This window comes from Coloeus monedula (genome assembly GCF_965178545.1).
Source record: "Coloeus monedula genome assembly, chromosome: 7".
NCBI lineage: Eukaryota > Metazoa > Chordata > Aves > Passeriformes > Corvidae > Coloeus > Coloeus monedula.
The window spans coordinates 8,590,816-8,662,447 of NC_138787.1; the positions used below are offsets into that span (position 1 = coordinate 8,590,816).

Consider the following 71,632-nt stretch of genomic DNA (forward strand, 5'->3'; position numbering starts at 1 on the left):
CAGGAACTCATTTGCTTTTGTTAGTTATTCACAGGAATCAGTCTTGATGCTTGTAGGTACCATAATTACTCACCACAGAATGACTGCAACAACGAGTTGTGACTTTGTCACTGCATAGTAACAACCAGAGCAGTTCTCTCCGGAATATGTGCGCTAATTCTGGAAGGTGAAGGAAAACATTCTCCCTTCAAGATGGGACTTCAACACCTGGAAACTTGTTGCCAAAGACTGCAGTGACCCCCACTGTGTAACCTTCGCTTTTCCTGTTTAGGAGGAGGAACTGTTGCAGATCTGTTATAATCTTTCACACGTATCTAGTATGTAGAACGTGAGCACTATATACTTCTCCCAGAAAAAAAGCTATAGCTCAGATATGTTTTAAAAGAGCTTTAGCTCAGGAAGCAGCCAAATTGAAACTGTAGTTTAGTTCACTTTCTGTCTCCCTTTCCAGGATAGGCCTGGGTTAATTAGTAACCACCCTTCCAATATCCATTTCCTCCTCTTGCACTTTTTCTGTATAAACTGTGTACATTTGTTCAGCCACTGTTGTTGCAGGATCACCCCACCCTGCTCAAGTCCAAAGGTTTACCAGTTTTGTTTAGCTTATAAATCTAAAGATGAGTAAGATAAGACAGGTTTTGTAGACTAATTACTGCAATCTATTTTAGTGATACTGCACTGACTTAAAATTTGGTGCTGTTGGGTCAAAATTTAAAATATATTGCAGTTTGAAGTCTTCGAAATTATTTTCCAGTATTACTATTTGGAATGGTAGTTTGTGCTTAAGTTACTAATTTAGAAAGTGAGACATACGAGGTAGACAGACAACCTATGTGTCATGTACATTAGTGTCTATCCACATTTTCATTGTTGCCAATGAAAATTATAAATAACACAGTTTACTGGAGAACTTTCAAAATTAAAAGTCTTACTTCTGAGAGTGCTGTCTGAAGGGGTTTCAGGCATCAGGAGGGCTGATTCACGATTGTACTCCACAGTGTTTAGTTTGATTGTTTAACTTTTTTATTCCACTTCAACCTGAACACCAAAACCCCCCTACAGTTCAGAGCTGATGGCATTTGCTCTCTCTGTAGTTATATTATTCAGCACACATGCCACAAAGAAAGAAGAAACTGAGACCTTAGGCTTCCCTTAACATTCCCTGCTGTTCCTGCTGTCAGTGGCCAAGGCTATGGAAGACACAAGGAACATTTGACTACTGCTTTTCTGACTTAGATATAGCTGACGACAAGGAGGGACCAGCTGCTGATAGCTTGCTCTGGCTTCTTCTGTCACCCATGTAGGAAATGCTGCTGCTTTAAATACATTAGAATGGCTCTGCCATTCTGGAATAGGAAAAATTCTTTCCCAACTGAGCACATCTGTAGACTATTTTTAAGGCAAAATATGAGGATTAGTAACACTTACTACATGGTGGCCCAGGGAACTGGAGTGCTCATTAAACCACCACTGGCCCAAAGGGGAGCTGCAAAACCCTGAAATGTTTAATTGCAAGAATGCAAGATATTTTGAAAAACTGAAGGGAAAATAAATTGTCATACAAAATTTTTGAGAACTATTAATTTATTGTTATTCTAGTATCTTTTAGTTGTTCCCTAGAAGATTACAGGTCTTGGAAACAAAAAATCCAGTAACATGGGGATTTATCTTCTGTGCATGTTCCTTTGTTGGCACTTGACAAACGTTTAGCATCCTCGGTCTCTTTGCAAGTTTTGGACAGGTCTCCTCATAGCTTCATTTGATGTTTCATATTCCATGTATGAGAAGAAAGAGTAAATGAACTTGCTTTCTTCAATTCAGGACTTTTTAGATCTGCTTTATCCCTGCTAATTAGCCTCTTCTCCTGACTGGTGAATACTAGGCTGTTCCAGGCAGAGAATTCAGTCCAAGCATCCTTCTTAGAACCTTTTCTAACACTATCATATTCTTTTTGAAAGGAGGAGGACATCCCAATTTTTTTCCTGTAATTCTTGCAAAATCTATGTCTGAATTTCTCTACATGTGAAAAAAAAATCCATATATAATGCTAAAATAGAATTATTTCTAACTTTCCAATTGGTTTTGCACATATAATTTTTTTTTTTCCTCCCTCATAGGTGCTTTGACAGTTTTGAACCTTCTGGTAATAAACAGTTAACAGCATGCTGTAGCAATACAAGAAATGCTCAGGGAGCGAGGTTGTGCATCCTAAAAGCAGATAAAATTGTCCAACTCTGCAGGCAACAGGCCTTTACTGAACTATTTATAGAGCTATTTATAGGGGAAGAGAAGGGAAAGAAGAAAAGGAATTAGTAAATGACTTTAAAAAGCACAGGTACTTAGAATTCATAGTGGATGTGCTGATTTAGGAAGTCAGGAGATATGACAGAGAAAAAAGGTAAGGAATGTTAATAGTGTTACATAGACAAAGACTATTTTTTTCTACTTTTGTCACCTTCCTGTGTTTTGAATTTTTTTTTTCTTTTCCCACCCAGCCATTTCAAAGGCATATCCTTGCCATGACGCATCAATTTTCTGTCTACTTGAGGTTTAGAAATAGCTGAGCTGTTATAAATAGATCACAATCTGCAAGAGACTAAGACAATGGAAATACTGTAAAAGCTTCACTGAAAAATTTAGAGGTGGATTGAGATTCCGGCTGTCTCCTAGAGTAGAAGTGCTCAGTTTGAAATGCTTTATTAACCACTGCAGAGGAAGCCGTGCTCTTTGTGCAGTAGGGGGGAACAGCCAGGTGGAATCAGGTGGTGCTTTTGGTCACGGTGCCAAGCAGAGAGTGACGTCCAGCCCCGTCCCTGGGAGCTCTCAGCTCAATGATGTGAGAAGGAGGCACTTTGCTGTTCCTTACTGCAAAGCTAAAACACAAGAGGCAGTTACACTTTTATACACTGTAGAGACACTAAATCAGAATGTATCACTTTTACACCACAATTTTTCTGGCAGTACTTGTGTACTCTGAATTGATAGCATTTGTCAAGTTTGCTCCCTTTTTCTGCTTTGCCTCCAAAACACCTTAAATTTAGTGAGGTGTTGTAGCATGTGGTTGAAAGCTCGACCTTGTCTAATAAGGCAGTGAAAAAATCAAAACTGAGAAACAGTTGAATATCCCTTTGTTTCTGTTTGAGTAATTCCTTTGTAAGGTCGTTTAGATCCTGCCAACACTTCCAAACAGACTTCAGGAGAACGAGGAGTTGTCCTGCACTGAAACCTGATACCTGGGAGTGGTGTTATTCCCCCAGCCATATACGTATAGCTGAGGTCCATTTTCTTATACCTGGTCATATAATTCTGTTAGAGACTGAGAAAGGTGTGGATAAAATAAGACATTAAATGGAAGGAACAAACTTTCTCAAAGATATGTTTCTGCCTTAAAGAGGAGCTGCTTCCTGAAACCAGGCTATATCACAGTAGCTATATCATGGCTTAACATAAGCTATCCATTCTCAACCCTTGTCAAACACAATATCATACCACTAATGTAGGACCTGATCTTTGCCTGAAGCCTGTCCCGAGTTGTTGTAATAGAACTTTAGGCCAGTACACACTGCAGAATCAGGTCCTTCAAATCTAAAATAGCATTCTGTTGAAAACTAAACATATGTTGGTTTTTTTCACTGTCGATAACTTTGTTTCCAGGTTTGGAAAAGAAACTTCCTGTGGAAGAATCCAATGAATTTATTAATGAGCTCTGTAAGTACGTAACTATTAATATCTTCTGAGATTTTGTTTGTCTTATTTTTATCTTCAAGTTCAGACTCTGAAATAAACAGATGTTCAGAAGCTTTCCACTGAGAATACTACAATATGCTGTCTTAGATACATTGTGATAACTGGGATATTGTAGGAAACAAGTAAATAGCTGTGTACAATATTTCTGAAACAATTTGTACCTTTATATGAAGTACTTTATCTCACATTGCACTGATAACCCTAAAAAGAAAATATCTAAAATATTTCTTGCATGTTATTAAAGATTTTTTTCTTTCCAACCAGAAAAGAGAATACAAAAATTGAAAAAAATACATAACTTTGTCCTCTAATATTATCAGAGAACATTAAATCTGCTATTACTATTCCATGGCATGACTGGCAACATAGTTTACCTGTCCTAAGCACATTTTCAATAGCTGGGTCCTTCAATTTGTCAAAAAAGTTTCTATTTATTTCACAACCAGGTTTGATCAGAGATATTGTTTCAAGTCCCAGTGTAACTGAAGTCTCTGGCAATCCTCCTACTGAGACTTAAGTACTCAGGTCCTTTTTTCTTTACAGTGAGGATATCCTTTCAAGAGTTGGAGAAGGGCATCAGTAAATTGCTCAATGTTTTCACACTTTGAGGGGAGGGAACTGTTTGAAATTCACCTAGAAACTAAATTCAACTACCAGTATCACTTGGATGTTCTCCTATTAACCAAGAAATTAAGAGCTCAACCCATCAGTTTGTTGGAGGTCCTGAGAGGAAATATGGACTAAAAAGATCAGTATGCTTTCTGGGGAAAGAAGCTAGAGGATTTGGCTAACTGTGACTGCCTTCTGTATGGAAAGTGACATTTACTGCTTTTATTTATAATGAGGCAAATTCAGCTCTAGAGAGAGTTAGATGTGAGGCCTCTGAAGTCAGCAGCTAGCCTTGGTCCGAATGTGCTTCAATGTGTTCCTCGGTACAAAAGATTATTTCACTGCTTATGTCACTTAAACTTACAGGTACTGAACAAAAATGCATTAGTCTTGGTTTAGGTTTACAAATCTTCTACATTGTAGAAGATCTGAATTTAACCAGGGAGATAAGACTATACGACTGCACTTGCATCTGATTAAAACAAACAAAAACCAGTTCAGGTGAAAAGTGGTCTGAGTTATCACCTTTTTTTTTTTCAGCCATATAAATTGTGAGAGCTAGTCCTTGTATTAAAAGGGAAGAATATTTAGTGCTGTATGAAATCAAAAGTCATTTTTTTGAATAGTCTTTCAATATGTAGAAATATGGAACCTAAAATTACTTTTGGTGAGGGAATATTTTGCCCTGCAGTAGTATGGTATTTCCTTTACAAGCTATTGTCAGAAATTTAATTTTTTTTTAAAAGCTGAGAACTCAAATTCCCATTGACCTCAAGTCATTGACTAGTAATTAGGAAAGCAGGGATATCTGACCCTTTATGAATTTCTTTTGTGGATGTAAAGGACAATAATAGTAAAGAATTTCCTACTTGAATGCTGGTATTTGCTCAACCCCTTGCTCTCAGAGGGGACAGAAAGAAGTTCTTAGGGATCAGAGAGAAGTGGTCAGTTTGCTGTCCTTGGTCACATACCTGCAGTCATCAAACACATGAGGCTCAGCAGATACTTGGTACGCTCAGAGAACAGTATAAAAACCATAAATTTGTGTTACTAAAATAATGTAGAAGTACAGACTCATTGTGCAGGACATAGTGGGCAGAGGAGGTGGGAGGAGAAGTCATATTTTTAAGTGCTTTGCCTGCCCTACTCATTTTGCATTTTAATTTTAACATTTCTAGTGCTTATTTAGAATAAGATGTATGAGCCTGTGGGAGCTGTCTTTTGAAGTTTTACAAGTTGGATTTTTTCTGGGGACCCCCCCACTGGGGACCCCGGAGGGTCTAAGTGGACTTACCTCTAAGCTCTGGCCAGTTAAGCTTTCTTCCCTCTGTGAAGACAGGCCAATGCAGAATTCATTGCAGGTTCAGTGGATAAATTGCATAAATTGTCTCTAGTTCCTGCCTGGACTACAGGGTCAGCAGCACTTTGCACACTTCCCAGTCTGGAGGGTCAAGGACATCATATTTTTGTGTGTCATGGAGTCAGTGTTGTCCTCAGCCCAACTTAAACACTTACACTACAGACACCAAAACCAATGAAGCTGTTATTTCCTATGGGTTTGTGTATTTGCATTTTTACAATGCACTCCCTTGTGTCACCACTTTAAATGCCTCACCTGTTCCCCCTCCATTTTTTCCAGTTCCCTCCTCTATTCTCTTACCTGCACCCAAGTTCTGCACTGCTGCTCAGGCACAAAAAGTGATTCACTGGACAAATGGACACTAGATGCTGTGGAATTCCTGCCCTGGACTTTCCTCCCACGGAGGGCACTGTCTTGCCTTTCTTTTCTGCACTAGCCACTGATGTCCACACTACATTGTAGGAATTTAATATTTGTGCCCATCAAATTTAATATCTGCCAGTGGGTTCAAAGGTCTTGAGGTGAGGAAAGGTTGAATACTGTGTCAGCAGACACCATGCAGAGACAAATCTGAATTTAAGGGAAAAAAAGAAAAGCCTATCCAGTAGGGAAAAAAGTGGTGTATACACACAGAGTAAAGATAGTCACAGCATACACAGTTTCTGTCTTTGGTTTTGTGCATTGCTGTCCCTTTGCTAATGAATGTAATGCTTCTAAAAGTGTTAGATTAAAATTCAGAGGAAGAGAATACTCTGCTTCCCTGCCAAACTGGACAGACCACTGCACTGGTTGTCTTGCTGGCTGTGAATATTTTGCCCTTGGTTACCATTAACATTGCCGCAGCTGTGTATGATTTGCTGATTCACTTGGTGACTGTTTCTCAGTTCCTCTGCTGGGATTTTTCCCTAACTGGTAACATAAGTGCTTTTAGTCTTTGAAGAAGTAAGGAAAAGTCACACTGTTCCTCATACTGACTTAAAGTCCTCCCAGATTTACCCTGGGATATGTACAAACTGTTGTGCTGTAAAGAACCTCAAGAGGAAGATATGAATGTCATAGTTGTCTTAATGCAGTGTCTCTCCTACTAGCAAAGGATTGACTAAAAAAAAAGTAGTTTTCATGTTATCCAAAATATATTAAAGGTCTCATGAATAGGAAAGCTTTTCTCTTGACTTCATTGTATTCTGGAGCAAGTCCTAGCAGCATAAATCTCATCTTCAATTTATCTTTCTAATCTGACTGATGTAAATGATGCCTTTTTTTTTTTTCTTTTGGCTCAGAGTTAAAAGCTGCAAAAGGACAGAATATTTTGTATCAGCCAGAAATTCTTGATTTCAAAGTACAGTTCCAGCTTATTAAAGAAACCATTAAGTTTTTCTAAACATGAAAATTTAAGCTCCTAGAAACCATATTTGCTTTATTTCCCCTCTAACCTAATGAACAAATGATGGAGTCAGCTGACACCACCTTGTCCTTTTCAAGTAAAGTCGACTATGCTTAGCTGTGTACAGTCCTAGCAGATAGTTGTAATTAATTTTGTTTATTTTAATTTTAAAAGATAACTGCTTTAATTTTTCAGTTTATTTGGTGCTTTCTTTTAGATGTTGAAGTTGCTTATTTGTTTTTTAAGCCATTAAGCATTTGCAACTATTTTTGGCAAGCATTCTCACCATTATATATGGTAAAGTTGTATGGGGAACACAAATCAAAATCTTTATAAAGTAACATACGCATTGAACCAAAATCCCACAGAAACCCATAGGCATGGATAAGTTAACCCAGGTGTGTGTTTATAGTACAGAGGTTTTTATATGGCATGTTTATGTATGATTTATATTCATTTATATATATATATTCATATATATATATAAAGCATTAATTCTGATTTTTCTAATATCCAGTGGTCATGTACATATTTATTAGTGTCACTCTATTAGTGTTCTGGTTTAGGCAAATTTAGAAATATCTCCTCTGAGAGAAGGCAGGTTACAGTCATCCCCCCTCCTCCCCCCCTCCCACCAAGTTCGGGAAAAAATAAATTTTCCTCAAAGGAAAGTGAGAGAGATAAAAGCTATTTATTTAACAAACACACAGGAAAAGGATAATAATGCTAAATGATAAAACCACTTGGTCTGCGGAGAGAAACCTGGGAAAATTTCAGAGTCCTTCTGTAGATCTCTCTCTCCCTCCTTGGAGCTGGGACGGGGTGGTGGGCCCACCTCCAGGGTCAAGGCCTCGGTGGAAATTCCTCCCAATGTATTCTGATGTTGAAACTGTCCAGCAAAGTCCCAGGAAAAACAAAAGTTCAACTCTCCGTCTCTCTCCGGAGAAGGAAAAAGGAGCTGAAAAACTGGCCAAAAGCAAGCAGGGTGCTTTCCCCACTCTCGCTCTGCTGCCACAGCTGAAAAAAAAGTCTCTGTCAATGTGTGACCTTGAACAAGCTGCAAACTGCTTTGAAGAAGTTTGCTCAGGTTTTTCTCCCCCCCTCTCAGGCTCAGTTTAAAGGCACAGAAAGGCACAAGATTAATTTCTGGCCATGGGGCAGTGATAGGGGATACACATCACAAAGTCACCCCAAGACAATTAGCTAAGAGAAAAAGATTGTTTTTTGGTATATCACATTTATATATCACATTTTACTGTCATTCAGAGCTTGAGGTTTTTGAAGAAGAGGTATTTCAATTAATTTGAATGGATTTTAATTCTGACTCAGCTTTTTAGTTGCTATTTCATACTAGCAAGTATTTTTTAAAAAAGCTTTATACTTCAGGCAACTTACAGCTACATTTCCTTTTCTCTGAAGACTGCTTTGACTAGAAATATTTGCAATAAAGATACATTAGGACAGGTTGTGAGCAGGGCAGCAGTTTCTCCATTTTTCCTAATCCTCGTTTTAATAGATGAAAGAACTCTCTGAGAAAGTGTAGTAATTTGTAACAGGCTGTAATCCAGATGTTTATACACAGCCTTGCTGAAAGAAATAACCATGCAGAGCCCTACTATGTTCAGTTCTGCCCAGGCTAGAGTAGCTTGTCAGGCTGGAATAATGCTGTTCTGTGCTCAGGCTTCTCACAGTGCTCACCTCACCACACTCAGTTGGGGATGGATTGGGCTTTTAAACATGGTAAGAAACTATTTTTATATATATATGTATAAAAACACTGTACATCACTCTTTATTAGTTGTATTCTATACTCTGGTCCTCAACTGTAACTTCTTGTTCACATACCAGGTTATGCAGCCTACAAAGAAATGTTATGTATTTGGTCTTAATTCCTCTATTCAGAGAGCATTAAAAAAAATATTTTTTTTTAAAAAATTTATTTAGTAAATGTCCCTGGCACTTCTGAAACCAAGTAGAAGGAAAGGGGATGATCACAATCCAAGTCCTTAAAAACATGGCTACAAGAAAAGGAAAAACACAGTTCCAAGCGAGGCTGCAGAAGATGGTCACATTCTTAGTGTGGTGGGCAACAGTGAGTTATCAGAGTCTAGAGAAAAACTGCTTTTAAGGCTCCACTAAATGTAGTCTGTGACTACAAAGATCTGCTTTTTAGTTGTCAAACAGTGACTTGCAAATTATTTGAATTACTTGTTGTCCCTAAAAGCTTCTATAGTAATTTGCCAAAAGAGTCTCCATCAAAATTAAATAATTTTGTTTGGAGCTTAGATCTGGTTTATTACAGTAACATTTTGTAATAAAACCCCCACTACATGAGCTGACAATTGTCTGTCTCTGAATTCTGCTAGATTATCAGAGGCATGCACTCCTAGTCTCAGACGTGGTTTCTCTTTGTGGTTAATTAGCCGTGGGGGAGATTCTGAGAGATGGCGAGTTCTAAAAATCCTTCCAGAGACAGATGATAAACAAGCCTTCTCCTGCCCCAGGTAATTTCCCCTACGAAATTCAGCTTTTGTCTCCTACCTCCTTCAGGAGAAGCCTTTACTGTAGAGGTAGGCAGGATTTTAATGGGACGGTGTCCTCAATGGCGGGTGTATCCACATACAGAGACCGTGCCCCATTGGTATGTCATTGTGGCAGGAGAACAACCTGCAGAGAGCATTGCTTTCCCTGCTGGCTGGAGTCCCTTTCACTTTGGTGAGAACTCAAATAAAATGGGTCAAATGCCTGCCATGCCTCGGTTCCCGTTCGTCTGCCTCAATCACGCAAACTTGTCATTTTCTCTCGATTTCTTCCCTTGGGAAAATAATGCAAATTATGTTTTATTCTTTGAAAAAAAGGGAGATCCGCCCTCAGAAAAGGGAGATGCAAAATAAGATGCAAGTAGTAATGTGTTTGTTCTGTAGTATCCCAGTTAACGATGTCTGCAGTCAGGTCACTGACCTGGGCAGAAGCTGCCGTGCTGTGCCACTGGAAGGGATGGCCAGTGGAGCCCACTCTATTGACCTGCTTGGACTAGGGCCCAATGTAAACTCTTGTGTAAAGAAACCATCATTTGAGCTTAATCCTTAAACAGCCTCAGGGCGTCCTGTTTAGTTCAGGGCTGATGAACACCCCAGATCTCTGGCTGGCCTTTCACTTCGTGACTGTACCCCTTATTTAGTTTAACACCACTGATGTTTTGATATTGCAGCACGACTCAGCTATTGCTCAGGAGTTACCCTTCCTCCCTGCCTTTTTCTGCCTCAATAATTAGTGGGGGACAAGTTTATGTTGTTGTTTTAAACATTTAAGTAATATCATTTGTGTGCAAGTCTAAAGCCAGTGTTACCGAAGAGGGGATGCCAGTAGCTGTGAAAGGCACTACAGTAAATAATTCTTTATGCTGTAATATGCGCTTGGAACTTGTGAGGAACAGGAAGCGCTCTGAATGTCATTCGGCTGTTGGGGCCCACGAACGCTGCCCAAGCAGTGATTTTAAACCCAAAGCCCTGCCCGTGTCCCAGCACAGGTGCGGACCCGGCAGCAGCGGCACACCGCAGCCCGTGAGTCGATGCGCTCTGCCCGTGCAATGGCAGCCCGGGCCGGGCCGCGGCGCGGGGCCCGTGGAGGCGTTGCCGGGCGGGTGCGCGGCCCCCCCGCGGCGGGGCGGGGGGCGGCTCCGTCCCTCCCCGCAGCGCCCCTGCGCGGCGGCGGCAGCGCTGCGGCCCGGCCGGGGGGGGCGGGAGGTGCGCGGAGCCGCCGCCCGCAGCAGCCGCGGCGGCAGGGAAGGGGCTGCGATGCTCCCGGCCGAGCGCCCCCCCGGAGCCGCCCCCGGGCGAGGTGAGTCAGCGCGGCCCCGCGGTGCGCGGGGGGCCGGGCCCGCAGCCGGGGCCGCCCGGTGGGGCGCCGCCGCCTCCCCTGCCCGCGCTCCGCGGAGAGCGGCCAGCGGGGCGGCCGGGAGCGGCTGTGGCGCACCGAGCCGCTGCGAGCCACCGGGCTGGGGAGGCTGTTTCCCCCCTGGTGTCTGCCCCGGCACCGGCTCCAGCGCACTCCCACCGGGGCGGCGGGCCTCGTCCCCGCAGCCGCCCGGGATGCTGCCGGTGGGCCCGCGCCGCAGCCTTTCCCCGGAGGCGTTTCCTGCCGCGCCGGGCCGGTCAGCTGCGCCTCCGCGGAGCCGGGCGGTTGTGTCAGCCCTGATGGCCGCTCTGGTAGGTGCTGACGTTGGTGGGGTGCCGGCCCGCTTCTCCTGAAGCTCAGCATCCTGGTTGAAGCGTGCTGCGGCCGAGTCGTTTAATGCCCCCTGCTCTCTCCGGTGACAGGGTCTAGACCCGGAGGTGGCCGGGCCGTGTCCCGCGGGAGCTCCTGCACAGGCATCGCCGCACTTCTCCCTGCCGCCAGCATCCAGGCGTGGCGTTACGTGTGGCTGTCAGTAGGATCTAGAGCCCTTACATCCTTAAAATACCATAGGTTTTAGTAAGCGGGTTGTCGGTTGCTCCTCTGTTTTTGGAACAAGCGTAGGAACAGATACTTATTTAGGAAGTCGGTGGTGAAGGTGCCATAGCTGCTACGGATGCCTGCGATGTTCTAAGTTAGATGGAGTTTAAAACCCATGTCTGTTCAGCAGCTCTGAAGTTTTAACAGCAGGCTCTTTTTAAATGTTGTGTTAGTGAAAAGTGCAGTGTTGCGGAGTGATAAACTTGGAATGATAAACTTGAGGAGACGAGAACAGCTGAATAAACATAGCACTGAAGTATTTCAGTAAAAACTTGCCCCAAACATTATTATGTTACTAAGATACATTGGGTCTTGTTGTCCACTAGTTAGTAATGTCCAAGGAAAGAGATTACAAAATGCTAGTTTTCTAGCATGTTTTGTTTTGGGGTTTTTTTTGTGTGTGTGTGTGTTTTTTGTTTCACTGGATAGAAATAGTGGACAAAGATGACATGTACTTAACTGTTGGTATTCTCTGAAGACCCACTAAGGAATAGGAGGAAAGAAAACAATCATCCCTTTAAGGATGGTATTTGTGGTAGTAGTCATAAATCCAGTAAAAATCCTAAGAAGACTTAATAAAAAATTCAAACAGGTGGACTGAGAATATGAGAGGAGAAGCTGACAATATGAGGAACTAATGGGAGGAAGTTGTGGTTTATCACTAACTTAGCTGGTTCTAGAGCACAACTTGAGTGCAGCCTAAAATTCATCTTAATCTTCAGCTACAGTACAATGGGCCTGAGTTTATATAGCAGTGTGGGAAATTGTGAACTGGTGACATGGTCCATCTGCAGTTGCAGCAGTTGGTCCCAGAGGCTGGAATGGCCAGGAAGGCTTTGCTGTCTCACAGCAGACCAGTACTGCCACTGCTGCCAGGCTTGATGGGGCAGCTGGGTGCCCGTGTCCCTCCCCAGCGCTGGCAGCAGTGTGCTCCTGGAGTCCTGCAGCTCTGGGCACTTGCCTGGTTTGTATCTGAAGGTACATGTATAAATTACCATCATTAATCAAGTGTAAACCGTGGAGGTAGTTGACAAATTGAAAACTGGTAAAAAAAACTGGAGGCTGATACCAACTAAAAATAACATGTTTAACAAATACAGTCTACTTGGACATCTTAATTTGCACATATTAAACGGAAAACAAGATTGGAAAGCAGGAGTCCTAGGATGTGAATTTAATGGTTTTTCTTTAATAGATGAGGATTCATAGTGTTCTTTTCTTTAATGTTAATACTAGCATTATTGTAGCAACTTCAGACCTATCTTAAAGTGCATTAAGCCTATTATAAATCTGATCTTGACATATTTCAGACATACTGTTGTCTCTCAATCTAATTGACTAAATGTGTCGGTGTGTAGGGTTTTTTTATGTGTATTCAAGAAGCAGAGAAACCTATAGCCCAGCACATTAAGTAAGTGCATATCAGCAACACAAAATAAAGCAATTTTTAAAGTGTTAAGTGTTTTAGAACAGGGTTGGTTTCACTTTCATGGAAAACCCTAATTATGTTGGTTAATGTTACAACACTCATGTCTTGCTTCACAGTTGAAACAAGTACATCTCCCAGCACCAAGTTAATTCACTCTATGCGACTTACTTCTGATTTTATAAATTCAGAGCCAGCTGTTCATGCTGGGGCCTCACAGGAGGAACTGCTTACCTTTAGAGAGCAGGGGATGATGTGGGGCAAGTGAGTCAACCTGTCGAGTTGTTCTGTGTGGCTTGGCAGGGAACAGCCCATCCAAGGGCTCCGCCTGGAGGTTGGCTTAACTGGGAGAGGCTTGGGAATGTGATGCAAAAGTAAATGAAGTCTAGGCACTTCTCTGTCATGCTGTAAGTTGTTTGCATAACATTCTCCTCCTTTCTGGCATGGATGCAGGCAACAGCGCCAGGCTGCTCCTTAGGGATGAAACTTGCTTGAAAATGGAAAACATGGTCTATTATTTATGGCTCTTGCAGCGATGCCTTGTAGGCCTGCTGGATGCGGGGCTTCATTCTGGAGGTAGCAGAAAGTCTTTGACCAGAAGGTTTTGTAGCTTGGATCAGTGGGACAGGGGGAGGTAGTGTGCATGTGCTGTGTGATGGATGTACTCATGGCAGTTGCACCAGTTGGGGGATGAGTGAGGTGAGCCTTCGAATGGTTTTCAAGTCTCCTTCTCTAACAGACCTGTTCTCGATCAAACAATAATTAGTGACTTTTAAAAAAAGTGGTTTTAAGAAATATGTTCTCTATTAGCAGATTTTAAAATGTTTGTATGAAAATTTCATGTGGACTTCAATGTATTTGCTACAAAGTGAGTTTTCTAGTCGGTGAAAGACTGGAAGGGGTCAACTAAAATGTGATGCCATTCTGGCTGGCTTTGATTTGTCTGCACAATGCAAACAGCAAGCTGGCCTACTCTGTTCCTACAGCTGCATGTTGTTTGAGAGATTAATTGATCATTCCTGTTTAAAGTATGTTTTCTGAGACTGTGTAAATGTAAATCTTCTACAATGAGTCATTTTGTTAGGTATTTAATGGGTTAAGCCTCTCTTGATCATTTGTGCTGTCACGGGTTTTTTTTGGTGGTTTGTCTTTTAACATTTACATACATCCAAACCCAGATTTGAGGCTCTGCTTTGTGAGTCTTAATTATACTTTAATTCTCAAAGCCTAGTGAATGAAATATTTACGCTGAATTAAACTTTATTTTAGAACAACAGTATTATTTCACCTCAAATCTAACTTTCTGTTAGTCTGCAAATGAAGTTTCAGTGCCTGGTGCTGTGAGTACCATGGTATTTTCCCTGAGAGGTTTAGGGATTTGGTACCCCAGTCTGATCTCTTGATTGACTTTTTTTTTTTTTTTTAAATCTGAGATACAGTTCAAAGCAGGTTGGTTGTTTTTTTTACCCCAGAGTTTTGGGAAGAGTGACTCCAAGGGGAGAGCTGACTTTTTAGTATACTCTATTATTATTTTTCTTTGTTTTGTAAGGAACTTCTAATAATGTCAGGCTGTCTTGAGTAGATTAGCTTTTTATCCTTTCTGATCTTGAAATCCTATTAATTACTAGGAGAGACAGACTAAATGAGGATCGATTTAAGAAATAAAATGCAAGAATGCCAAGGAGATACTTAACTAAATGTAGAATACCCTCTTTCTACCTACCTGCCAAAGAGGCTCATTACAGTCATTAAAATGACTAGTGCATTGTCATCACTGAATTTCTTGGGACAAATGGTTCTTCCTCCATTCCCAAGATAGCTGCTCAAAGGTGCAAGTCTGCAGGGAAGTTGTAGCTGTTTGCAGGAGATGACTGGATAAAAAACATGTTCTAGATGTAAGGGTTTGAAAGTGGATTTTTGACTTGCTGGAGGAATAGATATAAAAGCAGGTGACAGCAATCTGTATCAGGAAACTTAGAAAAAATAATAGCCTCTACTTACAAAAAAAAAATCCTATCTGTGCAAATCTTGAAGGAAGAAGAGCCTTGTGGTTAACAAGTACATTCTTTATATCTGAGGAGAAGCACATGCACTTGTGCATAAAGAGATTCAGAGTACGCCTGAGCTCACAGAAGAATCCCCAGTGTGAGAGAGCTGGGTCGGCTGCGCTTCCCATGCAGCTGCGAGCGAGGGATGTACGCTCCCAGGCCGGTATGGTGGGATCTCAGGCTGAGGTCTCGGGGGACATCAGCACTTCAGGTTTCAATGAGATCTTTTTCCATTGTAGCCTTGTCAGGTGTGATGGGATGGTGAGGAAACAAGGGCTTGGTTCCCAGTTCTGAATTTTGTAGTGGTTTGGAAATGTAAACCTCTGTCAAGATAAAAGCTCGTTAGTGAGTTGGGGGGCCAAAGCGCTTTCTCATGACACGCGTGTGCTGCTGTGCTGTGCCCTTGCTATGCCTCTTCCCTTTCCCTTTGCAAGGCTTTCTCAAGATCCTTGCAGAAGTTTCTTCCAGTTTGCATCTTAGGGCTTTCTTGTGCATTTCTGAACTTACCTAAGTTTGGGAGAAATAGATCCAAACTGTTACTCCTGTTTTTAGAGTGATGGTACCCCTCTGCTGTTCTCATTTGTCCTGGTTGAGTTGATTACATTTAACAGGCCTCTACCAAAATGTTGTGTTCTCTTCAAATGAGTTTAAATTTATATTCACTCTGAACTCCATCTGTTAACTCTCTGAACCTTTCTCCCTTACTCCTGTTCTCCGTTGTTCATTTTAAATTTGCCAGTTGTGCTTGTCTTCTGTCCTCCTATTGTCTTGTGGGTTAGAAAAAAATTTTGCTAAGTGAAGATACAGTATTTGAAGGCAATGGTTAAAATAACCAGTAGATAACTAGCCTCTTATCACTGAGAAGTATATTGATTTTCCATCTGTCTGGTTTGCTGCGCATTCAGTCCCAGACTGGCATGGGGTTTTTGTCAGTAGAAGGAAAGCCCCATAGGTTCAGGGTTTTTGTAGATCTTTTTCAGTAGCGATACTACTTTGTTCATTTTCTCTCATGTTCAGTAGTTTATTTTTAGAATTCAAAACATTGCTAAATATGACTTTCAAAGACCTGACTCCTAAACAAACTAGTGATCAAAACAATAAAGAATGCCATATGGCTCCTACCAGTCTTAACGCTGTTATATTTCTGAAGAGTATATTCTGTATTATTAATAACATTCAATGAAGCTCTTAGTGTGGGAAAATATTTACTAAAATTATTATGGAATATACTTTTCATAGCATTCTAACCCAGGATGTTCTCGTCAGAATTGCAGGAGTGGATCTTTTGGATTAATCCTTGCATGCAATGTGTTAGAAGAAGATGGATGCTGAGGCCGGTATAAATTATGGACGGGGGAAGAATATGCAACAACTGAAGTGTTTAAAGATTAACAGTACCATAATTTGTTATGTACTCACTATTCATACAACATAGAAATTGAAATTCCACTTCAATAGAAAAGGGAAACTAAATTAAAAAAGATTGAATACTAATTTCTCTAAAAGCCTTCAGTATAATTTATATGAAACCAGATGGTTCAGAGCTCAAATATGGGAATAAGCTTGTTTAAATCAGGATAACTTCAAGCCATGCTTACAAAGAAGTTGTCCTAAAATATCCACATGGTTAAAATGTGAGTTCTGTCTTGTCATGTCTGGGGAACAGGAAATCTATTCTTCAAAAATAAATGCTGTAAAGCTCTGATGCAGCAAGTAAGCAAGTTGCTGCTAACAGATGAGAATATACTGGAAGCTCAGTTACACTTGACATAAGTGGGGCCCTGAACAAGTTCTGGAGTCTTTGTTGTCAAAGTAAGGCGAGGCATAAAGAAAATAACACAGATGATGGCTGATCTCATTTACTTATTAGAAGGGCTTGTTTTATGGATATAGAAATGAGCAAAAACCCCACAGTTCTTCCACCGGTCAGGTGGATGTGGCTGGCTGAACCGAAAATTGCGGGAGCTCACTAGACAGCTGCTGGTTTTTGGTTCATGTGGCTTTTGATGGTAACAGGTAAGAGAAAGAAGATGTGCTTTCACATTTGACTGTTCTAACAACTTAATTAGGACTGTCTAATCTTTTGACAGTTGAAATACTTTTTTTTAAATTTAATCGGTTTGTCTCTGAAGAAACTGAAGGAAAAAACTTAAGCCTCTGTGTATGTGCTGTCATGGTTTTCATTTACTTCTAACCTTGAATACATGAATATCTAAGGTTCCAAGATTTGTATGTAGCCTTTTCTCCCTAACTGAAACCAGAGATCCTCAGTATCCCCTAGAAATGACATTTAAAAATGAGAAGCGTACACAAACCTTACGAGTGTTTGGGAGTTTAATGATGGTATTTTTAGGCTTGTCTATCACTGAGCTGTGTAAGGTTTAGATTAGTTTCATGAACCGTTGTTTTTAGAAATATCTGTGGCTTGTTGTCAGCTGTTATATATATGTTGAATCAATAGGAAACAATTAATTTAACATACTAGTGAATGTTAGTCTCTTTTCTGTTATTAGCCTTGTATCAGTTTGCAAATCCATTGTCAGTACTAAAAAATGATGAATTGTAATTAGTTAATTTAAAGGCACTGAATATACTGTTGCATGACTAATTTTAAGGGGATGATACTGTGCTTTCAGATGAGTAATGAAAGACTGATTTCATTGTCCCCTTCTACTTGGAATAAAGTGCAGCCTTGCAAAAAAATACTTATCATAGAATGATATAACATCCTGTGTTGGAAGGAACTCACTAGGATCATCCTGTTCAAGTTCCTAGAGCAGGTCCAGATCATAAATTGACTGCTCTTAGAGAAATTTCAGGTTCTTCTGGTTCTCCTTTCAAATACTGGTCCTTGAAAAAGCTCCTTTGTAATAGTAATACTAACCCAAACAGCAAAGGGATAACAAAACCAAAATATACTAAATGTTTAACTTTCTCACAATGAACATGAGCTAATCTTAGTAGGTTAAATTTACAGATAGCAATAGAGGAAAAATAGTTTTCTAATAATGATTTTGAGCTGATAGCCTGCTGGCAGAGCTGGTTTTTATTCTTTGAACAGGAAGCTTTTCTTAGGTAGCCTAGCTTATTGGAGTGGGTTGTTGTTTTTAAATGTGAAAGCTGGTTGGTCATTCAAAGTCTAAGGAGTGGTTAATTTATTTTTTAGTGTGCTTATCAATTTTGCAGGGTCTTCTGCAGAAGATAAGCACAGGCAGCTGTAGTGCTGTTATCTCCCAGTCCATCCTTTTTCGATTTCAGAATTTGACTTGAAGATACCTTTATAGGGCCTGTCCCTGTGTTTCTTTGCTCCCAGAACTTTGATGTCTTTGAGATTGTTATCCTGATTTTGATCTTCAAGCCCCATCCTAATTCCCACCTCTCTTCCCATTCAGCCTAGAAGCTCAAGCTTGCCGTCAATTTCTGCTGTAGTTGTGGAGGGCTTAGAAAAACGTGTTTCAAGAGGAGACTGATGAACCTTTTGAAGGCTGTCATGAGGCTTTGGATAGTAATTTGTTTTGATGATCAAAATAACCCAGATATATGTGGCTGCATTACTTAATTACAAAATCACGGCCATCCTTTGGTATAGGAGGGAATACTGGAAATAAAGCAGTTAGCCTTGGGGCGAAAAGCCAATTTGAAAGGAGAGACTTGCAAATGCTAGAACTTAATTGCCACAGTAACTCTGAATATATAAATCATTCTCTGTTCTAAACATGAAAGAGGTTTTAATGCACAATATAAAAGCTGCTGTTGGGAGAACTTCACAGAATTGGTCATAAACCACATTTTTATTGATGCTACCATGTACCAGTCTAGACAAATGGCCTTCCCCACCCTGAATACTGCGTTTATTGCTCCGGGATGTTACTTGTAAGAAAGAAGCTGTCTTTGTCCTTGATGGTTGGCATTGCAGGTCTGTTCCTCTGTGGTATCTTAACCACTTCATGTTTTATTTGTTCACAGGGTAGCCCTAATTCCTTGAGAGTCTACCAGATATTGGATGCTTGTGGTAAACCATGGCAGCTGATGATAAGGTGGCCATTCTAACTGATGATGAAGAAGAACAGAAGAGAAAGTATGTGCTTGCCGATCCTTTCAATGGCATTTCCAAGGATCAAGACTTGCCACCCAATAATGAATCCCCTTCTACAGAGACAACCACTGTCCCAGATGAAGAGCTGGATTGGTTAGAAAAGCACTGTGTCAAAATAAACAATGATCTTCTGATTTCAAAGGTCTTTTATTTTTTCTTCTATTCTGCATATGGCTCTCTCTACCCCTTGCTGCCTGTGTACTACAAGCAGCTGGGTATGTCACCCAGTCAGAGTGGACTTCTGGTGGGTATCAGGTACTTTATTGAGTTTTGCAGTGCTCCCTTCTGGGGAGTGGTGGCAGATCGCTTCAAGAAAGGCAAGATTGTCCTCCTGTTCTCGCTTTTATGCTGGGTTTTGTTTAACCTGGGCATCGGATTTGTGAGACCAGCCACCTTAAGATGTGTACCAAAGGGCCTTCCCCCAGCACATCCCACCAATGCAAGCAGCCTTTTAACAACAATTCCGCAAAACGCCTCGACGTCCTCTCTGCTGACCACAGTGAGTGCTGCATCCCCAAAAGTCCGTGGGAGGAGAGACCTGGTCACTTCCAGTCCAGTCACTTTGGAAACAACAGGGACACCTAATCCTGAAATAACATTCCTGTTACCTACACAGAGCAATGATGTGGATTTTGTCTTGGAAAACAGTACCCATTTGATTTTAAGAAACATCACCACTAGCCCAGCCTCACCAGGGAACGCAACTCCAAGTACCACACCAGCTTCCATCAGCACGAAGCCGATGCCTTCTGACCAAGCTGTGCTCGTTTATGATCAACAAGAAGTAGAGGCCATCTTTCTTCTCATTCTGCTGGTTGTCATAATAGGAGAATTTTTCAGTGCTTCCTCTGTTACCATTGTGGACACCATAACTCTGCAGTACCTTGGCAAACACAGGGACCGGTATGGATTGCAGCGTATGTGGGGGTCTCTGGGCTGGGGGCTGGCCATGCTCTCCGTGGGAATTGGCATTGACTATACTCACACAGAAGTTGCCATTGAAGGTCAAGGATGTAAAGCTCCAGAGTACAAGAACTACAGGATCGTTTTCATTGTTTTTGGTGTCCTAATGACAATGGCGTTAATTGTGGCCACCCAGTTTCGATTTCATTACACGCACTTCAAGCAAGATGAGAAGAGAAAAGAGGTGGAGGTCTCACAGGTGGACAGAAATGCCTCCAATGAATCTTCAGATAACACTCCCACTAGTATGAGCCAGTCACAGTCTTTCAGTTTTTGGGACCTCATTAAACTGCTGTGCAGTATCCAGTATGGCTCTGTGCTCTTCGTGGCCTGGTTCATGGGGTTTGGATATGGCTTTGTGTTCACCTTTCTGTACTGGCACTTGGAAGACCTGAATGGCACCACCACTCTCTTTGGAGTTTGTTCTGTGCTCAGTCATGTGTCTGAGCTGACTGCCTACTTCTTCAGCCACAAACTCATTGAATTGGTTGGTCACATCAGGTAAGATGGCAGCAATCACTAAAGAGCTATACAAAAATTGTTGACTCTCGGGCTGAACTTTATGCTACGAAGTGAAATTCAAGCCAATCCTTTTTTTTTTCTTTTTTTTGAATTCCAAGTCCTGCTCAGTTATGTGGCTTGCATGATGGAGATTTTGTTATTTTAAGAGTTGAAAATGTGCTGAAATGCTTGCTTTGCATTTGAGTTGCGTGTTAGTATGTGCTTTATGCCTGGCACCATAACCTTTTGCAGATGGTTCTAGAAGACATCCTTGTTCCCTGATGAATCACTCTGTTAGAGATCTTTACAAATTACCACCCACTCAAGGGTTGTCTGTTTTGACATACAAATACCATTAGTTTTTCAGTTTTTTTCCTGTGAGTAGCAGCATTCTGCAAATCTCCTGCTTTAGCCTGCTTCCCCTTGCAGGGCAGTTCGTTGCCCCCACAGTAGCCTGGAAAGGTGTCAGCTGCAGGCTGAGAGGGGAGAAGATGAGCTGAGGAAACGAGGTGAGCACCTCCTGTGCACATGGCCTTGTAATCAGACTCTGGGTGTTGGCAGAATGAGGTTGCAGCCTGGCAGTGTCTCTTACCAGTTCGGAGCTTGCTCTCCTCCTTTAGTTGCAGCAGTGTGTGTCAGCTATGGAGTGAGATGGCTGCAGGGCTTGTCCTGTTGTTTTTGCCTTGTGTAAGTGAAAGTGACTGCTTCCAGCATGTTAGTGAACATTGGTTTCCAGTAAATTCACTAAATGGACTTAATTTCCACATATTCTAAATCCCTTCACTACTCTTTAAAAAAAGCACAGGGGAGGAAGGATAGGGGAAAACCTGAGTTGATGAAGCTGCAAAGATGGAGTCTTTCATGTTTACACAGGTATTCTGTGCATCAAAGCACAGAGCTGTGTGTTGTCAGAGTCATATCCTTTCCAAATGCCCAGTTTATAATCATAGTAATTGAGATGTAAGTATTTTTGAACTGTTTGCACTGTTCTTTTTGTGTATTCTGTTCTGAGGTTTTGCTCTTTGTTTTGCTTTTATTGGGATGAATATTCATTTGACCTCTACTAAAAATATCTGAGATGTTTAGCACAATAATTTGAGAGATTACTTAAAAGATTATGTTCTTTCTTACTTTAAACTGAGGAGGATCTCTTTGCTTAGAGTTGGTCTCAATCTCTGAATTTGACAATAATTAGTAAGAGAAAATGACACCTTGCATGCAGAGCCTGGAGGAAGGATATGATGATGGAGGAATGGTGAGAACAGATCACAGTCTTGATAGCTAAAGATAGCTTGGGTATGCTCTTTCAATGTATATTATAGTACAAAATTCGGGCTTAGACTTCAACTAAAGGAAGAATGGAAATCAGAATAGTGATAGGATTGTGAATAAGATGAAATAGAAGGGATGGAAGCATTGCCGAGCAAAAAGAAGGATGATGTATGGGATTAACTCTTTTTTTTTTTCTTGGCACTGTTAAGCCTGTGAAGACAAGATTGGAGCAAGATTATTAAATTGTTTAAACACCAGTCCCTATTTGCTATGAAACAGCATTCTGCATATCTACACCTGGGAAATGCACATTAGTCATATTTTAATGTTATCTAATGCTTACTTGTATTTAGTCATCACAGTCTGAGGTGACTCCTCCTGGCTGCCTGCCACCTTGTACTTTCTGAACTTTGTATAATGCACGGTGTGTTTGAGAGGAGGCAAGCTTTTTTCTTTTTTTTTCAAAGAAAAATGGATAGGAGTTCATAACTCATCTTCTTTGACAGTTCTGTATGTGTGTTGTCTGCTGCCTTCTAGTGCAGATACTAATTTTCCTATTAATAAGAGCCAACAGCCTCCAACTCCATATCCTTAAAACAGTCTTAGCCAGAAGCATTTGGCATTGATATTTTATCTATTTTTTTAATAGCTCAAAATTCCTGTCTTCTGGGTTGTTGGACTTCCAGATGTTGTAGACATGGTTTCTGCAGTATGTGAACATTTATCATTCAGTCTTTCTTTCCTGTGCTGAGTGTTTGAAGACAGGTATGAGTACCAGAAATGCATGCATTGTCACAGTAGCAGGAAAAAATACTGTTGAATGTCCTTGTAGAACTACAAGAAAACAGGCTTTACACCTTATCAGACAGAAGCTCAGTTTCCCTTTTCAAGTCTTACAAATCTTTCTGTTTCTACCATTGTATGCGGTGGCATATAAAACCCTTACAATAGTTTGAACCTATTCTGTTTTCACAGTTTTTTTAACTAATACTCAAATTACTGTCCAAGCATTTAAAGCATGACTGTGTTAAATATGTGCTGAAAAAAATGTCCAATTTCTGACTTTATTAGCTGTACTCTTCATACACTTGTGCACTGCATGTGTGCCTATGTAGTACATGCTTCTAGTGTTTCTTTGAGAGGATATTGGGATGAAACTCTTTACTGTGAGGGTGGTGAGGCCCTGGCATGGGTTGCCCAGAGAAGCTGTGGTTGCCCCATCCCTGGAAGTGTTCAAGACCAGGCTGGATGGGGCTTGGAACAACCTGGTCTAGTGAATGGTGTCCCTGCCTATGGCAGAGGGGTTGGAACTACTCCATCTTTAAGGTCCCTTCCAACCCATACCATTCTATGATACTGTGACAAAAAAGTGTACAAAACTGGTTATGAAATATTTAGACCCCATTGTTGAATGGCACCTGGTGTCGAAGCATTCAAAACTGCCAGTGGCTTAAGATGATGTCAAGCCCTGAAAATAACTTCCTACTTGAGGTTAAGCTTCAATGTGTTTGTCTGACCACAGTTCCAGCATGTGAGTTTTTATGGGAAGCAGAGACTGGTAGTCATGGCTGTAAACAGCTTAGACTCCTTGACACAAATATAGATTCAATGTTTTAAATGTTTAACCTGTGAATTGAATATGGTGTCTCTGTGGGTACTGCATATAGGGTTCCAAAGGAACATCTGTTTACATTTTCCATTTAGGTCTGATAAGGAGCCTAAGTGATTATTATAAATGCATTTTTGAAAAGATGCTGTAAATACACAGAAGTTCTTGTGTGACATACCTCTCCAGAACCATATTTATAGAGATCTTCATAAACTGTAATTTACCTAAAATTCTGTATATATATTCTAACAAATTAAGAGGTAGAACCTGACTAAATTGCTGCTCTTAAACCCTGAATCTAAGTCTTTCTGCGAATGTAACATGTTGGAAAAATACAGGTAGGTGAGTGGTTAGTGATGATGGAAAAATTCTGAAGCAGGAGGAAGTCGCATCTTTGGTCTGACTGTGCTAGGGAACAGATGAGGTGGGAAGAAAGTTCTTGGTGAACAGACAAAGTTTTTGCTAGACAAAAGTGAAATTAAGCTGTCTAGAAGTCATCCTAAACAGAGAGGTGCATTTGTACTGCTGCTGAGGAAAAACAAGTGTACATGGTGAGACAATTACTTTGTGTTCCCAAGAGTGTGCATCACCCTGGGCCTTTCTAGTAGGGGAATGAAGACAGGAGCCTGCAGACCTTGTGAGTTTGGTTACCTTTTGTGGCCAGTGTGTCCTAATACATTTCAGAAATGCGGCTGTACATAAGAACTGCATTAAGTTGTGGCTAGGAAAGGAACCAAGTTATTTGTTTGGAACAGAAGGTATTAATTAAAGGATGAGATTAAATTTATGATTCACAGCACAAAGAACAAGTTTGTTCTCATTATTGTATAACAGTGAAGTTTTTCATGGCTTCCCGTGTTTTCTTCCATGAATGCTTGGGCTTGTGTTGCCTAAAGGCAGCTTCAACCAGCTATTCATGGACCCCACATGTATCTGGAAGCTTGGTTTGATGTATGACTGACAGGGGATGACTTCCTGCCAGCTTACCCTACTTGTTGAAAGTAAATTCATGTTGTTGTGAAATGCACAGGTCTTTTTTGATATCACTGACATGATGAAAAGTATGCTACTGGATTTTTCACTGTCAGCATGTGTATTTGGAGACCTCAGATGTTAACAAGATGCTGCATTTTTATGATGGTGTCTCACTCTAGATTTTCCAGTGACTCTGTACCATTTAATTAAATCTTGGTGTGCATTTGTAGAAAAACTAACTGAAAAAGCAGAACAAAGAATAACGAGCCCTTTCACAGGGTCGGTGCTTCACCTTCATTATCAATTGCATTTATTTCTCTTACGCCAAACCAGGGTTCAACCAACAAGTCCTATTTGGACAATAAATTATCCTTGTCCCTGAAAAAAATCTTTAAAGGTTGCAATAGCCCCCTTTCTCAAGCTGTAAACATGTTTTCAATTAAGTCTTTGTTTCCCAAGATCCATCTAAAAATAAGAGAAAGATAGCTGGATGAATGAGCACCCCAGGGAGAAACTATGCTAAATCTAAAAACTGGAAGGGAAGAGTCAACAGGTTAAATGTGCAATGGGAAATGCAGTTCACAAATAGTCTTTGTATCTCATTGTTTAAAAACTGTTGTAAGCGCTTTTTTTCGTCTAAATTCTGAGATGCAGCATCTGCTGCTTTTCAACAGGATGGCTAAGTTTTATCCTGAGGCATGTTGTTATAAACCATATTGCTTCTGTGGGATGTGTTTTAGAGTAGTTCTGAGCAGTTTGCAGATACTGGGACTATAAACTTATATTAATTGGGTTAAAATTAATTCCTTTAATACAAACCTGCTCCAGGCTTTCACTGAAATGGCAGAATGAATCTCTGGGTGATTAGAAAAGAAGGTTTGGAAAAAATGTTGAATGCACTTAGAAATTATCTCTCTGAAACACAGTCCTGTGTAGAGTGTGGCATAGAACTACAGAGCTTAGTTAAAAGCTCAGTGGGTTTGCTGTCTCTTTGATTTTTTTTTTCCTATTAGGATTTCAAATGTGTTGAATGGGCAAGAGTTATGTTTGGGTGTAGGACTTAAAGGATATATTTTGTGTTGAGCAAGTGCTGCTTTAGACTGGCAAACTGTATGCATGCAAATAACTTCTAAATCAGTAAGCTATATTATAACATGCCAGAAAGGGAAAGTGCAAACTATCCTGACTTCTCCTAACTTTATTTCCTTTAGAGTGCTGTATATTGGTCTTGCCTGTAATACAGCACGATACATCTACATCTCGTATCTGGAAAATGCCTGGACTGTTCTTCCGATGGAAGTGCTTCAAGGTAAGACAGAGCAGTAATGACCTTCCAGCATAAGATCAGCTGCTTCAATTTATCTTGTTTTCAAGTGAGCTATGGTTAAGTAAAAAATCTGGTATTTCTCTAGTTTTTTGACCACAAATACCCCAGAAGATGCAGGTTCATAAAACACATAAACCATTACTGTTTGTCCTGGGAAAGATTTGACATCAAAAGGGTGGGTGTGCACTTGATTGTGCATAGTTCTCTGTTTATTCAAACAGAACTGTGCTAGAACAACACACCCATTAAATAAAGAGACAGAAGCATGAGCTGGGTACACACCTACTGCAAATCCTGTTTGGTGATAAATGTGAACTTCATTAAATGCAAGAGGTTGCAGTCCTTGAAAGGATGCTGCAAAAAACCTCCAAGCATAGTCTGGGTCATTTGGTCTGTTGAAATATTTCAGTTTTTCAGTTTGATCAGTATTTTTAAATTACAGAATTTTTGTTTTAATAGCTAGAGCAGAATTTCTCTCAATGCTAATAGAACTTCTTTAAGATACATGCCCTTTCACAAACTTATTTACAAGGACAGAGATATGTCTATTGACAAGTAACTTGAGTCCTGTTTTCAAATCCTGTTGTAGAAGTCTGTAAGACCGTCATTGCAATGCTAAAGAATACATTGTTCTAACTTAGTTTTTTATGACCTTTTTTTGTGTCTTTGTGGTGAGTACCACTTCTCAAAACCATGAAAAAGTGGAACTATTTTACTTTCTATTTTTCAGTATTTGAAGAATACCATTTTTGACCATCTTTTTAAAGCCAATATTTTGGTTTTATACAGTAATATTTAGAAATTTTTCCACAGATTATACTTAGAAGTTTTCTGTGTGCAGCATAACTTGAATTTAAATTAAATTTTTTTACTATATTTACAGATGTCTTTGTAAGCTAGACTTCAAGTTACAAAATGCCATTAGAGAGAGCTGTGTGGATCTCTACATACAGACAGAGAGAGGTTCATTTGTGTCCTGGCTCCTTACCGTCCCAGCTAACAAAAACAGTTTATCATGTTATAACTGCCACCACAGCAAGCTTCTGAATTTTGTTATTAAAAAGCCCCCAAACCACAACTATTGAATTGATACGTCATTGTTCATACCATGTGTTAAAATAGGAAAACGTTAGAAAGAACCTGAAGAATGTGTTATACTCTTGCCTGCTTAAACATCTAGGGAAAACAAATGATGAATACAAAGCTTTGGATGTTGCCTTTTAGGTAGTCCTGTTTTAAAGATAGCCCATATCAAAATATAGGAAAAAAACCTTGTGGTTTCACCAATACAGCCATAAGTTTGTGCCCGGAAGTATCCTATAAGTCATGGCTGAAAAATAAGTTTCTTGTATTTTGAATGTGGTTTTTATTCTGCTGAAATTTCGATATGAGTTGCACAATATGTAGGTTTGCCTTTACATGCAGCAAGGCTGTGAGGGAGTGGTTTTGGTGGGGGTTTTTGTGTGGCACAATCCTGAGTAATTGATATTTGAAGAAAAAATTAAGGACCTTCAAAATAATACTTTGTCATAAATGTATCTGCCAGTTGTTACCATATTTAGCTGCTGTTGAATCATGGGCTCCTTGGTTGATCTGGCTATATACAGGTATTTATAGTCAGCAAATGAGAAAGCTAAAACCAAACCAAACCCACACACAACTCCCCCTGCCCAGCCCCCAGGTCTTTGTGCTCTTTTCAGCCTGCATCAGATGTCCCTTGTTGGCCCCCGAAGTCCATGGGTGCCCCCGTGTGTTTCTAACGACTGCCACTGCATTTGTAGGATTCCAGTCATCTCATTCAGTCTTCCAAATGGGGGATCAAGGTTACCTTTTTAGAAGTACTGTTGACTTTCCCCCCTTCTTTATTCATTTCCCTTCCTGCTCTTAGCTGTTTTCATCTCTTCTAGAGCTGTTATTTTTTCTGCAGCAGTTCCAAGTCCTGTTTCTTTGGGCTCTGCTTTCTCTCCTACGTAACTACTGAATTGTCAGTGCCAGTAAGAAGTGACACCTTAATGAAATTTGGTGAGGTGGAAGCTCTTGTTTTTAAGTGAGCTCATTGACAGAGGGAAACAAGAGTTGTAGCTGCTTTCCCTGTGTAAGGATTAGAAGTATTAAAAACCAAAAAAAAGTATATTGTGTAGAACATGTGGGCTCCATGTGGGCCATCAAGTTGAGGGGTCTTCAAAAGCCCTCGGTGAAGTCCTTGTTCTAATTGCACATAACTCTTTTCCAGGAAGCTGTCAAATTCTATTTAAACTCGAGTTCCATCAGCTCGAGGGGTTTTAAGGCTAACAAAAGTTTCAGTTGCCTTTTGTGAAAAATGTATTTTTCTATTTAATATGTTTCTGCAATACAAGCAGGATTATCCCCATGTGCTGTGCTGAAGGGCATGGAGACATTTCTGGAAGATGACTGTGCAGACTTCCATCTATTGATTGTAATAAGAACCATGCTGTGTTCCAGCTGCTGTTTGTAGCTGGGGTGAGGACAACTCGCATTGCATTGCACTCTCAAAGGAGTAAATGAGGAGATTTAAACTCACTTCTCAATTTAAAGTTTTCAACCACTATGCTGTATTGACTTGCACAGGCATTGTATGAAAATAAGAGCTTAAGGCTGAATTTTTAATAACTGAAGATTTCAAGACGTCCTTGTAAAGTATATATATCTATGTCATCAGTATGTGGGCACACAAGTAATCTTGTTCAGTTGGCACTTAGCAGATGAAGTTTTGCTATGCTAGTTAGCTGTAATTTATTGTTGCAGGGCAGTGGTCCAGATTCTCTGGCAACAGCTATGCTAGCTCACCAATTTACATGACAGGAATTTTTCTAAATTACAAAACTATATTGTTAACCTGAAAATGAGCTGTTTTCACTTGGCAGTTACTCAACAAACTCCAAAACAAGTCCTATTCTAGGAAGTGACTCCTACTGATGTTCCAGCAGCCCAGTTTTATGTCTAGAGAGCAAAGAGTTTGGCCTTTAGCTGACAATAATTATGATACATTTTTCTCTTGAAATAAATTTGGATCCCCAAATCTTCAGGTCATGGTTTACATATAAGTTATCCTAAATTTACAAGCATCACTCTAGGGTTGCTGCACTTGTTGGAACTGTAGTGCAGATGATGAAATGGTGGTTAGTGGTTTTAGTATATAATGTCACAATATATATAGTGAGCAACTTCTTTTAAAAAGAATTGTGGTTAGCAGTAACAGTAATCCAGACCAGACTTCATATGCAAGTTGTGGTAAAAACTGTTCCAAATAGTCACTATTGTATAAATAATTATAAAAAGAACCACATTAATAATGTACACATACTAAAATAAAAAGGTTGTGCCTTTAAATGCAAGTGTATTGAGCTGATTTAAAGGTATGGATTTGTTTTCAGAGAAACCAGGAACACTGTGTTCTGGTGGGACTTTCACTGGTAAAGATGAAAACATCCAAGAACCTGTTAGTTAAGTTATGGCCTTTTGTATTTAAACAAACTCAGTGGTATTGTGCTTCACAGTTCAAATAATTTCTAATGTGTTTTTTATTTGCCTGGCTTTAAAAATTGACTCACTCCTAATAGCTGATAAAACTGCATGTTTTATGTTAATTGATATACTTTCTAAACCAAAACCACTTTACCTATTTTAAATTAGCTCTGCTTTATTATTGGGACAGTTCTTGGTTGCTATTTGCAATGCATCCATGAATCTACATTAAAAAGAGTAGAGACTTAATGAGTTTTAAAGCTCTTAAGCTTTTTCATTAGAAAATCTGTGAGTTTTAAAACCTGGAAATATAAATGGTAAGGTAATACAGACTCATTTTAGTGCAAGCATTTTGTTTTTCAACACACTGATCTACTATTACCAAAACTTATAGAGATATATACACATATATATGTATAATACCCAGAGTTTGAGGAATTTTGGGGTTGATTTGGAATGAATTTGACCTTTACAGCCTGGTGGACATCTAATGTGTATATCTGCACTATATCAATTTCATATAGTGCTATTTATCATTTTATCTAAGCAAGATCCAAATTGTTCCCTATGTTATGAAAGTATGTTTTCTTGCTCTTAGGAGTCTTCAGCCTAAATGCCTAAGCATTTATTGTCCAACTGTTCATTACTAAGTCAAGTGTAGAGGACAGAAACATGTTGACGGAATCATCAATTGTGCCAATATTTGTTTAAAACTGAGGCAGTAGAGCTCAGGCATGGGTAAACTGTGATGACTATTTTTAATACCTCTGAAATAAGGAAAAAATATTCCCACTCAGTCTGAGGGTGGCAAAATAGTTCAGGCTTATTTAAAGTGTGATGAACTACGAAACTGTTTTGTTTTTCTAACTTCTCCACAATCCTGCCTTTTCTTGTCCCGTTCTTCCGCACTCCACACACGCGCTCAGGCAGGTGCTCCAAGGCGAGGGCTCCACCTGCAGCCAGTCTCCCACACTGAGGGAGCTGCGCTGGCCTTCCCTTAGCTCTCCTGGGGGAGGAAAAAGTGTTCCCAGCCCTGAATCTGCCGGGCACGTGCCAGATAGACGCTTGCAAGATCTCTGCTGGGGGCTGGGGCTGCCGTGGGGCCGTGGTTGATGGCAGTGAGGGCTGGGGCTGCCGCGGGGCCGTGGTTGATGGCAGTGAGGGCTGGGGCTGCCGCGGGGCCGTGGTTGATGGCAGTGAGGGCTGGGGCTGCCGCGGGGCCGTGGTTGATGGCAGTGAGGGCTGGGGCTGCTGCAGGAGTGAGCGAAGCGGTGGCAGTGCCCACTCAGGATGCATGCATAGCAGGCACAGGGCAGGATGCAGCCACAGCAGGAGGGAGGCACGCTGACTCTGCCTCTCAACAGCAGCCATGGAAAGTGACATTTTTGGCTTACCCTGAGGAGCTTGTGTGCTGTTCCCATCTGGACCATTCCATGCCCAAATGCAGAGTGTGTTGGTGTTGAGTTCAGAAAGGAGTTTGCTGGGAGGTGCTGGGTTTTTGGGGGGAGTGAGAAGAGCATGGATATCTCTGATACTGTTTGCATTTTATGACCTTTGTGCTGCCTTCACTGTGGCAGTAAGGAGACTGCTGAGAGACATCAACAGTTTAATTGCCTGCAGCTTGTAAAATTGGGACTGTATACCAAAGGCCCTGGGTCTCTTCTGAAGGCACAAGGAATCTGGCAGCGAGACTTGTCTCCCTAGGGACTGTGTCTCAAGAAGAGGAGTGAAGTCATTTTAGAGGGAGAAAGAGCTTTTGACAGGCTCTGCAGAAGGAGTTGTCCTGTCTCCCTGTGGCTTGGTTGCCAGTATCACATTACCAAAAGCTGATTTGTACTCTGCAGACATTTGTCACTGGAGGGGATTTTGTTGGTTTTTCTCCATGTGCTCCAGCTGGTGAGTGCAGTTGCTCAGATGTTGTGCTGGTACCCCGTGGCCCTGGTGCTCCTGATGATGTTTCATTTCTCCAGGTGTCACGCATGCGGCTATCTGGGCAGCCTGCATCTCGTACCTCAGCGCGGCAGTGCCTCCGGAGCTGAGAACATCGGCACAGGGAATACTGCAAGGTCTTCACTTGGGGCTGGGCAGGGGATGTGGAGCCATGGTTGGAGGGGTTTTGGTCAATTACTTCGGTAAGGAAAAATCATATTGAAAATTTCATTTTTATTTATTCTGATTTTACTGAATTGTTGGCTTTAAACTTATTTGTGCTGTAGGTGTTGTTATACATTAAAGAGTAATACACTTTGTATGGATCACAGAATCATAGAACTGGTCAGGTTGGGGAGGGCCCTGAGATCTCCAGTCCAGGCCTGTGATCAAAGCAAGGTCAGCACTACATTCAGACCAAATTGCTCATGGCTTTGTTCTGTCAGTATTCCAGATTGATTAAATATGTTACGCCTAGATATTTTCAGTATTGTGTTGAATACCCGACCTGATCTGTAAGTAAGATAAATGAATCCTTTGTGAGAGAATAGGTTGATACTATAAAGCCTCTCGATGAACAAATGAGAATCTAATTACTTGCTTAAAAATCCTTTGCAAAGCCTGTTGAAGAAGTGATGGGGGAGGAAAATGTAATGAAACAAGCTAATAAGAGTCTGCATGGGCAATATATAGCCAAGAACCACATAATGCTGACTCATTTTATTTTATTAAGTAAGTAGGTTCTCAATTTAGAAAAAAAAAATCTCATTACAGGTCCTGCTGCCACATTCAGAGGAATAGGGATGGCTTGTTTAGTGATTCTGCTTCTGTTTGCACTGATCCAGTGGATGCTGGTTCCTGATGAAGAAGAAGGTAAATGTTCGTGTCACAAAGACACTACAGAATTAGAAGTAGTGAAAAAAGATCTCTCTGTAGCTGCTCTGGCAGCTTTAATTTTGTATGTTTGGTGTCTTGACTTGGATTTTGACAAAGCAGTTTGTTTTCAAGAGGGAAGTTTTTGTCCTGAACAAGGAAGACATTTAAGCAGTATGCTGCTGCTGCTGCTGCTGTAAGAAGGGTAGCACTGAGTTCTTGAATGTCCATAGAAGGAAAGCATGATATATTTTGCTGCCTGTATGTCCTCTCAGTTCTGAGAATCCCTTAGGTTAGTCTTAAGAGCTGTAGTGAGTCATGTCAGTTGCATCAATTCTTTAAGGTCACCTTGATCCCATTTCGTGCTCTCATGTTCTACTAGTCAAAGCCACCTGCTAGAAATTGTAGAGATGGCTTCAGAGGACACAAAACTTTATAGTTTTCTTTTTAAACCTGAGATATCACCTCTCTGTGGAACTTGAACTTTTTAATCTCTACTTTTATCAATATAAAGGCTAACCAGAAATTAAATACTTGGAACAAACTTAGAGGTTTGCCACAAATCTAATTCTTACAAAGACAAACTCTGGCAAAGTGTGAAAAGTCATGAATTTTTGAGATGCTTTTTACCCAAATACTTCCCAATATGAGCTTTGAGTATGAAATGAAAGTTAGTTTTCTTTAACTGGAATATGAAATTAAGTAGTTACCAAGTTGCCTGTACTGAAGTTTTCAAATACATATTTTGCTTGTATTTTCTTCACCTGTATTCAAATGATAATGGCAAAAAATTGAAAGATGAAAAGGATATTTGCTGCTTCAGTTTCCCATCAGCATCTAGTTAATTACATGGGAATCTACAAAAGGCCAGTTTGTTCAAAGTGTCCTTATTCTCTTTGTTTCTGTCTTTTGTTTTCATTTAATACACACTACCCATTTTAACAGTGTGTATGTTAATTTTAAGCATGACAGTAATTAGGCTGCTTTCAAGCAGACCAGTGGGATGAGTAAAATGAAGCATGTGGTCAAGTGTGTGCAGGGGTAGTCTCTTCATTTCTTCACTCCCTTGCTTAAAATATCCAGTACTATCTAGGAGTTTGTAAACCAAATGTGATTTTATAATTTTGAAAAAGGATGTTTTTAATCTGTAAAATATTTTCTTTGGAAAAAATATTTTTTCAAAGTTTACAGAATGTGTTTTTTACAGAGAGCACACAGCTAGTACTGAAAGTATCGCCCAGCTACTAAAAATCTGTTTAATTATTTTTTGTATAAATACTCTGGCCCTTCAGGATTGTAAAGCACATTGGATTGGGTCTTGGCAGTCATTTTATGGATGACATTTCAGGATAGCTATGAAAACTATTACAGTTTATTGGAAGACCTAAGATATGTAAAGGTCTCATGGGAGGATTTCTTCCTTTACCTGAAACTCTTTGACAGATACTTTGTGTCTTCCAGTGTGTCACTATCCTTAATTCTCGTCTCACTAACTGCACAACTCCACAGTAACTGTTGGGAACAGCTGGAGTTTTTCGTACTCCTCAGCCCTTGTGCAGTGGCACAGCAAGCCGTGCTTGTCAGGCACCAGCCACGTTTCCCTAACCAGACTGCTGTGTCTGGCTCCTGGCTGTTCGTGCCAGTGTTCTGCTTTCAGGGCAGTGATAACCATAGTGTGAAAGCAAGAAGCACTTCATGCTCATTGTCTGCTTCAGGTTTTTTTTTTAAGCTTGTTGGCTTTGCCAGTGATTATTTTGTTTTGAACTTCAGAAAAGACAATGCTGGCAGAAAGGATTCCAGTGCCTTCCAGTCCTGTTCCCATAGCAACTATTGACCTTGTACAACAGCAGTCGGAAGATATCATGCCTCGGACTGAGCCCAGACTCCCTCCAAAGAAAACTAAACACCAAGAAGAGCAAGAGGATGTGAACAGGCCTGCATGGGGCATCAGTTCTTCTCCTTGGGTCACCTTAGCTTATGCTGTCTACCAGATAAAAGAGATGGTTAAACTATCCAAAACCAATCCAGCTCCTGAGAATCAGCCTTTACAGGTAATCTTCTAATGTTCAGGAAGTTCTTACGTAATTTTAGCTGCTTGAAAACCTTTATAGCTCTGTAAATCTGTTAGTACCTGGCAGGTATTTTCTATCAGCTTGTAATAAAGGTGGACTTGTGACACAGTAGTTGAAATACTGCATGAAATAGAGTTGTTTTCTATGTATAGTGCAGCAGGAATAACTAGTTTTGCAAGTAGTGTCTTCCTGAAGATGGTAGGAGAAGACGACGCATGGAAAGGGACTCTGTTTTATGGATTTGGATATATTTGTTTACATTTCTTTTCATATTAGTTGGAATGTGCAGGTTATGCATTTTGCAAAATTTACAAGGTGATAATTGAACATGAAGATGCACAGCTGCTTAACAGACTGTAAGATTATTTTTATTTAGTTTTGCTTCCTTAGATGATGCTGTCAGACATCTGAATGGTTGCTGTGTGCCAGACAGCTACTGACTGGATACAGAGCCTTCTTTTCAAATGAAGTTAATCTCTTTTTTACCTAGTTACACCAGATAAGAGCCATCCCGGGACTTAAAATATCTGGTGGCTGGTGCTTACTGTGCACCATTCCCCTTCTGTTCAGTCTCTCCCCAGAACAGCTTGTACTAGCTTCCTCAGTGGTTGTATGGGCTTGGATCTTGAACTTGAAATGCTCTGGCCATGTCTTTCAGACTGGAGCTGGAGCACTGCTAAGCCCAGTAGGGAAGTGCTGTCAGTCAGGGTTTAGAGCAGCACGGTCAGCCTCAGCTGCTGTGTTTACCTGTCTGGAAGGAGTGGGTGAGGTTCATTCTTGCACCCAGTAGGCGTAAACACAGAAATGCTTTTTCCTCAAGTGCTGTCTTTAGCAATGGGTAATTTGGGATATGAATGTGAATCAGCAGAGCAGTGTGTAGGAATTTCACCTGGTCACCTGCCTTTCTTACTTGACTTTATTCTTGGAAATGTGTTACAGGCGTGCTTTAGATTGGTTGGGGTTTTTGTTTGGTTTTGACTTTTCCAGAGACAGAGAATGTGAGCTGAAGATATCACAAGGTCTCTGACATCAAAGTAACGTCTCCAAAGAAACTGCTCAGTTTCCTGCTGCAAATGCCCTCAGGGTCTTGGTTAAGCTGCCTCTGTTAAATCAGAGAAAAAAAGTTATACAGAACTCAGGCAATGAACATGGCAATAAAATAATGTTTGGTCGGTGTGTGGTGTCTGAGAGTGGTTTGTCCAACATTGTTGGACACAACCCAGCTGCTTCCCTGAGCACTGTGAAGTGGCCAGAAGGGCTTTTGTGCCTGTTCTCTATGGCATATGGTCTCTTCATTATGTCTTTCTTCCTGTAAAAATACAGTGCTGATCTAAAAGTACTTATTTTTGATGTGCCAAAATTCAGTGGACCTCATTGTATCATTTTCTTCAACATGTGTATTCTCCAGAATTTCTCATCCCTGTTTCAGTGCTCCAAGAGGACAAACTTGTTCCAAAATATTTCAGATTTTGTGCTTGGTCATTTACTTTAGGCTGATGATATTAAAATACTGAAACTAGAAAAGGCTGTCCAGGTCTCTTACTAAATATATTAAATAGTTTCCTTAAAATGAAAATAGATCATTTGGAAGGAGGGTTGGTGCACAGAGAATTAGTGACAAAAATGATTCCTTCTTATTTCATAAAGATTTTGGATCAGTTTTGCTTCTGCTTGCTTATACACATACTAGCCTTATTCTCTGTGCTTCAGTGCAAAACAAAAAATCATAGGCAGTGCATCACCTTCTAATGAAATGTGTTAGTGTGCAGGTTTGCCATTTCAGCCCTGGGAATGTAACTGGTGTTTAAATGTGCTCTTATGTTCCCTGGTAAGGCTTGTTTGAGAAGATTGGATGGATTTGTACATCAGTACAGCAAAAATCCTGCCAGTCAGGAAGTCTGAGCAGTATCTTGGGGAGGGAGGGATCAACTGAGAAAAATGGTATTTAAGAAGCATTTAAGTGGGAAAAAAAAGGGTATTTAAGTGAAAAAAAAAAAAGTTATAGAGTTACTTAGTCAAAAGAATTATCTTGTCTAAACACTTTGAAGTCCAGTTAATTGTTTTCTTCCCCTTGAAACACAACAAGTTTGTTTTTTGCATGCTTCTTGGGAAAGTGCAGTTAGGAAAAGAGATGGAAGGTAAGCTGCTGTCTGCTTGCTATTAGTGTCATCTGGATTTAAATGTACTACTTTTGCTTTGCTGCTTTACGTTTGACTTGTTATGTTGTGGGCATTCAAAGCAAGTGCTTTGTGACTTTCCAGCAGTGCCTGAATGCATCTGGGGGTGTGCCAGGGGGGGAGAGTGTCCTGAGCGTTCATGGTGACTTTTGGCATGCAATCCTTTCCCCTCTGTCTAGAAAACCAATGAGAACTGCAGTGCTTCGTCAGCCAGCTCAGCAAGACAACCCCAAAATCCGACAGATTCTGAGCAGTCCAGAAATTGTTCGGCACCAACACCTACAGCAACATCAGATTCTCAAGCAGATGGCAACCGTGTTGTGTCGGATCATGATGCTCAGCCTGCTGCTGCAGGGCCCTGAGATGCGCTCATCTTACCAAATCCAGTGCATGGAATTCTGCTTCTCACATGGGAAATGCTGGAGTAGGAGCTCAAGAGTAGGACTTCCTTCATCTTAACAATCATAATGTGATGCAGTGCAAGCTTTTAACTATATAAAGAATATTCATATGACTACACAGAGCAACATGAGCAGGGAGGCCAGAAGTTCGGATTCTTGAGGGAAGTGATGTGGCCGGATATGATGGTAGGAAGAATTCTCGGCTGCTTTGCTAAAGCTGAGTCAAGTGCTATGAGATTTCTTTGCAATCTGTAGAAAAAAGGGAGTTCACTCCTCATTTGTTGAGGCACAGAGTGTCTGACTTGCTTGGATAATTTTTTTTCCTTAAATTTATTCCCAAATCAATTAAGAGAGACACTGAGTTTCCCTGAATAGTCTATTAGAAAATATCAGATCCAATAATTCTAGGAATGTTGTGAAACTGTCTCTGGAAAGATGTCTCAGAAATAGAGTAGCTTAAGGAAGTGTATCCTAATATTACAGTGATGGATTAAGTAAACCACATACATATTCAAAGAATATGTTTTTGAAGCTAATGTTCTCTTGTTTGAGATAAAGGTTTAGTTCTGCAAAGCAAAGGTTTTGAACTGGCCTTTTAGTGCAACACAAAAGCTGGAGGAAGGCTTCTGAAGAAGTTACCCTCTGTGCTTGCAGCCCTGCAGTTGGGCATAAGGTTGTGTGCATTTGGGTAATTTTAGTTATTGAGACAAGAATCTTTGATCAAGATTGCACAGCCTGAGACTGATCAATGGTCTTTTTGGGGGTTTTATTTCATTATCTATACAAGGGTTTATTTAATGCAGTGTAATTACTATGGTTATTTATTAAGAAAACATTAAGCTTTAAGTGCCTAGGGAAGGTGGGGGGGGTAGGGAGGAATCACCTAAAAATCTTAATGTTTAGGATTATAGGGGCAAAGTAGTGGATGCAGAAGTCGAGTAGAGTGAGAGATTCTCAGGAGGAAGCAAATGTAACTCAATTGCAGTGTGTTTGGGAAGTTACTTTGCCCAATGTCAAGACACTGGAGGACTTTGGATTATGTTTTGTTAAGCTTCTTAATACTGTCTGCAGCCAGCTCGTGCTGGTGCATAGTGAAAATTGCTGCTGGAGGGAAATCCTTGGGCTCAGGGAAGAGTCGGGGGGGTTTAGTCAGGATAGTGTTTTGGCCCGTTTTCTTAGATGAACAGCTGGTTCCCAGGAGATCCTGAGCACTCAGCTCCCATGGGACTGAGGGAGCACTGCTCAGCTGCCCTCCTGGAAGTGAGATGTGTGTGAGGTGCCGCTGTGGGACCGTGGTGAGCCAGAGGTAAAGCCAACCAGAGCCCAGAGTCAGGGAGAAGAAGGTGGCAGCAGCTGAGCAGGGAAGGGGTGCACAGGTTTATCCACTTTGACATCTGTTAGCTTGACTGAAGGGGTGTCCCATAGCTGTGCTTTAGCTGTGCTTTTAGAACAACCCATGTTCTGGCAGTGCCTGGGACCAACACCATAGACGATAAAAAGAAACATCAATGACTAGCCACTTGTTACTTTTTTTGCACTTGAACTTAAATGTACTGTACTCACATAAATCCTCATGACTTGTCTAAGTGTCCTTTAAAATCAGAAATGTATTTATTGTATGTTTGTATAACTTGGGGGAGAACTAAAGACTGAACAGGTGACAGGACAGAAGAATGCTAAAAATCATCTTGAGGCTAACCAACCATTTGTTGAGTTCATGCTGTACGGTGTTACCTCAGCTGCTACTGCATAGCACCTGGATTGTGAAGTGAAGAGCTTGTACACTGTGTTTACACTTCAGAATTGTGTATTTGAAATGCCTGCTCTTTTTGGAATTGTATAGTCATTCTATGTTGCAAAATGGACATGTACACCTGGATTTTGATATTTGTGAAACTGTAAAAACTGTGGTAAGAAATATAAAATATCCATAACATATTTAGTAGTATCAACATGAACTTTTATTTCATTTGCTCATATTACAATGTCAGCAGTGAACATAACCTGAAAAACCTGAAGTGAAAATAATTCAGTGATAATGACCTTTTATTAAAGTCACTGGAGGATGCTGAACCAAGAGCCTGGGAACTACTCTTGCACTGTGTTAAAACAGTATTTCATAATAAAATCTGACTGTAGGCACCAGTTCCCTTCTGTCGTGTGCAGGGAATGTGAGGGACACAAAGCAATGTGTGCTGTAAACTGGTCGATATGGAAGAGTGCAGGGCATCACTGTAAACACTACAGAGAAAAGTGTAACATCCTTTGTTCAGGGAGAAAGGCTTTTATAAGCGCAATGGATTAACGCCTAGATTCTGTTCCCAGATTTTCTAGCTGAACAGTGGACAGTACTTAACAATTGTTTCAGTAAGGCTGTGTCATCTCCACATATCACAGGAGCACTGTGCAAGTGAACAGGGCTCCAGTGACAGCAGCTGGTTTTGGTGGTTTTTGTTTATGAAACCCTTCCAGTGTTGGAACAGGCTTGGGAGGATTTTTAAGGTCACTATTAGCTACCCACTAAGGTAGCCATCATCTTTCTCATGTTGCTGCCATTCTGTCTTGCATGCATTTAGTCATTTCATGCTCTACTTTGGATAGTGTTTACCCATCCCTGCCAAATGATGGATCTCACAACTACATACAACATGGGTTGATTTTTATTTCTAATTTTTATTGCTTTTAAACTTTCTTCCTTGTTTGAAGTAGGTTACCTGGTATTCTTCTAAAACATATAATTACCTAAACTGGGGAGGCTTTTCCATTTAACATATTGCTTAGGTAAAATACTACCTTAATGTATAATCTAGGCTGTTGTATGTAAATACATATTATGTACTTATATAGTACATATATGTACTTACGTACTTCCATATTATGGAATGATAATCATCACTGCCTCACTAAAGAGAGGACATCCAGAAAAACTGTGTGTTTAAGCTCAGACAAATCTGATTTTCTTCCTTGGCCTCAAATTACATGGATGGGAGTTCTTGGCTAACTATGAAGTACACTGAAAAAAACCTGTGTATTTTAAAACATGCAAGAAACATTGACTTCTTTTTGAGTATCCTTTGCCTAATCTGTAATGTTTTTAAGTGCTCAATTTTCATGATGGTGACAGGGAAAGATTAAATAAATCTTCATTTGGTCTATGGTAATTGTTCAGGGAGGAGTTTGAACCCTTCTCTCAAACCATCCAAGATAATGAGGCTTTCCTCCATTTTCACAACTGCTTGTTGCTACTGCCAGAGCCTCCCAAGCCAAACCTGACTTCTAGAGTGTGAGTGGCAATTTAGCTGTGGATTTGGTAGCAGCAGCCTCCCTTAGGGGTGAGTCTTGCTGCTAGTGGCCTTCCTATACAGAACTCTTGCTCTGTTTTTGAATGTTCTTGACTTAACAGTGAGTGCATTTTGGATCGCCTGCTTGACAGGGCTTTTCTCTGCTAAACATGCTATAGATTCTGCACAGGTACTTATCATTTTATGGCACTAAAGGGTGTTAAGTGTCTCTTCACTGTAAAATGGAAGTGTTCTTTTTAAACTGAAGCAAAGCTGAAGCAATATAAAGAAGGAAAGACCACGTAAGTAAGGCTTAGGGCTTTCAAGCACCAACTCTTGAGTCCTTTGTTACGCAGAGGAGCCCTTGGATTACGGTACGGCCACACTTCTTAGCACCGTTAGAGGTAACGGGTTTTGTCCCTGGTGCAGCGATGGACAAGGAGAACCCAGGACAGCACCTGCACTGCTGCAGTCACGCTGCACCACTAGGCATGTTACAGACACCCCATTAAAGTAGACAGATCCCAGTCTCACATGTCCTTCTTGAGCCCCAGCTGCTCCCCATCGCTCACAGTTCCTGGTGAGTTTGTAAGATCAGATGGTGACAGAATTAATGGTCTTTTGTTTTCTGCAGTTTGTAAGACAGTAAAGGAAAACAGCGAAGTGAGAACAGAAGAATATAGGGAGGGATAGTCTAAAGAACAAAAGAAGGAAATGACATCTGCAGGTGGATGAACTGAAGTACACACTCTACTCCCTAGCCTAGGACTGTGTAATACATACACTGACAGACACGTGACTGCCTAAATTTTTCTCCCTGGTCTATTTTTTCTCTCCACATACCTCCTGTGAGAAGTCCCACAGACAGCTGAGAAAGGAAAGGTAAAAGCCAGGTATCCTCCCTCATTGTTTTGCCAGGAAGTACTTTCTGCATCTTACTGAGTGAGCAAACTACTGAGTACTCCGAGGCCAGTGGAGCTCTGTGTGGGTTATCTGCATTCCCAATTCCAGGGTCACAGCAGCACTCTGACCCTGCTGATAGCAGTTTCTCCAAGCAGCTGAAACTGCCTCAGCCTTTGTGGTCTTTTCTGGGCTCTTGAGAGGCCTGGAATGGACAGCAGCACCCATCTGAGGTAAGTTGACAGTGAAACTGAAGGCAATAGCAAAAATGTTTGGGGATGGAAAACATCTCCTAAACCCTCTGCATTGTCAGAGGGGGAGAAGCAGAGGGCTAGAGGAAGGTTTAGCAGATGGATCTGTACAAGCAGGAAGACAGTACATAAATAAAGATTTGGAAAGAACAAAATGCAGTACAGCTACAGCAGAGATCAAGAACAGAATAATATGGGCAGAGGGTGAAAAGTCAGGCAGCATTCTGAGGGGTAAGGGGAGCTTAAAACTAAAGGCAGAGGCAGGATGAAGCTAATGGACAGCAAGCCCAGCCAGAAGAGGAAACAAACCTCCTTCAGCTGCATTAACTCTCTATGCAAAGTCTCACGAACAATGAACACAGTTTATCAACACTCTGACAGCATTATCGGAAATGTTGACACAGAGGGTACTTAGTAAAAGGAGAGTATTAAAAATGGCTTTTCCTCCCTCTAGTGCTCAGCACAGAGGACTTGATGATGGAAAGGGCCAAAACATTCTGTTTTCTAGAGGTAGTATCCTTGGTAAAACAAGGCATCCTGGTGGACAGGCTGCCACCAGTACTTGCCTTAGGAATACACAATGTTTGTCTTCCCCAGTGAAAATACCAATAGCATGAGATTCCTCTTCACTTGAACAGCCCCTATGAGGGCTTCCTTCTGTTGCTCTAATCAGGTAACATTGGTGATACAGGAAACAGTTTTTTCAAAAATCCTTCTTTGTCCATGAGCAACCACAAGAAAAGGCCAAGTGTGAGTTCTCATTCTGTATCTTCCCTTTCTAGGACAAGAGTGTTTTCTGTCTTTCTAAATTTTTTTGTTATTTCTCAACGCTCAGAGCAGCTCAGTAGCATATGGAAATGGAGTTTGTGTATGCATTTCATTTTCATTCTCTTCATCTTCATGGATGGAATTGTCTGGCTCATCTTGCTCGGACTGTGCCCCTGTCTCAAACAGCTGCTCTTCCAGGAAGGAGCTCCCAATGCCATACTGCTCATCATGCGCCTTTGTTTCTGCAGGTGAGACGTGGGGAGATCCCAAAACAAAAGCTGCAAACCTGCCAAATTTTTAAGAGGAGAAGTGATCAGCTGAGAAATTAAAAGAAGAACTACTGTAAATGCTAGGGGTATTGCTATTTAAGCAGGAATGTTGTAAGGACATCCCCACAGGCAATGCAGATGAGGGGAAGTTCCAGTAACGGATGACAACAACCCCAAAGATCGGTTTTTCTGGCTCATCTTTTCAGTATTTTCTGTAGAAGTAACTTTTGCTCTTCTGGAGACCATCTGCAAAGTCTTGTGACTAAGCAAGAAGATCTAACTTTGTTTTCACATCTTGTTAGTACTTGTGGGGTAATCCAGAGTAAGCATTTGTACAGTGGGGTAGTTGGTACTCTACATTCTAAAAATAAATTCAAGCTGTAGCATATTTGGGACAAAGGCTGTAAGAATTCAGGTATGTTGATACTGCTATTGAAAGGAAAAAATGGCAAGAATTCTGCACTCCTACATTGTGGTGCAGTCACCTTGCTGCTGGTGCTGCGTGCACACTGTGGGCAAGCTGAGCTCAAGTCTTCCCAAAGAATTCCTACCTCTGCTGAACCTGCAGCTGCAGACTGGGAATTCTGCAACTGCTCCAAGAAAATGCTGAACTGGAAGTGTGGCGGAACAAAGCATGAACTCAGCACCGTCCCTACACTTCAATTTGCCACAAATCTTACTTTCAGTGGGCAACTCCATTGAGGAGAGAGAACAGAGCTGGAGGTTTCTGGCAAGTGTGTGGGAACAGACGGCAGTTCTGACACCTGGGTAAGTGTCGACAGCATCAGAGAAATGTATGAAAAAGGAAATGCAAGCTACATTCTGGAGTTCTGGTAAACTGATCAATAATTTACATTTCAGACTTAACATTTCTGTGAGATGAATGTCATCACCTCGCTGTTCTTGGAAGCTCTGTTAGTCTAAATGGGGAACAGGTTTGCCTTGGGATGAACCACTGTCTGATGCTTAATGGGAGCTGGGAGGGGTTCTCCAAATCTGATTGCTGTTGGTTCTTCTTTTTATTTCCCTATTCTCAATTAGTGAACAGTTTATAACAACTCTATTAATGAAACGATGGCTAGAAAATACTTGTGTCTCAGTTGTTTTGTACGTTTGGTGGTATTTAGTTGTACAACAGTAAGCTTTCACTTTTTATCTTTCCATCATGCTAAAGCAGGCAAGCAGCTTAGAAAGTAAGACTGTTTAACAGTAAATCTATAAAACCTGGTAGAGAGGCTGTCTGCGTGCCAATCCAAGGAAGATTGGACTGGGGCTCCTTTAAAATTGTGACACTTGGTTCTGTGGCAAGGACTAAGTCTTTGTGGCTGGCTAATATATGAAACTCTGCTTCTGATATCTTTAAGTTTCTGTTTTGATGGGAATACACTGTTATGATTAATTTTATATTCTGCAAGATTTTCTGGCTTTGCTTGATTGACCCTGACCTATATTTGTCTTAAGTTTATCTCTTAAGCTATACATGGCACAGCTCTTCTACCTGTTCTACTTGCTAGGTGCAAGTATTGATTTCTTTCTCTGTATTCTTAGTCTTAGTTAATGATACTTCAATAATAGGATTCCCTGACTGTGCAGGTTTGCAACTGGAGAGCTTAATATAGGTAATGTTTGAGTATGTATCTTCACCCTGCTCCAATTCTACGCCATAGAAAAGGGCACTGCTCTAAAACCTGAAGGAGGGCAATTTCACTGGTTAGAGAGCCACCAGGGTCACTGCCAGAACTTACAGAGACACTGCAGGAAGCCTTTAAGTTCTATGACCATGAATAAGCTGTGAAGGGCTGCAAACTCCCAAGAGTAATTTGTGGTCAGGGAGGAACAAACAGAAGTTTAATTCCATCAGCGAGAAATACCCTTGAGAGGTGTGGCTGCAGTCCTGAGTAGGATATGCAAGATAAACACACCTGGAACAGTGCCTGAAGTGGCATTTAGGTCTGCTGTGTGCCAGTGTCTGTGCAATGTGTTTCCTGTTTTAGAGGAGCCAGGTTTTCTTACCTGTGTGGAGCCTGGAGTTTGGACACAGCTATCCATGATGGGAAGTCAGGGCTCCTGCAGAATGAGCGCAGCTCCTCCAGAGCTGTGATAGTTTCACTTTCACCTTGTTCTCGATACTCCTCTTCAGTAAGGTATTTAAACACCAGTTTTTTTGATTTGAAGTGATGCTTCATTTTTCTAGAATGAAATTACAATAATCAGTATTTCTGAAGTCTTCTGGCACGTAATTATTATCTATGTTAATGCTATTAACATGCATTAATCACCTCTATCCTTTTAAGAGAATAAGCTGCATTCTTACATTTGAGGACAAGGTATGTAATGTTTGCTAGCCTGTTTACCTGTCTTAACCGAAGCTGTAGAATTTCACATGATATTTAATAAGCTTCAGATAAGCTTTAGATCAGGTTTTTATTGTGTATGCATGGACTAAAATCTCACAGAATTAAAGAGATGGCTGCTTGCTCAGCCATTTTTAGGTGCAAAATGCAAAATGTGTCTGTGCAGAGACATGGGCTGAATCAAAACCCAGTCTGCATATGTTACTTCAAAGATAAGCAATGCTCTAAGCCTGTTGTGAGTTGTTCATGTTGTTTACTAGATTGCTTCTCTTAAATCTTACTCTAAGTTACAAAACTGAGTAGTCTGAGGCCAAAATGTTTACAATCTGATGGTTTTTTAGCTGCTGCGTAGTGATGTATAATATAATTAGATATAAATTAGAAAGTGTGCCATGTTCAGTTCCCTTCTGTCGACTGCTTTCAATTTAAATGTTGTGATGAGTTAAGATAAGCAAGGGCTGGATGCCCATAAAACTTTCAGCTCTGTATAAAAACACCTGCTCCAACATCAGCAGCATTCAACTTTCTTCCTTATATCCCTTTAAAGCAGAGAACTGTAGCCGTTATTTAGGTCAAACAGTGAAGGGTCTTGCTGGCTCAGTGAGATCCACTGTTCTTAAAAAGAAATACCGCAAGATTCTAAATTATTTTGATATATTTGCTGCTCTGAACTGTGTATCTGGCATCATGGCCTCACACTTCGGTGCTGTGGCATACGGATTTTGAAACAGAGAAAGAAAACAGCCCTTATCATTCTCCTAAGAGAGATTTGTAGAGCTGTATTTCTTTATAGAAGCATCAGTTCATGAAAACCAAAAACTAAGAACCACATGAAGAATAAACTACAGTGTTTCAGAGTAAAGCAAGTGTGTTCTGTGAACTTGTGGCCACATACTGGAATCATACTGATTCCAGAGTTTTCTGAACCTGCTTACAACAGGTGCTGATCTTACAAGTTGCTTTTGAAACAGCTGGTACTCCTCAGCTGCAGGCAAAAACTGGTCTACAACAAATGATAAATTCTACCTAAAATAGAAAAGCTTCAATTCAGTCCCCACTTCAGCAGGTAAAAAGGAAAGAAAAGATCAAAGCAGTATATTCTTCAAAACTAAACAATGTGTAAAAAAAAAAAAAACAACAAAAAACCCAAATTATTTGGTTTGTATTATTTTGGTTATGCCAGTTCTAGCCTTTGCCTCATCCTAATTCTCTGCGGTTCAGCAGAGTCCACAGCTATGGAACAGTCTGTACTAAAGACTCTGAACCTGGATGCCATCCATCACTGAAGGTAGAAAAACAGATGTAAACTGGCAGGGCTTTTTAGAATCTTCATTTGAGTGTTGTGCTTGTGCTAAAACATGCTTCAAATTCAAGGATGAGCAAACACATTGTTCCTGTATTGCTACCGAAAATACTCAGCAAGTTAAGGTCTATCTACTGCAAGCAGTTCCTTTTCCAAATCCACAATGTAAATGGGCCTCTAGGAATACAGAGGAGTATCTCCATAGTTCTAATAGATTGCTTCCATGTACAAGGTAACAACCTTGGAAAAATAAAACCAATGGAGAACACTGTTTCTGTGGAAATGTGATGTTAGTCTGAACTCTATTCAACCTCCAACTGTCACTTTTCAACAGCTACTTCCTTGGTGTGGTACACTATTTTATCCCTAAGATTCCATATGAGTTCCCTGCAGCTTCTCTCACTACACGTCAAACCAAGGCAGTATTGCTGCAGTCTACTCAATCAAACAGAAACGTTCTGGTTACCATATGCTGTGCACTAGAAGGTGCTGCTACATTTGTCCTTAAGAACACAGTCACTCCATTATCCATAGAACAAAACTCATGCTTAAAACTGCCAAATGGAAAATAATTCCTGTGCCTCGGGTCCTGAAACCTTTCCTACTGCAGTTTTACGTTTGGCAAAATTATGAACTAGTACCAGAAATTCCTAAATCATGACTGAAGAGCAGAGGCTTTTTTTATTATCAGTTTCCAGTATTTCCTGGTGCTCCCAGGACCTGGACATTCACAAATAGACACAGACCTGGCAATGTGACAGGCAGCACCCAGGGGGTAACACAGGCCTTTGGAGCAGAGGCTGACTGCTATGACTGCATATGCAACCTGAGGGATGGTGACACCACAGTAGATCAGGACAAAGGCTGTTAACTGGAGCGTCCATGTGAACAAGGTTATGCTGAGCTCCGTGGTCAGTGGCCCATGCTGATAGGAAATGGCAAAGCTGGTAATCCCAACAGCCAGAAAATACCCTGTAGATACAGAAAAGGACATGGAGAAAAAGAAGCAAGCTACACCTATAAACTACTTTGCTTCACAAAGCTTGCAGCTGCTGTGAAGTGTAGCCTACTGATTCTTGTGTTGTCTTACAGATAACTGCATGATGTTTTATGTGCTTTGTACTTCCAAAGTGTGCAAAGAGTTCACAAGGTTATCTCTGAACAGCTTTTAGCCAATGCTGTGGGCTGCACGTGAGTTCTCCTCATGTGACCATGTCGAGGCAGGTGCCAGATCAATAGGTTTGTCAGCCCCTGCAGCCACATCCCATTAGCCATGTGTGCATCTATTTCCCACAACCAGCAAAGTGCAAGCCAGAGGAGCTGCCCTTTTGCTCTTACAGGGAAAGTATGTAACAGCAAATCAATGAACTAATAATGCAGGCAAAATCTGCTCTTAGAACTAGTCCTCTGCATCACACTATTTATTTAATGATACAATGTGAGTAACGCTCATTTCAGTGGATTAGGAACCTTTAGAATGTTTCAACATCTACGGCTTAGGAGAAAATAGAACTCCATAAATGAGTCACTTGATTGTCTTTTTTTATGGGCAGGTATTCATCTGACCACTAAATTAAACCAAAATCTGCAGGACATTTCTTGGTAATTTTCTTACCCAACAGGTAGTTTCTGTGTTCAGACCACAACCACTGCACATTCTCTTTGAAGCAATAAATAAAATAGAGAGAGGCCATCCAGGAGCCACTCATTAAGATCCAGAAGGTACTGTGCTGGAAATTTAAAAAAAAAAAAAAAAAAAAAAAAAAGGAAAGGAAAAAAAAAACTTCATCAAAAAAATTCAAGTCAGAATCAGGACCATTGTTTCCAAAGGAACTCACAGGCAAAAACAGATGTGAAATTCTTTAGAGCTACAGGGTTTACGATCTGCATTGAGACTTCCACTGCACAATCCTCTGCATGCTACAACAAAACAGTGTCAATTCCAAGCAGAGCAACTGCATCTGTATTTGTGTATCATGTCCCAGTGTTACAGTGTAATCCTGCTGCACTGTGTTCCCAATTAACATACCTCAGCAATATTATGGGAATGCACAGGCTTCGTAAAAGTAAAGGAAAAATTCACATCTGCCTTAAAATGAATTGTCTTTGGTGAGTGGAAGAGAATGTGTCTCAGATGCCACTATATTTTTATTTAGATTGATTCACAGATTCAAAGGTAAGCTTAGCTCCAGTTCAATAAAAATAATTTATGTTTCAGAATGAACTCTTCTTGTATATCACCAATCTCCTGTTCAGTTTAAACTCAGGAAGAAGCTAAATAGAACTTGGCTCTGACCTAACTAAATTTACTTGATGCAAGCAATCCTGCAATCATTTCAGTGCAGTTACCTGGCCACAAAACCAGAACAGAATCTGGCTCTGTACCTTCACTTCTGGTATTATGATGATGACTATTATTTTGTTTTATAAATGTAGATTTACCCTTGGAATAAACCTTTTAAGTGTCAACAGGACAAAGACTAGCAGAGCAAGAGCACCCAGTATTATTCCAGAAAGGTAAAAGAACTTGGCACTCCTGTAAAGAGAACAAGAGAGAATATGGTGAGAAGTACAATTTGTAATCAGTTAAGATGCCAACATTTGTAAAAACAGCAGTGATCTTCATTAAGAACTTAACTCTGCTGTAATTTAGAGGTGTAATTATATGGTTAACAGGCCCAGTTCAGATATTAAATCTGTGTAAGGAAAAATTCCCAATAGATACTTAAGGTCACTGGAGTTGTTACAGGTTAGGAGACTGTGCTGCGGATTTTTAAAACTCCTGCTACTTCTGACTGCATTGACCTTCTAGTTTCTAGTACACAGAAGAAACTGAAATAACTAACATGGTTCTGTACTGCAAGAGAAGTTTTATTTTAATTTAAAATGCAGAAAACCCTCCACAAACCCACAAGGTTTTTTGCCTAAGCATATGCATTTATAAATTCCAACTTACTAATTCACAGTTAATGCTATAAAACCTATGACTGCTCTGCTTGTTTTAGAGGTGCCTCCTGACAATTATTTTGTGACTCACTTTGCTTTGAAGTTGTGGGCCACTTATTTTGCTATAACAACTGAGTATCCTCCCTTACATGCTATGTAAAACGTGCATCAGAAGAAAGGTTGGCACAAAGGTGGTGGCAAAAAGGCCCCAGATGACTTCATCCTAAATATTTTCCCCCACTGATAATCAGCATTATTTAGCATTCAGCTACCCTCAGTGGTGAACAAAAGTGAGAAAAGACTTTTCTGATCCACACACTTGCTCACTGAGGATTGTCTTGGTGTCCCCCAGTGCAGGAAGCTTGGATACAAAAACCCTAACACAGCTAATTGATAAATAGAGTTGGGCACTCCAAGGTATGTCACAATCTGTCCAAACACAAGTGGTATGAGGAAGTTTTAAATATATATTCAGTCTTATTTCACTTTCCCAAAGAACTGCCTCTTTAGCTTAGCAAACAGACCAAAGATGCACAGGCTTTGGGAAAGAAGCTCAAAAGTAGCTAGTACTCACCTGCTCAGGCTGTTTGCAAAATGGAACAGAAAAATTCCAGCTACAAACAAAAACAAGAGCTTTCCATCTAGCACTAAAAAAGGGGGAAAGAAATAGAAATTGACTTTAGACTAATTCAATCTGAAATGCTGATCATATAAAATATCAACAGAAAAGTCCCAAGCTTCTTACAGAAGAGATGGTACATTCAGTAGCACTGGCAATACCAAGCTATCTGTAATCTAAACCCAAAGATTTGGTACTTACTTTCTCTTTTCACCCTCACAGTGTACGGTTCAATTTTGAAGGGTTGTATTTTGAAACAAACATCCTCTCCATATTGTTTTATGCTCAGAAAAGTTTCTGTACATGTCTCTGCCTTCCAGAGGATTTGAACAGCACATGCAGCAAACTCAAAAACAGTTTCTGAATTCCGACAGTTGTTTTTTTCTGAAATAGGCTCAAACCGGAACTTTTCTCTGCTGTTAACTTTTATCTAGAAACAAAGAACAGAATACACAGAGAAGTAGCTCAGAATCACTGTGGGTTTTTGTTTTCATGAACTATATCGCATATAAGCCATGCATGTGGTAATGAAAATCAATCTCAATAGTTTAGTCTTGGTTATTTATATTATGCAAAGATTACTTGTTTACAATTAATCACCTTACGAGGTAATTCAGAGAACTCATCGGCAGCAAAGTTCAGTGGAGGGAACTCCATCCATCCAAAAGCACAGTGGGTTTGGTTTTACTGTGACACTTGCCCACAAATTTTTTAAGAAACCAGTAATATCTGACTGACCACATTTTCTTTTGTGAATGTTCATACCCCTCCTCCTTCCCCTCCCGAACCATAACAAATTGGACTTGCTTTTCTTTATCATGTAATCTTCATGTTGGGGACACAAGAGGGATAAGGCAAATAAAAGATAGTATAACCAGAAATTTAAATAGAAGCACATTCCTGTTGGGTATTTGGGGTTTTTTTGCTGGTTCCCAGTGCCCTCCCCCACCAAAATGGTAGAAGATCTTGTCCATCTTCTAAGTTGCGATGATTTTCCTGAAGACTCTGATACATTGTGAGCTCTTCATCGGAGCCCACTAGACAAAAAAGACCCATCTGCAAAAAAGTGATGCAAGGGGTAATAAACCAGGTTTGTACTGGGAGAGGAGACAATGTGTCAGCAAGCAATTTGTTGTGGAAAAAATCTGAACTTCCTGCTTTTAAACATTGACTCCAGGAAAGTTTGTGTGACTGATGGAGGGTTTTACCACCTGAAGCCTGCTACCATTCATAAAATCATCTGCAACATGTTCCTGAGGAAAATAGTCCTGGGAACAGACAAAGAGATGTTCCTCTTTCTTTTATCTGAGAGAAAAGTCCTCAAACAGAGTCAAAATGGAACTGTGCCCTTCCTTTGTCTGGAGAAATACTTCCCAGGAAAGAAAAGGAACTATGGAGATGGTTAGCTCATTCCTTTAGCTGTTACTGCTTCCACTCTTGAAGAGATTTTTACTTGCTTCAAACTAATCTCTAAATGTGTTTCTTGTAAGATGACCCTCTGTTAGTCAGGAAAACAAACACACTGCTGCTGCTGTTTGTTCATTAGTCACAATCTAACGAGCCTTTGGTTCCTACACTTCGGTATGCTATGGTGAGAGAGCCTCAGAACTGCATTTAGTCCTCAAATTTAGAAGTTCCATAAAGGCATTTGGTGACAAGCAAATTTGCAGAGATTAACACTGGTTCATCAATAGAAAAGGTGTGCAAGAAAATAACACACAGTCCTAAATTAATGTTTATGTGGCACCATCATGCTCTAAGCCTGGCTGACATCCTTACAGTAGAGCCCAAACCTCTCTGCATGCCAACTGGAGGCTCATAATGCTGCATTTTTATCATAGTCCCAACTATACACCACTTGAACTATTAATTACATGGAGATGCTGCCCTGATCTTGCTAACTGGCCATGTGGTTTGCTGGGAAAAGCTCACATGGAGCACACTGAACGGCCTCTTACCTGGAGAGTTGACCAAAGGTACTGTAAGTGAATGGTTCTGTTTTGCACATAGCAGTAACAGTTTTCATCCTGCTTCTGGATGACATCCATTTCCTGCAATAAGCTGCAGTTTTTACCTGGGGGGGGGGGGGGGGGCCAAAAAAGTTAATTTTAAGCATGAGTCAAATACAAATGTCTGATTTCAGTCCATTTCATTGTTGCAAATGCTGAAACATGTTCAATATGATTTAGATGAAAATTCAAATTGGACTTCTAATCAAGTCATTTAGGCTCCAAAGTACACTGCAACACCTTTGGAAAAAAAATAACTAGGGTGGTATTTTTAAAAAATGTAATCCAGAAAAGCTTGGCTTCAGCATCAGTGTTTTGATGGCACTGGAACAGGGCCTCTGGGCCAAATTCACTGCCAGCATGTGTGGGTGTAACTCCACCAGAGTTCCCTGCACCACTGGTGAATGCAACTGTGGGAGTCTGAGCAGGTAAACAGACTTACAAATTAACATAGTCATTTAGCACATGACACAGCTGCTGATCACAGAAGTCATGCTCCTCTCCCTCGGAAATGTTTCTAATGTTAAATAACACAACTCTTCTTTTTAGAACATTTTTTCTGCTGTCACAGTCCAGCCACAGCATGTTATAAGGGAACTGCACTGACAGCTCACCACAAATCATTGAATTAGGGATGTGAATTGTTCTAACCCTCCTGAAATGTTAGTGAGCACCTAGGATCTTTAGAATTAAGATTGCACTTTTGAGCAGAAATGGACCTAAAAGACTAATGGAGCAAAGTTTGAATAACATACATTCTGATCTATACACATGCGTAAAACATACCCTACAGTGCATTACCACAGTGTTTCAAGAACATGATTAAAGAGAAGAATAAAGGAAATAATTACACATCTGAACAGAGGGACTCATCTGGCTTACTGAATAGAAAATGTAGGTCTCAGCCAAGCTCAGTTATAACTGCTAATACACTGTCATGCACGCAGAGCAGCAAAATGGGTATGTGCAGTCTCAATCCAGACAAGGAGATGCTGTTTGCAGGTAAAAACCTGTTGTGCCTCTATAAGGAAGCTGAAATTAAGCTAAATTATATTTTAACCAATTTAGTTAAGCCAATGAAATATACTGTGTGGATGTTCTTACTTAGGTTTATTATAGCATTGCAGAATTATTGTCCACACGTGATCCTACTAAATTGGTTTAACTTTAAAATTTGGGCATTTTTCTTGTGGAAAAAATAACCAGCTGATTAATTTTCATCCACGGCAAATCCAGTGGGAGGGAGCACAACCACTCAGCCAAGCGCTGCCTGTACCTTTAGACAGGCACTTTCACAAAAGTCGTCGGATGATGCTGCAAAAGGATTATTTGTCACTGAAGTGCTGCCGACTGACGCAGCAAGGAGGTGAGGCTGGGCACTACCCAGGCCTAAAACCAAGATAATCCAGTAACAGGAAATGACAATACCCTGCTAGCAGGGCCAAAACACAGCCCGGAGTGTCCACACCTTCCCTGAAGGGCATCTTAGCATCTCCTGCCACTATGGATAAACTATCCACCCATGTCAGAGGCAATGTCATCCACACGCAAGGCTAGCAAATGTTTTCTTACTACCCATAGTTTTAAGGCATTTTTCTTGGGGAAAATAATCTGCTTGAAATGTTGCATCGCTCCATAGAGTGAAACAACGATGTTACAAAAGGAGAGATGCTTCTGAACAGGTAACTCTGAGGCAGTGGGCAGGTCTAGCTACTGGGAGGACACACAGGTAGAGTACCTCGCAAATTCTGAGACTGCAAGCAAAGAAACTTGAAATTATAAGGCATCAGCATCTGCTGCAGAATCCGGAGGATGCCCAAGACTCGAGAACGTCAACGCAAGGAGGCAGCCGGTTCTCGAGTTCCATATTGCTACTACAACTGAGCACAGCCTTTAGGGGTTTTCCTGTCCTCAAATATGTTAATAAAAGATCTGTTCTGCACTCGACGCCCCTGACCCGAGCTCCTGAGAAAGCCAGAGGGAGTCGCACACGCAGAGGCAGCTCCCGGCCCCGCCGCTGAAGTGGGAGGGACGCGCCCGCCCTCTGTGCGCCGCGGGTCCTTTGTCCGTGCGGGCTCTCCCGGGCCGGCTCCCCGCGCCCCTGCCCCACCGGGGACGGCACGGGGCCGGCTTGTGGGAACCGAGCTGCGGCGGGACAACAGCGGGACACGGCAAAGCGCCTCAGGCCGCCGCTGCCCTGGCTCCGCTGCAGCTGCCGGCGGGGCGAGGCAGCGGCTCCGGCCCGTCCGCCGGGCAGCGCCATGTTGGGTGGCAGCGGGAGCGGCGGGGCCCAGGGACAGCGGGAGCGGAGCGTGTCCCCCGCTCCCGAGGGGATGGGGCTGAGGAACCCCGGCCTGTGAGCACCCGCCCTGCCCCGGGGGCGGGAGGGGACGGGCAGTACCTGCTGGCGGAGCCTCCCCGCTGCCCGCGGCCGCCCCGGGCAGCGCCAGCCGGACGAGCAACAAGAGCAGCCCCGGCCCCGGGCGGGCCCACGGGCGCTGCCAGCGGCGAGGCGGCCACGCCGGACCCATGCGGCCGCCGCCGGCTGCAGCCTCGGCCCTCGCGGCCGGCGAAGGGCGGGGCAGGGGCGGTGCGGCCCCGCGGGCCCCGCTGCCCGCTCCCCCCGCAGGGCGTGAGCCGCCCGGGGCCGGGGCTCCACCCGCGGCGCCCAACGCTTGTGCGGGAGCAGGCGGGAGCAGCCCGTGCGGGGGCTGAGGGGCCCGTCTGGAGTGTGACACCCCGCCCTCGGCTTCTATTACGCCTTCCCTGGGGTTGAGAGGGTGCGCTTAGAAAGAAGGAGGAAAACCATCGAACGTAACAGCTCAGGCAGAGCGTGTCCCTGGATTGTGATCTCGGCAGAGCGAGAGCATTGGCTGCCCAGTAAAGGTGTAAAGTGGTTCCAAACCAAACGTGGACAGCTTATGACATTTGCAGACCTCAACCAAGGCAGTCACCCAGCTGAACGGGAGGCAGAGGATGTTGTCCTCCTTACACACGCAGTTCCCAGCCCGAGGGAAAGGCCGAGTCAGGTCACCAGGGTGCCGGCAACCAGCGGTGGCTGAGCCAGACATTGAACCACACATTAATCAGACCCTCTGTCCACACAGAGGACTTGCCTGAGCGAAGTGTTGTTAGATGCTGTGACGGTGGTGAACATCCACAGCTATTCTGTATTTTCTGGGCAGCAACAAAGAGAGCCTGGAGCAGGCACCGTTCCCCTGTCAACCCTATGGAGGAGACGTGAGCGAGGTCCAACTCAGCTCAGTCCCCGCTTGCTCATTGCAGCCGTTTTAGATCACTCGTGAGTCACAGTCAGCAGTCAGGGGTGGAAAGGGCTGGAGTTTTTTTCCCTATTCTATGAAAATCAATAAACACAATTTTGCCAAGGCATTCTGCCATCGCTGTTGTCTATTTTTATACTGAGCCCTACATTTGGCTTTTCCAACCTACTTGCTTTGCTTCAATGCGTTCCCTTCCTTGTTCTTAAAACAATGCCACTTCTCTGCGTGAAGGTTGCTCTTAGTTTTGTTTTTTGATTGTTTAGGGCTGTATCCAACTTCTGGGGGTGCCAGGATGGGCTCTTTTAACACCTGAAGGGTGCTGCCCACTGCCTCGCACCTTGTCGCGGCGCTTACATCTGCAGGGAGTGGGTGGTGCAGGGCTGTGGCTCTCCTCGCCTCACCTCCTACGCCCGCTTGGTGCTGGCTGGGCTCGCATCTAAGTGTGGATTTTTCCTTGCAAATACTGAGGAAGTGAAGGATAAGGGCAAAAATAGTTGGGATTTGATAGCGTGTGCAACATCTGACAAACTTGAGTCCCCAAAGGAAGCAGCAATTGATTTATATATTTGTCTTTATGTAACTTGGGTGTTGTCTCTATGTAACTTTGCAGGCACTTCCTCTAGAAAATTTAATGAAGAAAGAAATACTGAGGTTTGTTCCCCGGTTCCCTGATAAACCTTTAGAAATATGTTACTTCTCAGCTGTGTGTCTGCACAACAAGGGACCATCACAGCCAAGTTATTAGAGGAATCCCTCTCACATTTTCAACTTACAATATTTTTTTGGTTCTGTTAACCTTCTTGACAGTATTTTTTCTGGGAAGGGAGACACTCTGCATTCAGGTCTCACTTGTATTTTCATTTTTAGAGCTCTTAGCACTTCACCGCTAATTAACTTTCAATAACTGTCGTAGGGTTACAGTTAGTCAGCATGAATCAGACAGAAAATGCAGCTTTAGGGGACCACACTCTGTCAAAAACTATTAGAAACCTTTGCTTGATTTCCAAGGAGAATATACTCGCTCAAGCAGGGTATCACAGCTATTAGGCAGTGTTCTACTGCAGTGAGAAATCCTCAGTAAAAGAGACTCGGTGGTTTTGGTAACAGCCCTTCTTTCAGGGTGGCTCTGAGTAATTGTGCAGCCTTCTCCTTGCTTCCTGTTTGTCTGATTTCGTAAATGGTGGTGGTGCTTAGGCCAAAGCTGGGGTTCTGAGCTTAAAGGCAATGTTTTTACCCGTTTGCTCACAAATATAATTGAAAATAGGGAGAGAAAGGGGAGGCCACTTATAGGTGCAGGTCAGCTCATGGAAGCTCTGCCCTTCCCAGGCCTTCTCTGCTGTGGAAAATTGAGTGAGAACAGCTTTTGGCTGGGAGCACTCAAGGGAAGACTTGGCTGTGGCAGGCAGCAGTGCTGGTGCTACCAGCAGTGGGTGACATTCCTGGGATGCAGCATGCAGACCTCTCAAGCTCCATGTGTGACAAATTGCCATGTTAGTAATGGGGAAGGAGGCAGGGGAGCAGTGCAGAGACATGTCCACAGCATGTGTTTTCATCCCAGGCTTTTGGAGCCCTGGGTTATGTCACCCCATATGCTCTTACCTCTGAAACACTCAACATCATCCACAATGTCCTCATCTGGCTGTTTAAAAGCTGGCTGCACTGTTAGATGGGATACCAAATCCTGTCAGTACTGCTTGAATCCATGTTTTTCCACAAAGGCCCCAGGTGCTCACTGCTGGTGGTTTATTTGGCCTGTGAAGCAGGGATAGGCAGCAGGTGTGTAAGGCACTGATGGGGAGGGAGTTCTTCTGTGCCCCCCCAAAACCCTGCCTGCCTTGGGCTCTGGTGCTGTTGGAGGCAGCTCCTCTCCCCTGCAGCACCTGCAAGGTCAGGCTGAGGAGAAGGCACTCGAGTCCCATTCCCACCCCACAAAGTGATGTTCATTGCCCACTTGCAGCCTGCTCTTTACTTTCTAGCTAGAGCTAGTAGAGGCTTTCAATTTTCAGGTGTGCTGCTAAAATCTCAACACATGCTCTGGATGACTAAGGATGCTTCCTCTGGTTTATTTAATTTTCCTTTTTTCCCTTTGCCCTCCCTTCCCCCTCCTTACGTCAGCAGTGGGTATAATTTGTTTGCAGAGTTCCAGGGTGTTTTATCTTTCTTTGGCTGGCCCCAAGTGCATGGGGGTTTGTTGAAGCAACAGCATTCTTGATTTCTTAGAGCTGGTATGTGGGTGTTGGATTGTGTCATTCGTAGGAGGCGAACGTCAAAGGAAGTGGGATCAACTGCTGGAGGTTTGTAAGCCAGGTACTTAATATTTGGTTTCCTGGAAAAGCAAGGAAAAATAGCAAAAGAGGCAGCCTTTGTGTCTTTAGTTTTCCCATGTAATCAGAATAACGCAATAGCTATGGATGTTCAAGCACAGTTTGGGTTGGTTTTGGTTTTGTTGGGTCGGTTTGTTTTTTTCCCCTTGGTTTATTCAGGATGGAGAACTACTGTATTTTCCTTTAAGTAGTTTCACATGTTTTGGTGTATTCTGTTGAATGTTTATTCCAGTAATACAAATAATTTGTGTTCTGTAAGTGCCCTCACAAATGATGCGATTTATTATCAGGTACATTATGTTGTCTTTTTATTTTATATAAAATGGTGTCTTTGAGTTAAAATTAGACAGAAGAGCCATTTGAGACTATTTTGTTCATCTCCAACTGTTTTTTTTTTTCAAAAGTGCATTAGTCTGATGTATTTCATGGGCAAAATACTGAGTTATTTTGGGGGGAGACAAATTATCTACAAAAGAAAAGTATAGCTGCTTATTTTTACAGTAGTTTTATGGTAATCGCTGTTTTATTTGACAAGTACAGATACCGAGCTAGATAGAAAAATTCCAGCAGATTACTTTCTCCTAAACTGCTCTAGGGAGCAGGTATCTTTTGCAGTCCTTGTTCAGGCTAAGCTCAAAAATTAAATAGGATGGAGGTACCCTTTAAAAAAATTATTTATCCATCTTATGGATTAGGCAAAAGGACTGTAGCAGCTTTCTTGGCATTTCCCCCATGCTTATTTCCCCATGTCTGTCAAAAGGATCTGTAGGTCAGGAGGAAGGAAAGCTGCTGGTGGAGTGTTCACAGGAGGACTTGGCTGTAATTGCTGGAAACACAGCCCTTCCCCCTGACTTCAGCAAAGCATTGTGGTGTAAATTTATTGATCTCATTGATATTTTTCCTGATTTACACAACAGTAAGCAGTATGTAAGCACAACAGTAAGTTAAGTAGCAGTGGGCCTTAAATATCTATCTGGTTTATTTTTAGAATGGCAGTTGCAGTTATTTATAGAGCAAGGAAGCAGTGATACAAATCTGACTGGATTCCTTCTTTGCTTTGGATCTGCAACAGGGAAGCAGTTGGGATTTTTTGACCACAAGCTCTTATTTATTATGTTAAATTTGCTCTGATTAATATGTTATAGGCTTCATTTTTCAAGAGCCTCTGAACCCCTGCTTACAAGCATAAGGGATCTTGTTACCTCTGTAAAGGAGCATTGATGCAGCCTAAGAGCAGCTGTGAGACTGCCCTGTGCTGCTGTGCAGGCACTAATACCTTATATGGATGTATCCGTGGGGAAGGGTCCCAAGAAAAAACACACTTATGGTTGGTCATTTCTTACCCATAAAACCCCAGAATAGAATATATTCTGCCCTGGGAGGCTTTGCTGGATGTGGGATGGGCGGATGGGGGTGCTGCTGCTGCGCATGAGCCTGTATCTATCTATGCCAGTGTGGTGGGGAAGGACATTCCCTCTGGAAAGCCACATGAGGGGTAAACTAGGCTGCAGGATGGAGATGACAGAAGAGAGCGTGCAGTTGTATGTGCTGACTCAGAAATTAGCACTTTTGGCTGTTAGGCCACTGGTTGATAGGTGGCTTAGCTTAGTAGTTACCTAAATCTGTTGTTTTCTTTTGATTCCAGAGGCTTTGTGGTAAGTAGATTGGTGATCCTACCACTGATGTTGACATCCTGACTGAGTCTCAGACACCAGGGCTTCATTGCAGCTGCACAGCCCTCACCCCATACAGACAGACAGGTCAGCACCTGGCAGGACCAGTTTTATTGCTGCATCCCTCCTGTGGAGAAAGACGGCTTTCCCACTGTCATGAACTTCAAAACATCATTCTGTATTTAATTTTAAAACAAACCTTGAGAGCCTGGGAGGGAAAGAGAACTAACAAAGTTAACCCCCTGCGTTTGCTATGAGAAACCACAGAAGGTGGTATGGTTTTGTAAGGAGGCCACAGGAGTGATGTTTTATTTATGGATAAGTGCATGTCTGTCTGTCTTGTGCCTTCAGATTTATCTTTATACTGACTGTTGTTTCTTGCGTCCACATTTATACATTAGCCTTTAGTAATTGTCCTGGGATTTAATGAAGCACTCTTGGAAGAATGAATTGCTAGCAGTGTTAAACAAATGTGAAAAGAATTATTCTCTTTCCAGAGTTTCTTGAAATTAAATTTTAGCCCCAGTGTGCTCAACTACCTTCAGGATTAATCTCTGTATTGTCAAAGGAGCCTGTCAAGCTCTTTTAGATCAAAGGAGGCTGTTTTGTATTAAGAAGATTCTGATGATGTTTTCCAGCTCTTGGGTACAACACAAAAGCAACCTGTGGCTCTCCACTGCTGTGTGGCCCATTAAGTTTTTGTGTGTCTTGCTGCTTCCTATTTTCTTCAATGTGTGTGCTCTGCCAGGTCCAGCTCAGGCAGGTGGCCACTGGCACCCCCATAACCAGGCACTTCCAAGCTAACTAAAATATCTCCTTGTTCTCTCAGAGCCTGTCTGGTCAGGGTTGTTGATGGTTTCTTCTCACAGCTTGCTGTTCCTTACGGATGCACCGCTGTACACCTGCACCCACATGGACTCCACCGGTGCACAGTTCCTGTTGCCAGCAGAGCACACCAGCTTGGCATGCATCCCCTCCCTTCCCAGCATGCCTGGCCTTTTTAAATTCCTACTTTTCCTGCTTTTAGACACAGTCCTCTGGCATTATACATTTTCTGAACAGGCTGCTTAATGACTTTTTTTGTTCCTCACCAGCTCAGAATTTTTTGACTGCTGCATTTTTTCTCTTTAAATATAAACATGGGAGAGACTAAGAAATAAGTGCTATGCAATGATTAAGAAGAGATATGCCAGTGGCTATGCCTGATTAATGAATTTACACTGTACATTACTCACAGGGAGCTTTCCAGTGTCTTTCTCCAAAACAAGGTAATTTGCTTAAAGGGCTATGTTTTTGTAAAAGGCCAATAAGCAAGCGATACTTGGTGCGTGTATGGATGTCGAGGCAGGGAGAGCCAGGATAGGATGTACAGTCATTTTGCCCCTGCTAGTCACAGCCATTCCTGCAGGTACTTGAGGAATGCAGGATGTGCCCCAAATAGATCTTTACAAATATTCCCCGATGGAGTCATTTCAGCCTCTCCTGACATCCGTATTAGCTCTTGCTGACAACAACAGGATTTTTGTGACGGTGACTGCAGCAGAGTACAAACGCTTTTCTTCTCCTTTCATGCCAGCCAGCAAGTGAAGGTAAAGACTTGCTATGCTGACTCAGAGGAAGGGTTGAACAAGCCTGGGCTCCTGCCTCTGACAGTGGCCAGAGAATCTTCAAGAAAGTCAAAGAAGAAAACAAGCAGTTTTCCCTGCATCATCCTCTTCACAAAGTGAATGTTTCCAGCTCTGGCATCTATTCTAACAGGATAAGAAAGGATAACTTAAAGAAATAGTGTGGCAAGGTGAGGAGAGAGGCTTTCTCTTCAGAGTACTAGCAGGGTTTAGTTTTCTGATCTGGTGCCAAATGCAACAAAGGTACTTGCCAAATGTCCTTGCGGTAGGACTTGTCCAGGGGCTTTACAGCTTTGCACCTCTCTCTCTGTGTCCTGCTGCTCTGATTCTGTTGGACTCAGCGGGATTCCTCTGGTGCTGAGCCTGTGTGAAAATCCAGCTTCTCCTGACTGCAGGGCACGTGTCCAAGAGTGTGAAAGAGCGGGAGAGCCCAGTTCATGCCATTAGCAGGGCAAGGCATTAGTGAGAGCTGTAACTTCTTCTTGGCTGTTTGAAACTGGGGATGGACATGTCTGCTGAGCAGGGAGATAGCCTGGTTTATCTGCTGTCCAGTTTACCACAGGGACTCATGGACTGAGACCACCTTCTGAAAGTGAGGGGTGATGCTGGGCTGGTCTCTGTGGTTCCTACCATCTACTCATGACCGACATTGTCTCATGCTCCAATTTCCTCTGGATGTGGAGCCGCATTCAGTGTTGTTATAAATCTGCTGAAGGTTGTGGCATCAGTACCAGGCTCCTCTGAGGCACAGGTGCCTGGAGGAGCCTGGCTCAGGATTAGGATGCTGGATTATGTATGCATATAATGCTGAAAATGCACAAGAGATGCAGGCACGAGAGTGACTCCAGGCTGAAAGTCAAAACTTCTTTTCCATGCACTGCCAGCTTTTTAAACTGCATTCCTCTGGCCTTTCCAGTTATCTAATATGAATGCAAGGGGATCTAAAATATGTCTGTCTGTCCATTATGTCAAAAGGTTGCAGTTAAGTGGAGACTGAGCTTCTGACTTGGATTTTTTCTTTCACTCCTAATTAAAAAAAACCTTTTTAAGGTGTTTATTTCAAAACCAGCATGGTCTGGAAACAAGAGCTTTTCTTCTGTGTCATTAAACTTCAAGTCTGTTCCCAGAACTGTATGTCCAAAGGAAAGCATCCCTAAGCAGGTGTTTTTTGCCAGCTGACTTGGACCTTTGGCACTTCCCAGCTCCAGGCAAGCTTCCTTGGCATGAGACGCCACAGAACTGGTGAGCTTGCAAACACTGTTCCCTGCTTCAAAGGAGTTACAGTACCAAACACACCAGGGGATCCTGCCAGCTCCATAAGCCAAACAGGCTGCAGTCTGAGGAAGTCAGAAACAACTTAAGACACACCTGGAAATACTCATAAAGCCCTTGAGCCTCGTCATTATTGCTCAAGGTGTCCAGCAGCTCTGCAAACACTCAAATGGTGTATGAGCCAGGCAGGTGTGGCTTCAGCAGCTTGTATGCCCAAAAAAAACTCAGCAGGCTGGAATCAGACAGCTAGCACTTGTCCGTTTCTTAATTTATTGTTATCTAAGTCTTTATAGTCCTTATAGGGAGATAAGATGCTGGCTTTTCCAGGTATCCACATGTAGAAAGGACAGGGATAAAAATATCCATGGTTGTGTTCAAAGACAGTGGGGAAAAAGCAGCGCCTGCTGGCATCAGGCCAGGGGAGAAGCATCCTACTCCACAGGCAGGTGGCCACTGCCTGTGGCACAGCTCTGCGCCTGCCCTTCCCATCCATGCTGCTGGTTGCCAGCAGCAGCACCCTCCAGCCCAAAACACCCATGTTTGCTAAGCTGACCTTGTGTGACAGGATGCCTTTAGAATAATGTTAATTTTAGAGAAAGACAGAATACTGCCACTTGCTGAGAATTAAGACATTTTTTAAAACATCTCCAAGTGACCAAAACCTGCAGTGCTCAAAATCATTGTCCAGTGTTCTGTAGGCATATATTGCTCTGCAATTGTTCCCTGTTGCTGGTTTTGCTTCCAAGCTGTGCATTCAAGCCAGGTGCTATAATAGTTTCTTTTGCTGTGAGTTATAGCACCACAGCCCTGAGAGAGATCATTGCTACTTCCACTGAAAATGGAGTCTTCAAACCTTTGAAGAAGAAAAATGGGAAGGTTGTGGAGGTTGTGTGCACAGACCTTAAAAATGGGGGGAAACAGGAGCAGGGAGACTGCAGGGGAGCAATGGCTGGGGTGTTCCTCAGCCCCTTCCAGCAGAAAGGTGGAACATATTGGGGTCCATTGACTCCTTTTATTTGAAGCTGTTGAGCTTTGAAGCCTTACCTACATGGCTAATGTGTGCTTGGGATGCGCAGCAATGGGGCTGAGTGCCGGGATGTTCCACACTGCTCTGGGTTTCCACTGTTGTGCTGCAGCTGGGACCAGCTTTCGGGGGGGAACCAGACCACCTGCTGCTGCTCTTGTTCTGAGCACTCATAAACAGAATTTGCTCCCTCATGGGAAGTACTGATGAGATTTAAATTGTTTTGATGCAAAGCAATGTTATTACATCTACTGTGCTGTTACTGATTTAGTAGGATTTATGTTTCCAGCATGGCTAACAGGTAGCCAGTGCAAACCTCGCTGTGGATTGTTTGATGTTCCTCAGAAGCAGACATTCTTCAGTCAGGGGCTCTTGTTCCCTGATGCTGCAAACCACCATGCCCTTCCCAGTCCAAAGGCAGCATTCCTCCTTTGTTCATTACTGGCATTTGCAGGAAAAATTCTTTAGTTTCAGGCTGAAATAATTCCTCCCCACTTGTTTTCAGCTGTATGTTTTCAGTGTATTGGGAGCAGAACATCAGACTGGTATTGTGTGGGGCATGGCATGTGGATCTGCAGGACCTTTTTCATATTAGAGGAAAGTAGACATCCTGAAGGTCCTAAATGGCACAGAGAGACAGTGATGCCAGGACGAGGCAGAGTGAGGGTCAGGCAATACAGTGCCACCATGTATGGGATATGAGTGAGCTGGGCTTAAAGAGTCTTGGTTTGGCTATTGGTCCTCTCAAGTGAGGCTTGACTACAAAATCATGAACCTCAGCCAGTTTGGAACTGGGATTTCTTGCTTAGAGATGGTACATTCCCTGCCACAGAAACTGCATTAACTCCTTTAGTGACAGTTTGTAACACAAATCCTGGCTGTTTAATTGGATTTATCGTGGCTATTGGGAGCATAAATGTGTTTACAGATTTGTTTTGAAAGCTTTTTTGTGTGTTTTTCTCATAGCAAGTCAACTTCCATGTGGTGCAATTATGTTCAAGATGTTCCCTGTAGCACTGGAATAATGTCAGATTATACTGTGTGTGCATGTTGTTCTTTGAAAGGATTTTATGTGAGGCATTATGCACTATGGCAGGAGGAGAAAAGGACCTTAGTTTTTATTAAGAGGGGGATAAAAAGCTTAAAACACAAAAAATTCTGTCAAATCCTGTTTCCTTATTATAGGAAATACTTGTCTCCATCTACTGAAATGTGAAACTTTTTCCCCTTTAACTTCTTTCCTGCTCCATCCAGCTCTGCCGGAACTCAGTCCACACAGCTTGCTACTGTTGTGCCACAGCCATTCCAGCTGAAGGCTGAGGCAAACACAGCAAGACATTTCAGAGACAAGCATTTAGGGGAAATAAAAGAAGAGATGACTTTCATTTGTTTTGGAAAGTGTCTTAGTTTTTTGGTTTATGGTGTGGCCTGGAAACTTGCAGTGTGTCTAATGCAGTTGTACAGGAGGCCCATATGAAGCCTGCTCACATCCCCAGCCACAGGGCTGGCTCCAAAGGGCTGCTGTGGTACAGGAACCACCCTTGGGTATCAGGGGCTACAGCACACAGTGCTCACTGTTAGATCTGTCTTATTTTATGCCTTATTTCTTTTTTTATTATTATTATTAACTTGGATAACAATGCAACCTAAAGTGCAATTTCCTGTCTGATAGCAGTTCAGATATTAAATGTCACATCTGCCTAGTATTTTAATCCTTAACTGTGACAAGTTTTCCCAGCACTTCTAAAAGAGGCAGTTGTGATATGTTTCACTCCCTGCTGAATGGTAGTCAAAACCCCAAATTTGTTCTATAACCCATCATTATTACTACTCCTAATTGTTGTTATTAGTAAGCCTTGTAAGAGGAGTTACTTGGAACAGCAGCACAACACTCCCCACCGTGGGAAAGGTCAGGGTTTTCAGATGCCACCGTTGGCAGCCTGTCACTCTGTGTGTTGGTCACAGCTTTCCTTTTTCAAAGCTGCGCTGAAGGGCAACTCTCAGGGACATGCCTCTGCTCTCTCTTGCTGCCTCCCAAGTCCATCCCCTCCCCACAGCGCCTCTCTGTCCCAGGGGAAGCTGCCGAGCCCTTGGCTGAGGTCGGCAATGCAGTGAACAATGCAGGCATTTGAAAACTAGAAAGCTCAAAGCTCGTGTTCTTGTGACCAAAAGGATGCATGGGAAGGTCAAAGAAGAGGACACACAACTTGGAAGGGTGTAGTGGGTTTTGGAAACTAACAGCAGTCAGGCTCAGTGCCTGTGATGCACAGAGCACTGCTGCTGTGCAGCAAAAATGCAGATGGAAAGGCATGAGGAACTTGCAGCTGTGCTTTGCTTCTCAAGGAGCTCCAGGCAGTGACTTGCCTTTCTGTCATAAGCTCTGATGAGGTAAGGGAGCAGGAGAAGGGATGCAGGCAGATCAGAGCTCAGTGCAAAGGGAAACCTGTGTGGCAGTTGCTCACTAAAAACAAAGCAGAGTGATCTCTGGCAATCAGATTTCTGGTGGCCCTGTGTGGATTCACACCACTGAGAGTCTGCCCCAGAAACCAAGAGTGGCAGCAGAGCTGAGAGCAGGGTAACTCTGTGAAGCCTCAGGTAATAGTTCCCGTTGGCTTAGCCAACCCAAATCTGCAGGTCTACTTTGCCAGTTGAAAATTTGGCGTTGATTTTAAAAAAGGGAAAAAAAAAAAAAAAGATAAAAGCCTGAAGCTCTGGGCAGGTATGTAAGAATGTACCCAAGAATGTAGAAACACACCTTTGCGGGCTTAATCAGGTAGATATTTGCCAAATTTTCCAGAACAGTTTGTATATTCAGAGGAAAATCACCTTTAAAAATCAGCATGCTTTACAGAAACTTGGTGTCCAGACCATTTTACAGAATTTGGGTTTTTACTTTGCTTCAATGAAGGTAAAAAGCTTGAAAGATGAGCTATTTTAAAGCATTTCACAAGACCCGTGAGTCATGCAAAATCCTATTGCATTTTTCCTCTGGTTGAAATCACAGAAGTTACGAATTATTAGATCATAGATTAAGAATGCTGCACAATGGGTTGGTGAAAATAAATAAATAAACCCCCCTAATTTTCCACCAGCTTCTAATTCCCTGGGGAAGAATTCAAGAGGCAAGAGTGCAGTATCGCAGCTCACCCTCAAAAAGGAGTGGCATGCAGCTGCATCCCTTCCAGAGTTGCCATTCCTTCTCTTGGTTTCTTCACTGCTCCAGGCAAAAGGAGAATTTAAAACCACTCCTTTATCTAGCACAGTTAATTTCCCCACCCTGTACCAGCTCAGCTTCTCTGGCAGGTATGTTGGGGGATGGTGGACCCAAGCTTTCATCTGCTCCCAAGTCTTCTGCTAACAAAATTGCCCGTTTGTGATCCCACAGAACCTGCTCCTTACCCAGAGAGATCCAGGCAGGCAGGTAGAAGGTGTCACTGTGTTTCTGTAACTCAGCTCTACCAGTGCTGCCACTTCTGCCATGTTAGGATACCTGTATCCCCCAGGTATTTTTATTACTAAAATAAATCCTGCCTGGAACTACTGCTGGGATCTGTGGGTAAGTTCTAGGCTGGCCTTCCAACTTTTTTTCCCCGTATTTATTTCTTACACTGCTGTCACTTCTGAAATCCTTCTTTTAGTTTCTTTTCCCTGAAATGCTGTGGTTGGGTTTCCCAGATGTGTTCCTTGTTGATCGGGAATTTCTAAAGGCCAAGAAGGAATTGCAGGAAAGTACTAGGCAATGGGGCTTGTGGGACCATAAACCATAAAAACATTTAATCGGAAGGAAAGTCTTGCTTTCTATTTCAGTCACCAATTTTTGGAGCACACATTAGAGGTCAGAAATTAATTTTGGCACAAATAAAGTAAATTCAAATAAGAGGAGAAATGTGCCATTTTTGTCAGTACTTTGTGGAAAAAAAAAACCCAACTGAAGGAAAACAATTCTTTTTAATTGCTTACATGATTGAAATCTGTATGATTAAACTGGTGTTTAGCTGAGGGAAAATAGTGTAGTTCAGCAACTTTGCATGTGGCACAGAGATGAATAGTTCTGCTTCTCAACAAACCTGAAATGTTCTCACAGTCCGAGACATTTCTAATGACCTCTCGTTGCTGCTTTTTTCAGGTTCCCTTTTTCACACATTTTTTCTTTCCCACAGTCATTTCATCCTCTCTCTAAACAGTTCCCACTGGAGAAAAGACAATGGAAAAGAGAAGTGCAGCAGCAACCTTTGGGCATTCAGCTTCTTCCTTATTCCCACCATGGTGTAGGATCTGTCATTTCCCTCCAGCTGTGCATGTGAAGAGTCAGTAACACCCTTGAAACAGGTAAAATTAAACATACTTCTGGAAGATTGCAAAATTCCACACATTGTAAGAAATGGTGATACTAATTTACTGTAAAATCTTTTGTGCATGTTAATGAGCTTGGTCTTGCCAATGCTAAAAATAAGTCTCAGTGTAGAAAAGGCTTACAGAATTTGTAAAATTGCTCACTCCCCAAAAAATTTCATCTGTTGTCAAAAACACCTGATCATGTAAGATCTCCAACTGTCTGTTTCTTGTAGGGTAGCACCAGACCTACTTACTCCTGCTCCTGCAGGTAGTGGGCATACTGAGCAATTTTAATGTCCTCTGTAGTGAGGATGGTGATACAAGACTTCTCAAAACAGGTATGAAGATGCATCAACTCAAAGTAACTCAACATAATTATTTGGATTGAAATTTTCCATGTCAAAGTCTAGCCAGAAGGTTTCCTTACAGAAAATGTCAGGTAAGAAACGAAGCTTCCAGACCTGATATTATTCATCACCTTGGGATGGGTCAGAACCTTAACAAGATCATATGTTGTTCTGTCTTTGAAAAGCTGGCAGTGAATTTTGGAAAGAAAAAGGCCTATACAGCCTTTTTATTTTTTGGAGTCAATCTTGCAGCCAGCCATGCAATACTCAAAGGTGACCATGTCTTTTCTGCTTTGTTTTCTTAGCAAACCTTTTGGAAGAGGTTCTGTTCTGTGTGTATTTCAGCGTATTTCAAAGTGGGGTTTCACTTGTATGTGACCTTTCTCAGTGATGTCAAACTTGCACAGAGGAAAGCAAAGCTGCAGGCTTGGCTTTTGCTTGCTTGTTGCTAAGTCCCAGGTCTCACATGTCTGTGTTGGCCAGCAGTCACTTTCTGACAAATCACAAGGCTAGTCTTTGTTCCCTTTCACCCAGCTGTCACTGGTGCTCTCTAAGGCACTACCACCTAGGTTGTATGTCAAGAAAAGGCAAAGTTTGCTGCTCTACCTCAAGGAAGCAGCTAGAGGAAGAAAACAGTGGGACTCCTTACTCTAGATCCCATGGAGGTGGCCACTGGTGGGACTGGTGACAGCTGTTGGAGCTGGTGATGTGTGTTGTGTGTTTCCAGCTGTCCCAGGGAGTGTGGCTTTAATGTAAGGATCTGAGGTGATCACACACATCTTGGTGGATTAGAGGAAGAAAATTTATGGTTCATTTATGTGTCAGTAGCACCAGGATATCCCAGGCATGGGTCAGAACCCCCTGGTGCTGGATTCCAGTGAGAAGACAACCCCAGTGTCAAGAGATTGGGAGTGAATGTGTGAGTTCAGCAGGGACAGGTGTAGGGGATCTGTTACAGAATCACAAAATAGTCTTGAGTTGGAAGGGGCCCACAAGGATCATCAAGTCCGACTCCTCAGTGCATGGCCTGTACAGGGGTTTTGATGAACAGATACAGACTTTAGCAGAAAAAATAACATCCCCCCTTTTCCAAGGAGAGTGACTTGTATGCATTTTGTCAGGACTGCCTTAAAAGACAGCAAACTGCCTGCTTTATAGCTTTGGACAGATGTTTTGCCATGTGAAGAGCACTTTCTCTGAAATGCAAAGTGCACATTTCTTTGTTCTTGTGTGGTGGATGTTCCCTGTGCTTGTGTGTCACCATGGCGCTGGACTGGGGAAGCTGAACATCAAAAGCTTTAGGGAGCTGTATGCCTCAGTTGTTTCCGCTTTCATCATCCATTAAAAAAAAAATTCTAAATGGAAGATGAGAACCTGCCTGCCTTAGGTTCATATGGAAGCAATTGCAGGACCAGGCAGCAGCAGGGTACTTACTCAAAGATGAGTAGATGGTAGGGCCTCTACAGGAAATCTGCAGCAAACAGATCATTCAAAAATAGCTTTTTGAGGCTATAGGATGTAAATGAAAAGAAATAGCTAATCAAAAGGAGAAAACACTGAAAGGAAGTGTTTTATCTGATGTCAGAAGTTGTTGGCTTTCATTCTAATATTCTTGTTTTTTTCTGTATATAGCTTTTAGAGTGCCCTTAAATATTCTCAAAAGGTTATTACTTTTCCAGTGGCATTAGAAAGGCTGAGATGATATTTGCAATGAGGGTAAGTGACTCTCTTGAGGTTTTGGCACCCACAGCTCCAGATTAACTGGAAATGCAGGCATTTAGTAAATCTGAAAATAAGTGCCTCTTGGCCCTGTGCACTTCAGAGAAGTCAGCCTAAGTTTTGTGAGTGGGACCAGAGCAGGAACACGGTATATTCCACACAGGGGAGATATATATTTAGGAAAATTAAGCCACCCAGAATGAATGCCAGCTCATAAGGTAGTGGCCTCCATTCTGTTTATCCAGACTATCTCATTCATGGAAGTCTGGGAAGCCCTGCTGTTAGTTCCATTGATGGGAACAGCAAGACTTCCCTTTCTGGTATTAGTTTTGGCTGACCAGAAGTGTAATTCTTACAAATTTCTGTTACTTAAAATCTCCTCAGGTTTCCAGTTTCCAAAGTAAAAGGGCTCCATTCGAGGTCTGGGGTGGATTCAAGCAGTGACTGCTAATCCAGAACTGGTTCTTGAGATGCTGCACTGGTACAGAGATGGCTTCAGCCATGATGAGGTGAAAGGCCAGGGGGACCTGGCGATCAAAAACCACCACAGGAGACAGAAGGATGATACTGATGAGGCACATGTACATACATACTTCCATATACACAGCTATGTCTCACTTGTACAGAAATGTTCCCTTGCCTCCCCAGCAGTCACTAACCCACTGCTTTTCTTCCAGAAAGTAAATCCTTGACAGACTTGAAGTGATGAGTAATGACTCCACTTTCTTCCATTCCAGCTGCCACACAGGCATGTACGTTGGTCCCTCATCAACCCAGCAAAGTTTGAATGTCTTCCCCTTTTCTTGTTGTTCTGTGTCTGCCTTATCAGTTGCTTGCTGTTATGGTACAGTTGGGATCACCTTCTCTCAGCAGGCACTGTAATTGTTTTTCACAAGGAGAAAGAAAACGCTGGTAAGCAGTGGTACACATCTAGGGGAAATGTCAGCACTTAAACCCAAGCCTTGCTTTTCCCTCTGAGCTGTCATAGCTGGATCCTCTGCCCTTCCTTACAAGTGGGTTTGAGGAGGTGGTTGTTTTGGCTGGAATTGGAGAGGCACAGGTGGTACCACCAGCTGTAAATTGGAGGAGGCACTTCCTGATTATGACCACTGCCTACACACAGATCCCTGCCAAGAGAGGAGCTGGAAGGCGCAGAAGCCTTCTCCTTACTTGGAAAAGGAGGGTAGTCATCACTCCCCTCTCCTGCAGGCTTTCACCTGTAGACTTTGGGCTTCTTTGTCAGTGCTTGGCTTCCTAAAATGCTGTGATGTGAACAACCCTCAGCCACCAGTGAGAGATAGATTCTCTGAGGCACAGAGTATATAAATTAATGCATCTAACATTTAGGTACTCAGGTCTGTATATACAAGTGCATGGCATGTTTGAAAGCCAGCTTACTCTTTTAAGAGACTCCAGTATGAATTCAGATGTTTGCTTAGCCGTGGCAAAATAAGTGGTGAATGACTTCCTGACCTCTGCAATGTCAAGATTTTGCCCTCTGGCTCTAAATGTCAGTGGGGAGAGGCTTGTACCAAGCTGTAGAGCAAGCATGCACCAGGCTCACCTGTGAGGAGTTTCAGATGTTGCTCTGAGAGTGGGGGCAGGAATTTCAGAGGGCAGTGACAGCTACCTGGTCTCAACTGCAAGCACAAATCCCTATTTGCACTTATGTACTTTTAGTTCCAGGTTACAATTTTTAAAATATTGTCTGGTGCTCATGTCTCCACCTTCACGTAATGGAAACCTCTGTTTGCTGGCCTTGACTTGCCTCATCTTCAGGAAAATCGGGCTACCTTGTCACCCTGTGTGCTGAAAGCCCTTTCCCTGGGGTGATGCCTTGGCCTATTGCCCCCTCACAGTCTTGGTTTTCATTTCTTGTCCTAAGTGTGGATCCACTGCATGGGGTGCAGCAAGTGAGGGATAGGCACTGGAGGGTTCACCCACCAACTGCGCACTCCATGCCCACGAGCACCAGAAGAGAGCCAGATTAAAAGATTAAAGTCACAAACTGCAAACCCCCTTGGGCTCCCGATGAGATCTGAGTGCCTAGCTGGGAGGCCAAACTCCCACTCTGGAGATGTGGAGCTGTGCATGCTGTCGCTCACGCTGGAGCCGCTGGCTGCCGGCATCCCCTCCTGCTGCCAGCTCTCAGTGGTTTTAAGGACCAAGAATTAAATAATAAACCAGTTTTTCCCTGAAGGAGGGTCCTGAGTGATGCCTTGGCAATACCTAGGGGCTCCAGGGATGGCTTTACGCTCCCCTCATTGCACACCTGAGCTTTGGGGTTTGTAGCCTCCACTGACACCTTGCTTGCTTGTGTTGTGGTGGCTGGATTGCTTTGCTTGGGATGTGGGATGGGGCTGGAGAGGGAGGGCTGGCGGTCAGCAGCATGGTAACCACACGGGGAGGGTCGTGAGTCCTTTGATGCCATCTGGTCATTTCTTAGAGGTCTCTTACAAGCCTCACCCTAGCAAAACTACCACTAGGTATGCTCACAGGCAGTATATTTTCTCTTTCTTTTTTTTTTTTCTTTTCTCCCACTTGATCTTCATTAGGACTAGGCAAATAATGGCCTTTTTGAGT

At 42.1% G+C, this 71,632-nt stretch overlaps 2 protein-coding genes across 2 annotated transcripts; one reads left to right on the forward strand and one right to left on the reverse strand.

Annotated features, from left to right (window-relative positions):
* Positions 1 to 10,840: 10,840 nt before the first annotated feature.
* Positions 10,841 to 40,861, forward strand: MFSD6 (major facilitator superfamily domain containing 6). The gene is made up of 7 exons (XM_082284598.1): positions 10,841 to 10,940; positions 19,035 to 20,628; positions 25,696 to 25,793; positions 31,268 to 31,429; positions 32,001 to 32,099; positions 33,870 to 34,150; positions 36,528 to 40,861. Exons 2-7 carry the CDS (start codon positions 19,088 to 19,090, stop codon positions 36,708 to 36,710), a joined length of 2,364 nt encoding a protein of 787 aa, XP_082140724.1. The 5' UTR covers positions 10,841 to 10,940; positions 19,035 to 19,087; the 3' UTR covers positions 36,711 to 40,861.
* Positions 40,862 to 40,935: 74 nt separating this feature from the next.
* NEMP2 (nuclear envelope integral membrane protein 2) lies at positions 40,936 to 53,980 on the reverse strand (the record flags this gene model as incomplete). The annotated part of the gene is made up of 9 exons (XM_082284828.1): positions 40,936 to 42,235; positions 44,232 to 44,408; positions 46,622 to 46,847; positions 47,491 to 47,605; positions 48,318 to 48,411; positions 49,396 to 49,468; positions 49,642 to 49,870; positions 51,399 to 51,514; positions 53,851 to 53,980. 9 exons carry the CDS (start codon positions 53,978 to 53,980, stop codon positions 42,013 to 42,015), a joined length of 1,383 nt encoding a protein of 460 aa, XP_082140954.1. The 3' UTR covers positions 40,936 to 42,012.
* Positions 53,981 to 71,632: the final 17,652 nt, after the last annotated feature.

Bases quoted from the DNA above. Each gene is read 5' to 3' on its own strand.
- MFSD6 (XM_082284598.1), top strand. From the start codon at position 19,088: ATGGCAGCTGATGATAAGGTGGCCATTCTAACTGATGATGAAGAAGAA. The intron at 32,100-33,869 runs GTAAATGTTCGT...TTTGAACTTCAG, and splicing joins GGTTCCTGATGAAGAAGAAG to AAAAGACAATGCTGGCAGAA. The intron at 34,151-36,527 runs GTAATCTTCTAA...CCCTCTGTCTAG, and splicing joins CTGAGAATCAGCCTTTACAG to AAAACCAATGAGAACTGCAG.